General features: G+C 40.6%; 3 protein-coding genes across 3 annotated transcripts; 1 reads left to right on the top strand and 2 right to left on the bottom strand.

The window, feature by feature from the left end:
- Positions 1–8732: 8732 nt before the first annotated feature.
- On the bottom strand, positions 8733–21482 carry LOC137447405 (dipeptidase 2-like). The gene is made up of 10 exons (XM_068150893.1): positions 21344–21482; positions 20493–20619; positions 19884–20013; positions 19406–19547; positions 18312–18381; positions 17752–17928; positions 17253–17340; positions 16432–16507; positions 10978–11113; positions 8733–9201 (listed from the first exon to the last, which is right to left on the bottom strand). The coding sequence occupies exons 1-10, from the start codon at positions 21475–21477 to the stop codon at positions 9010–9012; spliced, it is 1272 nt and encodes a 423-aa protein (XP_068006994.1). The 5' UTR covers positions 21478–21482; the 3' UTR covers positions 8733–9009.
- A 13568-nt stretch (positions 21483–35050) lies between these two features.
- Positions 35051–37391, bottom strand: DDX28 (DEAD-box helicase 28). The gene has a single exon (XM_068150490.1). It carries the CDS (start codon positions 37375–37377, stop codon positions 35758–35760), a length of 1620 nt encoding a protein of 539 aa, XP_068006591.1. The 5' UTR covers positions 37378–37391; the 3' UTR covers positions 35051–35757.
- A 60-nt stretch (positions 37392–37451) lies between these two features.
- DUS2 (dihydrouridine synthase 2) lies at positions 37452–62346 on the top strand. Its single transcript, XM_068150491.1, has 16 exons — positions 37452–37503; positions 37865–38004; positions 38761–38806; positions 40244–40335; positions 41539–41582; positions 42335–42395; positions 43826–43873; positions 45506–45571; positions 48058–48128; positions 49778–49864; positions 51515–51683; positions 52605–52726; positions 53678–53821; positions 55554–55641; positions 56224–56297; positions 57518–62346. The coding sequence occupies exons 2-16, from the start codon at positions 37882–37884 to the stop codon at positions 57753–57755; spliced, it is 1473 nt and encodes a 490-aa protein (XP_068006592.1). The 5' UTR covers positions 37452–37503; positions 37865–37881; the 3' UTR covers positions 57756–62346.
- The last annotated feature ends 679 nt before the right edge of the window (positions 62347–63025 follow it).

Here is a 63025-nt window from a genome sequence, read left to right as displayed (position 1 = left end):
GGAAACGATAGCCAAATGTCTTAGGAGAGAATTTAGCCCTAGGAAACTATTCAAGTTTATTGAAGCAAAATATTTCTTTTGTCTGAAGACCACGGTTCTTTAGTGCCTTGGAGAAAGCCCATATTTAAAAGATAAGTCACCCACCAGTATCAACTTTGTTGTTCAGCATCTGATTTGTGAAAAACTGAAATGTCAGCCTTGGTCACATTTTTTCCCTGACTACAAATACTGATTTTTACTTGGGAATGGTATGAGGTGCCATCATGATCTTAAAGATCACCTAGTATGAATGTGGGGCTGAAATGAATCTGCAATACTACAGCATTTACCTAAGACAACATTGCTATCTCATTAAATGACAGGGTTGAAAATTACCTGTTTTCCACAAAGCTAAATGGACGTTGGGATGATAGTTTCATGTGGGTACAGTCTGGTCAGGGAAAACAGAGCAGAGAGAATAATATTTATTTCCTGTTGTTTTGGTTTGTGCTTTTTTCCCCCTCTATACACTACACCCCACACAAACCAAGAGAGAAAAACTTCACTTTTAAGAAAAAGGCTGTTGATTTCACTGCAAACAATACTGAGGCTGGCTTAGAAGAAGGAAGGTGAGAAAAGGCCTGCATTTTCAGTACTCTAGAATACCTTGACAGCATCAGTGAAATCAGCAGCCTAAAGATCAGCAAATCCATTATCTCTTCTCTGATGCATGATCAGGAAGGGCTTTTAAAACTGTTTGTTTATTACCTACAAATCATATAAGCAAAGGCAGTTCAGGTTTTAATTAGTAAGCCACTGGGTATTTGTGAACTGCCTTAAGTAGGTATAAGCTTCCAGCTGAGAAGACAGTAAACAACTGTGCCATTAAACTCAGGAAAAGAGAATCTCTGGGTGTTGTAGAAGATGGGTAAACTGCAGAACCTGACATAAATCCTCAGGGCAGGCAAGCATTGTCAAGTTCTTGCCTTTAACACTTTCTGTTAGAAATGACACCACTCAAGCATTAAAAAAAAGGCAGTTTGGTTTTGCAGCCCAGCATGAGACTGTGTGCATCAGATGTACGATAAACAGGCCTGACATACCCCTGCAAGGGGTTTTATCCCTCCCCTGACAGACAGCAATTCACAGCTTGTGCTGCTTCTACAGTCAGCCTAGGAGAAAGTGAACACAGGATTAACATCAGCTTTAGTGATGGCTTTTGAGGATATAGCAGAGGGAACAGCTTGCCTTAGCCCTCACAAACATTGGAAGGCCCTTGTAAATGATCTCTGTAGTACTGTTAGTTTATGGACTTGCAACAGATGCTGTTAATCTTAATCAAACAACAAAAAGTAACACATTTCAACTCCTCACAGAAAGAGATTTGTCATTTGTTTAAGGATAGAAAGATCCAGCATCTGAAGCTGAGGCCAGCTTTTCTTACCTTCCCTTCTTTCTGAATTTCTTGGGATGATGCCTAAATATTAGATAAGCTAGTTTATTTTTTCTGACTTGGGAAAACAAGGCTAACCAAGAAGTATCATCCTCAGAAAGAAATGTCCTAAAATTACTACTCAAATTATGTCTTGGTTGTGGTTTGGTTGGTTTTGTGGGGTTTTGGTGGTGGTGGTGGGTTTTTCTCTCTTTTTTTCCCCCCTTTTTTCTTTTCTTTTTGTTTGATTGGTGGTTGGTTGGTTGGTTTTTCAAAATTAATCTGTAAAATAAATTGTCTTTAACATTGTTTGGAGTGCTTTATGATAAAAAATACCTCCACAAAGTTTTTTTACAAAGGTTATGTTAACTTTCTGTAAATGAAGCTTCGGAATGCCTCCTTGGTAGAGTAACCTGCGTAGTTACTGCTGTTGTTGCTGACCATAATGTTCATGTCCCCAGGCAGCTTAAGTGGCCTGTTTAGAGGTGTATGCACAGGATGCATTTCCCTAGAAGCCTGAGAGATAACATCTGTAACTGTGTTTATCCAAAATACATAACACTTCTTGAGTAGAGTATCTGCATGCTGATGGTTTAGATAACCATCATTGTAGCTCGGTTAGTACAGACCAGTATACTGCTTCTCTTCTCTTTGACAATGGGGCAATCAGTGAACTGATGCTTTGGAACCATGGGAAATTTCTAAATCATATGATATGAAAAGTATTTCTGAGATATCCTGGACCATTAAGTTAGTGGCAGGGTAGTGGTACTGAAAAAAAACCAAAAAAGTATATTCCAGTTAGAACAGAAATAGGGTTATTGTTTAGAGAAGGGTTTGCAGATTTATAGACAGAATAGATCTGACAGAGTAAAACATCTCTGGGATACTGAAACCCTGCTCAGTTTCTCTCCCATATAGTTAGATGCAGAGCCCTGATACCTAGAATTAAATACTTGCATGTTTTGGAGCCAACATGATTTTAAAAGCATAAATGCAGATATTTAAAACTGCAGAAAGGAAAAAAAAGCTAGGATATGCTCAACAGGGGATCCAGAGCTGTCCTTTATTATTTTGAAAGAAATTTTCCCACTTGAATGGACCATGGGTTACAAGTAGCCCAGAGCTGACCATTGGAAAAAATAACAAAAATTGCCACTCCAATGGATGTGAGGCTTGGCAGAAATTCTGTGAGTTTATGGCCAGTATTTTGCCAAAGTGAACTTCTGTTTTCAGCACATTTCTGCTTTTCCACCTCTGAAGATCACACCAGTCCTGTGGACAAAGCTGGCCAAAATTGGCAACCTGACTGCAAACATCTCTAACAGAGACCAGAGTCTACATCATCCATTTCAAAGGTGCAGTCCACTCTAAGAGGTCCTTCATGGAGGACTACAACACCCACATGTAAAGAACTGGAGACTGAGTTTATGGGAGATGCAATGTGCAATCCTCTATGTGCCATTTCCAGGAGAACAATAAGGCCAGGAGAGGTCCCATATTTATACAGGAGCTGATATGCTAACTGAAATGGAATATTTTTCTGTTGGCCTAGAAAAGCATGTTGCAGATTAGACATTAAAAGACCACAAGAGGACACTATGGTGCCACTTGTCTTCAGAATTTACTTACTTCAAGGAAATTCTGCTTCACTTGTAAAATTACTCCTAACCGTATTTGATGCACAGAATAGCCATTCCTACAGAGATACCCTAATTGTACCTTTAGAGACTGCAAAGTTACCAAATCTTTGAGATTATTTTTTCCCTTGCTTAATCAGGCTCTATAAATTCGAATGGGAAGAACTGGATAAAAGTTTTTTTACACTAGTTAAACATTGCAGTCACTTTCAGGGTAGGATTAAGATACTGCACATATAAGACTGCAAAAATACTACTTAGTGGTTTGTTGTGTTTAGTTTGGTTTTGCCTTTTTTTTAAGGGATCTATTTTCAGTTACATTTTTAACATGGATTGATTTGTAATGGTCTCCTTAATTTTTAATAAAGGGCTCAGAGAAGAAACTGAGTGTAGGCCTAGACAAGATTCTTTACACATTAACTACAGTAGGACACTCAGGAAAGTTAATCCAAACAGATTTTTTAAAGCTGTATTAAACTTTTTTCCCCAAATGTTTTAATCTTAGTAATTTCAATCTTTCAATCTTCCCCCAGGGGAACTTGAATTCTCACTTTCTGGGCTCCCTGCTTTTCTCTCATTACAGAAGTAGCAAAAGAAATGCTTGATGAAAACAGTGAGCTCAGCTGCTCAGAAAAGGCTTTGAAGAAAAGTACCCATTATATAGGGGAAAGAACCATCCTAGTGAAGTTTATAAAACAATAAGAGAAGAAGCAACAGAAACAGAGCAAAATTAAGTGTTAACGCCTTGATTAGAAGCAGCAGCATTTGTGTGATGTCAGCTAAATGATGAACTTTGTTTGCATAGCTTTTTTTCCCCCTCTCCACTATTGCTTGACTCATGACAGAAGCAGTTGAGCCAAGTCTAATAGCACTGCTAATACCACTCACTGCTTTAGAGAAGAGGGTTTGTTTATTGCTTTTGCTTTGCAAGAAAAAAACAACACAGGTTGTAATAATTTCTCAAACAGTACAGACACTGGGGGAGCGATTGCCACCTCTGCAATTTGAGTGCCAGTAATTGAAACAGGCTGTGAACACCTCACTTGGTCATACTGGAGCAAGAGAGGTTGTAGCTTAATCCCTGAAGATCCACATCATCCTTAAAATATAGAAATGGGACAAAAATGCTTCCTATTGCCTTTTTTTCTAACAGAAATCACGTCATGATTGTAATTCGGGCTTAACTATCCCCACCCAAGGGTCGATTTGCAAGCCAAGATATTTCTCTGACTGACCCGGGTGGATCATGTTTAAAGGGGTACCGCTGATAAGCCATGGAGGACAGTCATTGATGATGTAAGAGTCCTTAGTTTCACGTCATGAAATAAGAAGATCAGTAAAAGCTTTTCTATTTCTCTGGTTTGAAAATTAAAGTTACAGGATCACCAAACAGCCACCACCACATCAGGTTGTTCCATGTAGATGTAAGGTTTATAGGTAAGATATCAAGATAAAACACTAAATCAAACCTTCCAAAACACTTCGAGTTATCCATCATCACAATCTGTCCCGAACACAGCTCAGCAGAGTCACTAACATACTGCTCTGGGTCTGCAAATTAAGTCAAACAAATATAAAGAGCAAAGGAAAGGCACTGTTATGTGGGATGAGTGGTTTTGGTTATTTCATGGTTTTTTTTTTATTTAAACATATTACATTTTCAGAATTTGAAGCAGTTTGGACATTTCTGTATGTATAAATCCAGAGAAGAGCAAACAGAGGAGCTGCTGCAAATGGAGGAAATCTAAGCTGCTGCAGTCTCACTTTGCCTTCATCTCCTCTCCTCCCCTCCTCTATGAACATGGTTAACCCAGTGACATGAGGGAGGAAAAAGTTTGCAGGTAGATCAGCTCTCTGAGCTAGCTTACCATATATCAGTACTTACACAAATAGCAGTGCTGTCCCAAGACACATGGGAGACAACATGCGGCAAGGAAACAGAGTAGGACTGCAGCAGCTGAAGTGGACACTGGCATGTGCTGCTCTAGCATTCCACCTCACTCCATAAGATGATGGAAATGCAGTGATAGCTAACTTTTCAAAGTTGGTTCTGTAATGCAGATGCCACCTGAACTTTTTAGGTGGTTAGACTTCATGCATGATGTTTCCTGGCCTTGAAACATAGAAATGTAATAACATGCAAGAATAAATGCAGAAGTTAAGCACCAACACAGTTCAGTAGTCCATATCCAATGTAAAACATGCAAAAGTCCTCCTGTGGTCCAAACAAGTCACCTACTAAGTAAAAGTTAGATATGTGAACTGAACTATCCAGGTTTTTTGTAACAGAGCAGCTGTCTGTGCTGGACCAGCAATAAAGTTCTCAGGCTTGGTTCCTAGCATCACCACTTAGGCAGATGAGACAACGAAGAACAGAAGTTGCCACAGTTCATTAGTCTGTAAAAGGATAGTACTGGGCAGGGCCCTGGCATCAGCCTTTTAGAACCAAATCAATAGTCTGCATCAATATTATGTCTGTAGTCTTTGGCTCTCCATATCATATATGTGAAAGCATGAGCCTTGGATTGTTCAAGATGCCTTCAAGTTTGTTCTTGTTTAGAAAATAATCTTGAAGTACTTCATAGTAAATAAATGTTGAGTTTTACAGAAATAGTAATAACTATTTTTGAGAATTCATGTTAGCACAACTCATTATTTAGAACAGGTAAATAATGACTTGCATTCTTCCATCTGGCAGCCAAACCAGCTTGTTACAAAGTTTGTATCTCAGTTCTATCTGATACTTCAACAGATACCACTAGCCATAATGGAATCTGTCAGTTGAGGTAGCAGGCATTTCAAATTACTGATGCAAATTGTCCTTATTAATTGGTGCAGGGCAGAGGCATTCAATTTCATGATGAATCATCCTCTCCATTGGGAAGCAGAAATCAGAGTGCAATCATTTTATGCTTGAGCTCTTGGAAATGCAGTGTTGTGACGACTGCTACTACAGGCTGCTGTTGACAGGACTGGAGACACTAGCACTTAGACTGTGGGGTCAATATAGTTTTTCCTGACAGCAATCGCAGTCGTATCTGACATGATTTTACTATTGAAATGGAATTCCGATGAGACACCTTGCTACCATGTTTCAAGCTGTGTGATTCTGGTCATTGAAGAAAAATAAACTAATTGCATCTATTAGATAAGTTAGATAACATGTACATAATTATTGCATGATGCACAAGATTTCACTTCTTGATGATTTTACACTCTGAGGCTAGGTTCACATAGGCAGCTTCTTTGAAGCTGTGGTGGGTTTAGGCTATGCTGGGGGGAAACTTGAACCCACCACAGAAGCATCCTGAATTAACATTGTAACTAGTAATGGGAAAAGAGCCTTTAAGTCATAGCACGTCTATAAGAAATGCTGTGAGGTAGAAGTTATCCTAACCTTAGAGCAGGCAAACTGCTTAGCTCCCCACAAGCCTTGTTCTCAAGGACTTGACTACCTTGACCAAGTGAGTTGCTGCAAGTAGCACTGTCATCATGGACTCACTGCACTAACCAAGTCAGCCACGTTCCCACTTGCTCAGACCTCTCTAGAGGTTAGGCAGTATCTGAGTGAAGATAAGGCTGTCTGCCTACATCCAGGATGCTCTAGGGGTAAACCTGACTTTCTTCTGATGTGGGGGAGGCTGCTTTCCCTGTGAGGAGCTGGTCCAGAGTCCTTACAATATCCTCACTTTCCTTCTGCAGCAGTGTTTCATGGTACTTTCAGGGTTTCCTGGAATTCTGATCATTTACACTGCTTTGTGAGATTACACCAGTTATCTATATACAGTTTTGGACAATATTTTATTTACATTTAATCTGTATGTTTGCCACAAGGTTACAAATTACTCATTCCACAAAGCAGTCAAATAAGTTTAACACACACTAGGTGAACCAAAGAAATAAGCTACAAACATCTATAGTGTGGAATGAGTCCTATAAAAGTATTATCCTGATCTTTCAGAAAAAAAACAATACATTTTTAATCCATGCTGTAGTATGAAGAAACAATAGCAGGCAAGAAAGTGACAACACATCAGAAAGAAAAGGGCTAAATGGTGTAAGAAAGCATCTTACATTTCAAATATGTAATGAATTCACTATTATTTTTATGGAGACCATGGATGGCAGGTTTCCTATGGCTTATGAAGCTGTTAGCAGAAGTACTGATGAGAAGCATCTATTTGCCCCATTGAATTCTTCATTTTACTAGTAAATCAAGTTCTGATGCTAGTCAAGCAGTATCAGGAAGGCAAGACTTCTGAGTCTGTGTAGCAATTCCCCACTGTAGAAGCACCACCAGGATCAGTATTTGTTGAGAAATTGTTCTTAAAAACTTGCCCTCATATGCATCTAGATTAGTCAACAAGATCTGTAAAGAGTTCAGTAAAGTGGCAGTAGTATATCCACAATACACTTATCAAGGAGACTGCCTTATCAGAAGAATTAATGAAGCTTCATTTTGAAGCATTATAAGCAGAGTCTTCTTCCAGAATCTCTGCTTGTACATGACATGCAGAAATGGATGGCAGGAACAGACTCATGCAACTAAGAAAACAACAGACTCATTGTTCCCATTCTGTTCATGCATAGCCTTGTCTTCCAATTGTTAAATACTTGTTTACAAATGCTGGCCTCAGATCAGTTAGAGAGCTTTCATTTTGTACTAAGGCTAAATTGTATAAATGTCCTCTCAGTAAATAAAAGCACATATTGTGGGATAGGAATCACAATTAACAGCAAGCATCATGAGAAGGCATTTACCCTCAAACACTGGGAAATGACCCTACAAAGAGGTAGTGCTATCATCTTACAATTTCATCATGAATCTCAGGATATTTGATTAAAATTCCAGATCAGGGCCATATCAGCCTAACAAGAATAGGCCTATCACAACGTTTGTGTAATAGTAGCTTCTAACCTCACTTACCTTGGGTATTTGAGAATGTGTTCCAAAGGCTGAAAACTGCTAAGGTTTATAATAAAAAGTTTTCTTTGTAATTTCATGCCTATCAATCCTTTGACAATGGTCTGATTTTAGCCATCTAGAATAAAAATAAAATAGTTAAACCTGTAATTGATAAGGATCATTGATTAAATGTGAAAATTTCCACAAGGCTTTGGAAATTTCTAACAACAGTTTTATTTAAATACTAATTTTATCCTTTTCAGACCGCAATACATTTACCAAAACAAGCTCTCACCCTCTGATCAGTTAAAATTCCCACTATTTCTGCCTTATTCTTGCTCCCAGCTTCATGAACATGCAGCAAACAGCAGTCCCCAAATTACAGAAAAGTATCTACAACATTTCTGAGTCACCTGTATGTGAATGCAAGACTTCTAACTTCATCCTTCATAATTCGCCAGTTGCCCATTGTCCTGGTCAGGGTTCAAAAATAAGAGCTTACAACTGCAAGAAGGATCCCTAAAGATAGTGGTAGACATGAAATCTGAAGTGAAACAGTCATGTATTCCATCTTATCACCCATCTCTTCTAGACATACCAGGGGTTTGGTCTTCTCTGACCTAGATCTCACAGACTGATGATAAAAGTTGTATGATTTAATAAGTATTATCTGCAAACATCTCAGCACAAGTGTCTTAATCATATTCTCTAGTTTCTGTGTGAAAGTACTGCCAAAATATGGCCACTGCACCAAAATATGTTTACTAAATACATGTCACGTGTTAGAGAATTTATTTATTAGATTTGAATACTTTCTAACAGCAATGTTGGTCCTGGTTTACCCAAGATGACACAAAATGTATCACTTCAAATTCTAAATACTTTTTCTACAACATTTAAAATCTAAATTAACTTCCAAGTATGGTAAATTAATAGAAATCATATTTTAAAAACATTAGCATAGCTTTACATTAACAAACCCCCCAAAAAGATAACTAGTTGCATTGCAGATTACTCCATATATCTCTCCCTAGACTCCAATTAAATTCCAATTATTCCAGTTCCAATATTAAATATAATACAATTAGAAGCATCAGACTAAAAGGTTGTGCCACAGAAGGGAATCCAAAGGACTTGGTTCTCTGAAGCTGATGATTATGTAGGTCTAGGCGACAGGAATTTTGTACTTCTTCTTGCAGAATTTCACTTTCACTTACATCCATTAGTCTGCTGTTGTTCCTCACCTGGAAAAATTCAAAGGGATACCCCTGAAAGGCAGGCTGGCACAACAGCAGAAAGGTTTATGCAGCTAGCAAATTCAATGCCAGTTCAAGTGAACCGACTCAAACTCTCTTGCAAAAATGTCTGAATGTGAGGATGTCTGCATTCCTATGAAACACTTCCCAGAATTCAACACAGATTCAGGCAAGAGTCACAGGTCTGGCTGTTGTTGATCTTGGCACCCTCCACATATGGCTGCATTAGCTGGAAAACCTTAAGAAAACAAACTGGTAAGTTTTCCTTTCTGAAGTCAGCTCACAGTCTCAGGACAGAGCTTCAAACATCTCTAATGTAAAAGGGAAAAAAAATTACTAAATCGCACAGATTGATTAGGTGTGATTGATTAGGTTTCAATCTCTTCATAATGTCAGTCTACCACATGCGACTCGGCAGTAGGCAGATATTTTGGCAGATTAACCAGAACAGCACAAACTTCCCTGATTTCTGTTCATCTAACATACCCCCAGAAAAGGCAACTGAAAATAAGATCATTATAAAATATATGTTGTCTATAAGGCTTTGTATATAATATTGTAAGGGTTTTAGGCTGTGCCTTTAAGAAAGGGACAGTTACTGGAACACGCTGGCTGAAAGTTTTGGTGTAAAATGAAAACAAGCTATTCTAAACTAATTTAATTGGTAGATTGGTAGAATGCAACTTTAATTTTTTTGCTTTAGTTCAGTTTGAATCTCAGTCAGGTCAGTCTGTCTGTCTGTTTCAATCTTTCTGAGCAACAGCTGTGTTCTCTCTGTCGGGTGCTGACCTTCAACTAACAGATAAGAAACTAATTCTTGCATACGTTTTGAGCTAACAGAATTCCCTCCTTAATAATTACCTTTTTCTCTCTCTTACCCCTTTTGGGAAAAAAGGGAGGTAGGGGGAGAAGGGAGGTACAGTTGGGAGGACCCTCCTTGCTGGAGGAGGGAAAGCTTTTTTTCTGCGTTACGTTCTTTGCTGTATATTTCTGTATATATTGTAAATACTGCATATTGTGTATATATTCACTGCATCTCATCCTGCTTGTAAATATAGCTTATTCATATCTTTGCTTCTCTGACTGAGTTAGCCATGGTTTCCTTGTGTGTGTGGGAGAACTGAACTTTCTCTCACCACCACAAATATCTGTTTACTTATCCCTGTAAATAAAAACAGTAGGAAGCGAGCAGTTTACAAGTTTCAACAGAGGCATTCAAGAAAGTTATCATTTAGGGGATCCCTACTCTGATGCAGTCACTCTCCTTCCCTCCTCCCTTATCCTTCTCCTACACTTTACACTTAAAGCTTGTTGTGATCTAGTTCTTATGTTTATGGTTTGTTAGTAATCTGGTCATGACAGGAGCCTTTTGGATAGCAGCCCAATCCCATGACAAGAATTAAATTGATTTGCAGGAGTCAGCAATCTTTACTGCACCAGCCAGACTGTGATGCTGGTACGTCTGCAGTTCCTCCAAAGCATGAAGTGATTCTATTTAGAAGTTAGTGTTGTGTACTTATCAGATTACCACAGAGAGAAAAACTTCCAAAGACCTTTGTCTGCTCTCTCTCTCTTCCCTTTATTCTGCTAACACTCTATTGACATCTTTGTTCCTTTGGCAGCATTGAATTTTTTGCATTAAGTGCTTGTATTCCCTCATAGCTCTCTCACTGAAAAAAGAAAACAAAAAAATGTAGCAAAGCATCAACAGTTCCTCTCTCCCTTTAGGTTAGACCCAAGATTCAGTTTAGTCTTTAATCTTACATTTTCCACTTCCCTGAAGACACGGAGAAAGTTCTCCCTTAAGACCCCTTTCAGTTCAGTTTCATTCCATCCTCTTCTAAGAAGTTCCTCAATCAAAGAAGGGTACTTAGAAACATCTTCCAATCCCTCAGGGAAGCTGTTAGCAAAAGTCAGACAAGAACATGCAATACATATCACTAAAAAATGTAGAAAATAATTTTTCATTAGTCTTTTGCACATAGTAATTTTTGGAATGAGCTCACTTTGGAACTCTGATGAGTTAAGAAAAGAATAATTAAGAATTCAGCTGGCATAAACAGAAGTAGGACCAGGACACAATGAAACCCTTTTTCTGCACAGAGGATCCCAGTATCAGAACAAAACTGTGTATTCTGGAATGAAGATGCACTTGTCTGTAGGCAGAACAGCATGGAGGATATTAAAACAAAAGGAAAAAATAAACAAAACCTCATGTATGCATTATTCTGCTGTTTATATTGGGCTTTTAGAGTAAGAGGAAACATCTGCATCACAGATGGAGTTGGTGCAAACCACTTGTGTAACTGTGAAGAAAAGGAGCCTGCAAATACACCATGAGTGAGGAGTGGCAGGCAGTCTTGTACACTCTGTTGTTTACAAAGTCATTTTTCCAAAGAAAATAGAATAATAATGCTGCTTTGAACTCAGCAATTCAGGCAGTGAAAAGAAAGCTATTCAGAATCTTCTGCAGAATAACACTACAATAAGCAAAGTTGACCTACATCTTGTGACAATTCTTATCAGAATAAAAAGGATTTTGAAGTAAGAGGCTGCAAAACCTGAATTAAACAGTTGCTTTAAATTGTGTTTCTGTGAGGTTTTCCTTTTGTTTTGAGACAACCACTATTTTTTGTTATTTGTCTTTTCTGTGGTGGTGTGGTGCTAGGCATATCCAGATATCTGTGCCCGTATTTTCTCACAGGATTTAGGACCTTAAACAACTTAAACTGATGGTCTTTGTGACAATGCATGCAATACAATGTGTCCTTTTGTAGCAAACTGGTTATAGAATAGAATAGAATAGAATAGAATAGAATAGAATAGAATAGAATAGAATAGAATAGAATAGAATAGAATAGAATAGAATAGACCAGACCAGGTTGGGAGAGACCTTCAAGATCATCGCAGCCAACCCATCATCCAACACCACCTAATCAACTAAACCATGCAACCAAGCACCCTATCAAGTCTCCTCCTGAACACCTCCAATGATGGTGACTCCACCACCTCCCCGGGCAGCCCATTCCAATGGGCAATCACTCTCTCTGTGTAGAATTTCTTTGTCTGAACCTCCCCTGGTGCAGCTTGAGACTGTGTCCTCTTGTTCTGGTGCTGGTTGCCTGGGAGAAGAGACCAACCCCCACCTGGCTACAACCTCCCTTCAGGTAGTTGTAGAGAGCAATAAGGTCACCCCTGAGCCTCCTCTTCTCCAGGCTAAGCAATCCCAGCTCACTCAGCTTCTCTTCATAGGGCTTGTGCTCCAAACCCCTCACCAACTTTGTTGCACTTCTGTGGACACATTCCAGCAAGTCAACATCTTTCTTAAACTAAGTGGCCCAGAACTGGTGTGGCCTAACCAGTGCAGTGTACAGGGGCAGAGTGACCTCCCTGCTCCTGCTGGCCACACTGTTCCTGATGCAGGCCAGGATGCCATTGGCCCTCTTGGCTGCCTGGGCACACTGCAAGCTCATGTTCAGCCTACCATCAACCAGTACCCCCAGGTCCTGGCCTCTGCCTGGCCGCTCTCTAGCCACTCTGACCCCAGCCTGTAGCACTGCATGGGGTTGCTGTGGCCAATGTGCAGAACCCGGCACTTGGGTGTGTTAAATCTCATGCCCTTGGACTCTGCCCATCTGTTCAGCCTGACAAGGTCCCTCTGCAAAACCCCTCAATCCTCTAGCAGATCAACTCCTGCCCCCAGCTTGGTGTCATCTACAAATTTACTGATGATGGACTCAATGCCCTCATCCAGATCATCAATAAAGATATTAAAGAGCATGGTAGACATTATACTTTCAGAGCTATGATTAGCTAACTCTCATGGAAGCTGACACAGTTTTTGTGCTCTTACTTTACAGAAAAAAAAAATCAACAGAAAGATAAATAATAAAGATAAATAATAAAGAAAGATAAATAATAAAGGCTCTACAGGCTCTTTAGGAGGGACAGGCGAGGGAGAAGAGGAGGAGGGGTGGCTCTGTATATTAGAGAGTCAATCTCTGCCACACAACTTGTGGTGGAAGATGAGGTAGTTGAGAGCCTGTGGGTCAAAATCAGAGGACAACCTAACAAGTCTGACATCCTGATTGGAATCTGTTACAGACCACCCAACCAGGATGAGGCGGCTGATGAGTTGTTCTACAAGCAACTGGAGGCTGTCTCAAGATCATCTGATCTTGTCCTTGTTGGTGACTTCAACCTCCCAGATATCTGCTGGGAACTTAATTCAGCAGGGGGAAGGCAGTCCAGAAGATTCCTGGAGCGAATGGAGGACTGCTTCCTGACACAGCTGTTAAGCGAGCCTACCAGGGGACAGGCTCTGCTTGACCTGCTGTTCTGCAATAGGGAAGGGCTGGTGGGAGATGTGATCGTGGGAGGCTGCCTAGGGTGCAGTGACCACGAGATAGTGAAGTTTTCAATATGCAGGGAGATTGGGAGGAGCACCAACAGAACCTCCACCTTGGACTTCCGAAGGGCGAACTTCAGCCTATTTAAAAAACTTGTCTGCAAAGTCCCCTGGGTACCAGCCCTCATGAACCAAGGGGTTCAGGAGGGTTGGACCTACTTCAAACAGGAGCTCTTGAAGGCACAGGAATTGGCGGTTCCCATGTGCCGGAAGGCAAGCCGGCGGGGAAGGCGACCAGCCTGGATGAGCAAGCAGCTCCTGGAGGATTTAAGGGGGAAGAGGAGGCTGTATCACCTTTGGAAGGAGGGGAAGGCTTCTCGAGGTATGTTCAAGGAAGCTGTTAGATTATGTAGGAATAAAATTAGGGAGGCTAAGGCCCAGCTGGAACTGAAGCTGGCCACCTCAGTCAAAGATAATAAAAAGCATTTTTATAAATATATTAACAATAAGAAGAAGGGCAGGAAGAACCTGCACTCCCTAGTGGACCTGGAGGGGAACACAGTTACTGAGGATGAGGATAAAGCTGAGGTCCTGAACACCTTCTTTACCTCAATGTTTAACAGCAAGGCAGGAGTTCAGGACGAGTGGTCTCCGGAGCTGGGCGTTGGGGTCGGGGAGCAGAGTAATACCCTGGAAATCCATGAGGAGTTAGTTCGGGACCTGCTGAGCCACTTGGATATCCACAAGTCCATGGGACCAGATGGGATCCATCCTAGGGTGCTGAGAGAGCTGGCGGATGTGCTAGCTAGGCCACTCTCCATCATTTTCCTCCAGTCCTGGCTCACTGGTGAGGTCCCAGATGACTGGAAACTGGCCAACGTGGTCCCCATCCACAAGAAGGGTCGGATGGAGGAACCTGGAAACTACAGGCCAGTCAGCCTGACCTCAGTGCCAGGGAAAGTGATGGAGCAGATTATCCTGGCAGCAATAACTGCGCACCTGAAGGATGGCCAAGGGCTCAGGTCCAGCCAACATGGATTCAGGAAGGGCAGATCCTGCCTCTCCAACCTGATCTCTTTCTATGATCAGGTGACCCGCCTGGTGGATGTGGGGAGGCCTGTGGATGTGGTCTACCTAGACTTCAGCAAGGCCTTTGACACCGTCCCCCACAGCAAACTGCTGACTAAGCTGTCAGCCTGTGGATTGGACCACTACACTCTGTGCTGGGTTAGGAACTGGCTGGAGGGCCGGGCCCAGAGAGTGGTCGTGAACGGTGCCGCATCCAGCTGGAGGCCAGTCACCAGTGGTGTCCCCCAGGGATCAGTGCTGGGCCCTGTCCTCTTCAACATATTCGTTGATGATCTGGATGAAGGGGTAGAGTCAGTCATCAGCAAGTTTGCAGATGACACAAAGTTAGGGGCAGATGTTAGTCAATTAGAGGGTAGAAAGGCTCTGCAGAGGGACCTCGACCGACTGGAAAGATGGGCAGAGTCCAATGGGATGGCTTTCAACAAGTCCAAGTGCCGAGTGCTGCACTTTGGCTATGGCAATCCCATGCAGAGGTATAGGCTGGGGTCGGAGTGGCTGGAGAGCTCCCAGACAGAGAGGGACCTGGGTGTGCTGATCGACAGCCACCTGAATATGAGCCAGCAGTGTGCTCAGGTGGCCAGGAGGGCCAATAGCATTCTGGCCTGCATTAGGAATAGTGTGGCCAGCAGGAGCAGGGAGGTCATAGTGCCCCTGTACTCTGCTCTGGTTAGGCCGCACCTTGAGTACTGTGTCCAGTTCTGGGCTCCTCAGTTTAAGAAGGACATTGAGACACTTGAGCGTGTCCAGAGAAGGGCAACAAGGCTGGTGAGAGGCCTTGAACACAAGCCCTATGAGGAGAGGCTGAGGGAGCTGGGGTTGTTTAGCCTGGAGAAGAGGAGGCTCAGGGGTGACCTTATTGCCCTCTACAACTACCTGAAGGGTGGTTGTAGCCAGGAGGGAGTTGGCCTCTTCTCCCAGGCAACCAGCACCAGAACAAGGGGACACAGTCTCAAGCTGCGCCAGGGGAGGTTCAGACTCGAGGTGAGGAGGAAGTTCTTCACCGAGCGAGTCATTCGGCATTGGAACGGGTTGCCCAGGGAGGTGGTTGAGTCATCGACCCTGGAGGCGTTCAAGGGGAGATTGGACGTGGCACTTGGTGCCATGGTCTAGTCATGGGGTCTGCGGTGTCAGGTTGGACTCGATGATCCTCGAGGTCCTTTCCAACCTGGGTGATACTGTGATACTGTGTGTGATACTGTGATAAAAAAAAACCTGGTTAGAGTTAAAGCCGCAAATGTCAGCCAATCTGCACTTTTTCCAGCAACACTAGCCAAGGAGATATCAGGAATGGTTATGTTGTATACTATTCACTATACTCTGCTTTCCTCAAACAATTCTCAAGCCCCAACAGCCGGAATGGTTTCACAGCCCCAAAATGCTTTGGGCTTTCTGCACTAGAAAGTGATAGGGGAGGAAAGAGTTGCAGCATCTCCCTGAGATGACCTGTTTACCATCTGATGGCTGAGGCAGATTTTCTGTCCTTCATCACTGGCTTCTGGAGGACAGAACCCTCTATCACTGTTCTTATATGTGCAAACCACTGCCTACAGCACACAATTGCAGAGATCACAGGGCATTAGGATCTGTTTCCTTATTTGTAGCACTGCTTCGTACAGTTTGAAAAAGGCATCATTGTGCTCTTCTGTCATAAAACTTGGTTTAGTACTCATCACAAGACAATTTGCTACAACTCTTTTAACTTATCTTCTTTTTTCCCCAAAGAGAATCAAAACCTTCATAATTTAAGGAGCAGATGCCAGCATATGTACAGTTTTACTAACCGTTCTACTCCATCGTAGTCACCACCAATTCCTATCAATTCTGAACCTGCAGTTTGCTTTATGTGGTCAAAATGATCTGAAAGAAAATATAAAAGAAAACAATCTCTAAACATCTGGCAAGAAGGAATAATACAATTCAGGCATATTTGCACTAGGTGACTGTTCTCCTTAACCATTCTTGGTTCTTAATCAAATCTTTTGTTAAAGAAAGTCAGAAGATGTACTGATAACACATGTTGAAGTTTTATAAATGCAGCTGGCCCATTCTAGAGATGTGCTGGTGTTTAACTAGATGTTATCTGTTACTAAGAATGTTGGCAGCAATCAAGATAACAGCTACACTGATGAGATGCAAATGAGGAAAAAGACATGATCATCATAGCAGCATTATTGTTCTATTTTCTTTGGAAAAATGACTTTGTAAACAAGCAGCCCACACATTACCCACTACAGACCTGTGTTTTCAACTCTTAATTATACAAGTTTAAGTTGTTTTCCAGAAAGTAACAGCTACTTTGGGATTAATGGTACCAGGCTCCATTTAGGAGCATCATGTCCTCCAGGTACATACCCTACACATCATTGTTTAATGAATATTAGCTCCAAAAATACCTAGAGGTATTTTTGAGATCACATGAATTACTTTGCTTCTTTATTCCCTTCCACATGATATTCCACTTTCACTCACCCTTTATTCCCTTTCACATGATATTCCACTTCCACCCACCCTTTATTCCCTTCCACATGATCTCAAAGATGATGCAGACACCAGGAAAGTCAGAGAAGCCACCCAGAAAAACTGCTGTATATAAATGTCGAACCTGCAAGGGTAGAAATATTAACAACTTTTCTGCCACAGGCCAGTACATCTGCATTGAAAGTCACCATGATAATTCCCTTGTTCTTTTTCTGAAAGATATGAAGAGACAGGTGATAAGTGGACACTTGTGTGTTCAGAAGACAGGCATCTCATATGGATCCTTCTACATCCATCTCACAGTGAGCATAACAACATTGTAAGTCAAAGCTCAGGTGGCAATGCAAAGCTTTGCATCTCTGTCCTTTACCCTGGATTCATTATATTGTCATGTAGCAGAAGTCCAGGAACTATGTCAAACTCAGAATTTCACAGTATTTGCAAACATTTCATTTCTGTACCGAAGACAAAACACAAAGAAAATGTTTCAGAAGCGAACATGTAACTGCTCAGGGATCTGCCTTTGAAACAAAAGAATACAACCAACCAAACAAACCCAACACGCAAAACCAAACAGCCCAAAAAAGCCCACAATAAAACACCCCGAAACCTGTAACACTCACCAGTTGCTGGAGGATATCATCCTGAACATTCCTTGAGTGATTACAAACAGAAAATGCTGAGGAATGGCTGAAAATTACTGGTGCTTTGGAGATATTCAGTGCAGCTTTTGCTGTGGAATATGAAGTATGAGATAAATCTATGAGCATACCCAGGCGATTCATCTCCTTTACCACTTCCTAAAACAGATTTGCAGACAACAATGTCAGTATTAAGTTTCCTTAAAGGAAACTCTTTAGCTGATACATGTAAAGAGATAAATACATTCTTCAGCTAATCATAAACATGCCATGCCTGTATGGGTTTCTATTTTTTTATTTCTGTTTGCTTATTAGAGTTTATTCACTCACAATTAACTAGCTCATGCTCAAAACTTCATCAACCTAAAATCATAGAATCATCCCACTACTTATGCATATTAATTCATACATCCAATCTGTATTAAAGCAATTGTTATAATTAAATCTAGTCCTTCTTTTACCCTAAGGAACCGCACAGGGAATTTGTTCTGAACCCTGATCAGCTCCTGATTATGAGGTTAGCATTCAAAAGAGATGCTTACTTGGCCAAATGCAGTCAGACCAGTAACACCAGGATAAAAGTTGTGTATTCCCTTAGATGATGATTCAGACCTTACAAAGGGGAGTGAGGAGGGAGAAACATCATATTGTTGTGGAGACATCAGTAACTGCAACTTCATGAGTCACACAATAAAAATCATTACTCTATCACATAGCCAAATGTAGGGATAATGATCTGTATAATAGGCATCTTGTCCACACAGTGCCTTAAGGTTCAGGAGTGTTGTATGTTTGTGAAGCAATTCAAAAAAAGCAGGGAGTTGCTTGTCAGAAGTTTTCTGATTAAACAAACCATCAGAGAATTAAGATACACTGAAATGTAAGTCACCTGTCAGATGCACAGCCTGCTTTTCAGCCCTCTCAGCACGCAATTCCCCATCCCCTGAGTCAGTACTAGAAGAGGTTTTGTGAATCCAGCAAAGAGTTGGTGCTAATATTAGGGGACACAGTCTCAAGCAGCACCAGGGAAAGTTTAGGCTTGAGGTGAGGAGAAAGTTCTTCACCAAGAGAGTCATTAGTCATTGGAATGGGCTGCCCAGGGATGTGGTGGAGTCACCATCCCTGGAGGTGTTCAAGAGGAGATTGGACGTGACACTTGGTGCCATGGTCTAGTCATGAGGTCTGTGGAGACAGGTTGGACTCGATGATCCTTGAGGTCTCTTCCAACCTTAGTGATACTGTGATACTGTGATATTCTGATACAACAATTATGTACTCATTTGTGTAGCTGCATATGGGACCTATGCTTTTCAAATGGCCAGGCAGAATTTATTCTCTTTTACATATATCCTATGTATTTTTAGTTCTTAGGGCAAAACAGACCAAAACCCCCTAACTTTTCTAATAAAGCAAAGAGGACAGCCGTTTTACCATCTTAGTGTGGGTAATAAGGTTTAAAAGTTCCCAAATTGTCAGCATAACAAGCGCTATGTAACAGATCCTTCAGTCTTCCACTTCACACATGGCAAGTGATGTAATCCCAAAACCTATCGTCCTTCACTTGACTCAGAGTCACAGACCACTGCTGCCACCACTTTGCATTAAATGGTCACACAAAAACATGCGCATTAATTACCAAGGGGTATTGCAGGAATGGGTTAAACTCATGTAACGAACACCCAGGTCATAATACATCCTCAGTGTTGCCAAACTGCTGTCAATGGAGTGACCACCTTCTATCCCAATCAAACATGCAATCCTTTTGCTGTCAGCAATACCTGAAAACAGCAAGGGAAAGTAATTCCTGAGTCATTGCAGGACTGATAAGAAGCCAGCACTACTGAGCCACAACTGTTACTGTAAATCATGAGGAATAATGCTGACATTTGCATAGAACAGAAGCTTATACCAGTGCCTGTTTACGTGGCAATTGTTCTCGAGGCTGCAGTGGGCCAGGACTGTGCACAAAGCCAGTTGTTGTGGTTCAGAGGAAAAACAGAAGTTCAAGTCACTCTTTAAACTAGGATAACTTGCCTGCTTGCAGTTCTCTATCTTTTGCACATGCTTCCTGCCATCCCATTTTAAAAAATGATTGTTACAAAAAAGAGCATCACCTTGGGAAGTTGTCACGAGTTCAAGCTCTTCATAGCTGTTACACATCCTCTTGATAACATCAATTTGCTCCAAGGTCAGACGCACAGAATCCTTGTTCTGAGCGCTGCAAAGAACATACACTGACCAAAACTGCAAGAAACATTGACAAGTAAACTAGATCACTTGTGTTTCAACTTGGAACTTTCATTTGCAAATAGTGAAGCTCATGAGCACAGACCAAAATAATTTCCTACAGTTCACAAGGGTGTTGCCACTATAGATTTTTTTCCCCAAAGTAAGAATTACAATGTAAGGCAAGAGCATCTGGTCCAGACATGATTAAATCCTCCCAACATGCTCTGCTACTCCACAGTATGTGCAGGAAAGCCGATTTAAGTTTAATATATTCATCACAAAACAAATGCTGCTGGTTTGGTTAAGGGTACCTGGTTAAAAAACACTATCTTTTGAAACATGAATGTTATGGAAAAGTGTCTGTGCCTTTTTAGTTTCATGGGTTTTCCTTTTTCAGCAGAAAGAGCCAAAACCAAGGCCAGAGTACTTTTGTGATTGGAAAAGAGGCAAATGTAAGAATATGTTCTCAGACTCACAACCACGGCAATACATACCTGAGCTCCCACATAACCAGCCTGAAGTTTTGCAAGGTTTGTGTGGGTCTTGTTGAGTGTTCTTAAGTTTACTCTACTGAGTCTATTTTGGTAAAATATTCTCAGCTGCAATACAAAGTCATTGTGCCTAGAATTGAAAACAAATAGGGCTTGTGATAGAAATAAGTTGTTCCCCTTCTATCCCAAACATCATTTCTTCCACTGTTTGTTGTCCCCTAGACCATTTATTGCCAATCATCCTTGCTGTAACATATGCCTAATTCTCCCTTCTTTTGGAAACAAGATTTTTTTCTTAATGAGGACAGCAAGAAACTTTTTTCTTCTCTCATTTTTATAGCTGTTTATATCTATTTTTGTCCCTATTGTTTGTGAAGGAATGGAAGAACCAAAATCAGCCACCACACTCCTGACAACCAAGTACTTGTGGTAGAATAATCAGTGCTGCCTGTGCTAGAATAATCAGTGTTTGTGTTCCCAGGTCAAAACACACTCACCACAGACATCATTCCTTCAGGATGTGAAGGACCCCTTTCAAGGTATGAACCCCTCCTGTCTCTGCACAGACGTCATTGCTAATGAAAGAAGCCATTAAGTTACTGGGAGGAGCCAGGGACATTGTGTAAAGGGAACAATAACTAAGTGGTGAAACCTGACCAGAAAATCACAAATGCATTTAGAATAACCTGATCCTGTTGAAAGTATCCTCTGAACCAAAACTTCTCCTGGATAAATCAATGCAGCAGCAACTAACTGCTATATGCTAGTAACAGCCTATGGGTCTGCTGATCCAAACATCCTTCAGCATTTCCTCCTTGTTTGTCAAAATTCAGAGTTTAACACATTTCACGTACCCATCGATTAAATGTGCATCCTGCATCAGCTCAATAGCTCGCTCTCTCATTGATTTCTCATAGCTGAATGGCACAATATCAGAGAGCCACATCAACAGCCACAGCAACTTTGTTGTAATTATCTTCATTTCCATTTTCCAGCTTCCTAAAGCAAAGAGATATTACAATTTTTCACTGATGACAACGCAACCGCAAGATTGCTGGTGAATGGAAGTTGTAGGCTTAATAGTATAGGCGGATCTGAAATGCCTCTCCTTTTGGTAAGACTGGGGTGAATTCTGCAGGAAAAAAAGGAAGAAAGAAAACAGTAAACAGAAGGGAAGATAGCAAAAACGGTAAACCAGCCACCATCTTCCTAAGATTGTAAGGTCTCCGGCTGTAGTTTTGCACAATCACTCCTTAAACGCTGCTGCTGCCACCACCTGACTGCTGAAGGGAACCAACTCAGTGAGATTTGGTAGGGTGAGCCAAACGCACCCTGACTCACATCTCCCAAAAAGCATATCCCAAAACAGTACAAGATAGTTTACTCGTTGCATTAACTGCCTTGATCTCAGTATCTGGCAGTCCTCACACTGAAGTGAACACTAAAGCTGTTTCTGAGAAATCCCACAAATCAGCTGCTCCTGAGTAAAAGGTCTTGTTAAAACATAGAGCACGTCAGAATATTTTCAGAGGAAACCTATTGAAATCCAACATTTTCCCACATCTTAGAGAGGCAAATATGTGCCAAACCTGAAAGTGTCACTTCACCTGCTGCTCTATTTCAAAATATAGTACAAACTATAGTACTCAAACACTTGAACAACAGTCTTTCATATGTCAACCTGCTGTGCTATGTCAATATAAGACCTAGTGGGAGGTAAAAACATCTTTGCCAGGAAAAGCTTATTTTGGGGTTTACACACACACACACACCCCCCCCCCCCGAGTTTTTGGCAGCATTATCTGTCAAGCTAAGGAACTGATACCTTCTTCATGCACTGGAATGACATCCTAATGAAATGCATATGCCCTGTGCATTCTTTCAAATCAAAGATGTTTGGCTAGAATTCTAATATTGCAGAGCCATGCTCAAACTTTTAGGAAAGACAAGACTAAAAACAAGAATAAAAGAATGTTGACTTTTCATTTATTTTCCACTATTAGCCTGAGACATTGACATTTATAAACTTTCTTATCACAGCATCAAAGTTTGTTTTTATTAATAAAGGAAGTTGGGTTTATGTATTCCTTGTCTGCAGAAGTAAAAACAAATGGCAGATATCCAAGATATGATACAATTACAAGGCAGTTCACCTTGCCTGCATGCTTTGCTTCTCTTCTATTTAAACACATTTTCTACAGCAAGAGGAGGTGGACATAAACCCAGAAACAGCTTCCTGATAGAAAGCCATATATTTATCAGTGAGGTCAGATATCTCAAGGGACATCTTATAGGTGATGGTAGCATTAGAAACAAAATCAAGTCATGCTAAGCAGATTGCCTCTTGATTGCATCCTGTCTAAACACATTTCTGGCTTCTTCTTACTAGAACATTTTGATTATAAAAATTCAAGCCTTAATAAAAGTAGACTTGTAACTAAGATATTGAAAAGCAGGACAGTGAAAATCATATTTTAAAGATTGGCTAATTTACCCTTCCTATGCCTAATAAAAGGTACTGTTTGTAAAGGACTTGTATTTAATAAGCCAGTATAAGTTTAATTGAGCTGTGCAATTAAAATGTTTTGAACTAGAAATGAATCCATTTTACACATATTTTACATCTAAATTAAAATAATGCAATAATTAAACCAAAATTTTAAAATATTAATAAATTACCCTCATGGCTTGGGTTTAGAATGGTGCAAACTGCTATTGGAAGGAACAAAAAGTCCTTTGACAAAACTTTCTAAGGTTCCCCTTTTGAGAATCTGGCTCACGTGTTTTCTGTTTCACAGGATTTGAGAATACATTAAACTGTGGGACCATCTGGCAGGAAGTACTTTGGAACACTGAGAATATACAAGATAATAAAAAGGGAGCATAGATGGAGAGGCAAGTTTAAAATCAGCCATGAAGTAGTCTCAGAAAGCAGCTCTAGGACAGCTGAATAAACACAGTAGCATGTAGGCACCAGTGAAGATCCAATATAAACATGATACCAAGGGACCTGTGGCACTAACTAAAGGAAATTAATAAACCTCACTCCTTAATGCTTCTTTCATGAAAAAAGTAATGTAAGGAATGACATTGAGATGGTTTGTGAAGTAGTACTACATGGAGAAAAGTACTCTAGAAGAGAGATTCACCCTCCAAGGATGCTTCACACTCTATTTTCTCATTCATGAACAGACATAACAGACATGGTTGACCCCAAGCTCATTTTCATGTGTATGAAACTTAAAGAGTTTTTGGCTAGGCCCTTAAGACAATATGGGAATCAATTTACATAAGACTATGCATCTGGGGTTTCTCATGGGACTGGTTTCCTGCAGGCACAACTACTTCCCCTGGGGTCAGAATAAGGAGCAGACCTTTCAAGACTGGTATGCTAGGTTGTCAGGGCCTGAAATAGGCTGCCTAGGAAAGTGGTGAAGTCACCTTCCCTGGAGAGATTTAAAAGACATGTAGATGTGGTGCTGAGAGACATGGTTTAGTAGTGGACTTGGCAGTGCTGCATTATTGGTTGGACTTGATCTTTAAGGTCTTTTCCAACCTAAACAAGTCTATGATTCTCAGACTGTCTTTTTCCCTGACAACACTTTAGGATTCACATCCAGGATTCATACCATAGCTGGTGCAAGAAGCCCTTACTCTTCTCATGTTTGCACAATAACCAAGGGAACCTTCTGTGTTCTTCCCATGTTGACTGACTGGAAGGGAAATTTTTCTGCTTTTGTTCATTGCCACAGCTTTTTGTATAGGGAAAAATTTATTATGATGGTCCTTTTCTATCAATTTTTGGGGAATAATGCCTTTAGCAGAAAAATATGTGATTTGTCATTGGAAACAACTGTTATTAGACATACCAGTGCTGAACAAGTTGACCTCTAATGATACTTTTACTCAAATAAATTGAATATTTATAGATTACATATTTGGGACAAGATGAAGTAGGTCACGGATACATGGACTTAAACTTAAATTCCATTTGGTTACAGCAAAACCCATGTTCAGAATAGGAGCCCTATTGTGCTACTATGACATGGTCTTTCATTTCCTTCTCTTACTTTTTTTTCCAATAAAATCCATTTAAGCAAGAGGTCACATTCTGAATTTAAAGATAATCAGAATTTTACTGGAATCTTCCCTGCATTTAAAACTGCAGCCATTTGCTTACAGTTGATTTATTTTAATTAACCTCATGCAGAAAATGGGAAGGTACTGTGCAGTGGAGGTAGCAAATCAGGCCCAACATCCTGCTGCTTCTCTTGCCCGGTTCCTCTCCCAGCTCTGGAGTTCATAAAGCAAAGCACACCATGGATTCCCAGAAGCAGCTTCATGATGCTGCTCCAGAAACTGAAATACATCTCTTCACTTCTGAGTTACACAGCCGAGTCTCCCACAGACCAAAAGTCTGTCCCAAAGGAATATGTGTAACACTACAAGGGACAATGAGCACAAAGAAAACTTCCTTCTTACTTTCAGCTTTACCCCAGCTACAGAAAATACCACAGGCTTGCAACATACAGACACAGAGACTGTGGCACAGTGAGCCTTTGTAGACACGCAAAGTATATTGCTTCACACAAGTTAGTTTCTAATGCCGGTTTACATTCCCCAAGCTCTTCACGAGTAGTGATCAGTAAAACATGGATTCTGAGAAAGCATGCATTGCACAAGAGTGTTCCCATGTTAGGGACAACAGAGCTAGAATGGGGCAAGATGGCCCTATCTGCCCTATAAGTTAATGGAAAGTTTCACAGTAAAAAAGGAATGTCCTGCTGCATGCTTCTGTCATTTACCATCTTTGGAAGTATAGGCATGCTGCCTACCCCCTCTTCTTCTTTTGCAGCAGGCAGGCCAGACCACAGTGCAGAAGGTTCAGTAAATAGCTGCTATGTAAGTGCAGCATATCTCAGTTGGGAATGGCATTCCTTTCATCCCATGTCTTTATTTATTAAAGAACTTCATGACAGCCATTACATTAATACTTGAATCTGTTGAATTATTGTGCCAAATCAAACATATAAAGTGCCATGAATTAACTACCTTAGATCATGGCAGCAGCTTAGTTGCAACAGCACGGACAACACCAGCTGACCAGGATGTCAAAATCTTCCTTGTGTGCATTATACCATGCAGTATGTTTTTAAGAAAAGATGCATATCCCTTTGAAACTTATCTTGTCACCCAGACAGTCTTTCAACCCTTCTCAATTTTTGTTTGCAATTCCTTCCACCATCACCAGCCTTGAATCATGTCAGGTTTATTTGTTCCTCTGCTTAGAAATCTCCTTAGTGCTATATTAGAATTTGTAATTTCCAACTTTCTGCTGCTTCCCTGCCTGTGCAAAGGTGCAATGAAGTGACACAAAGCAATGAGACAACAGGGTGCTGATAACTTAGTGCTTGAAAGAGGGATAGAAGGGAATAAATACAGTAATGGTCAGAAGGCATTCAAGGGTTCTAGAGATGAGAAAGGAACAAGCAGGATGGCTTGTGGCAAACTTCCTGGAAAAGAGAGAGAGCCAGAGAAAGGCCACAAGGACGAGCATTAACAACCAAGTTTTATCATGATGGACCGAACCTGTGGAAACACTGCTTTCACAGGAGGTAACAAACTTTGCTTCAACACAATAAAGCCCATTTGAGTACTTGAGTACTCAGGTGACAGCTGAGTGACAGGTGACAGTAGAAATGGCCATGAACAGTTTTAAAAAGAGCATTTTCAAACACAACTCTATGGTTTTGGTTGGTGGTTGGGTTTTTTTCGGTTGGTTGGTGGTTTTTTTGGTGCTCAAATTTTTCCAATCTAAAAGACAGCACTTTGTTTTCTTCCAGCCATGGCATGGAAATTAAAGATGTTGAGGGACAGCAGTTACTGGAAACACAATAATCTTCAAAATCCTTCCTCAGATGGGAGTGCACTCTCAGAGAAGTTTTTCTTCCCATAAACATGCATTAGAAACACACATGCATTGTGAAACCCAAGAACTTCAGCTAAAGGACAGAGAGCAATCAGAAGTTGTTTCCTTTCTGCTTTGTGGCAACTGTAAAGATTTCCCTCAAACATCAAAGCATAAATACAGACTTCACTCTTTACCACAAATGCAGACCTTGTTGCCACAGTGAAGGATAAAAAAAGTTTAAAAAATCCTTTTATCTCTACTGTAGAAAATGTTACATTTGCTTGGGACAGCTCAGGATGCAAAATACTAAAAAGAAAAGTTTAAAAAAATTACCCAAGCATCAAAATTCTGGCAAGCTGGCATTACAAAGGCAGACGAGTTTCTGCAGGCATTTTTTTGTTTCAAATTCCTGAAATCAAAATGTAGATCAGGTCTGCACCCTTTATCTCTAGAATTGTGCGAGGTCCCGACAAAAAGACTCTAAAGGGAACACTAAGATTTTATAGTTGATTGTGTGCTCTATGGCATAGTACAGCGTAAGTGCTCTTCCAGAAATCCACCTCATTTGTCCTTTCAAAGTGCTTAATGAGAAAGTAGCAAGCCTTGTTCACACAATAACACCATCCTGATGTTCTCAAAACTGCTACACCTTGCAAAATTCAGCCCCAATATTTTCTGGTTTTCCATCAATATGAATTCCATTGCCATTTTTCATGAAGATTTTTAAACAGGATCTGTACCTACATGTTCTTTAAGCAGTTTGATTGCTAATGATGTATATATTTCCAAATCTCCATTCTGTGCATTCATACACAAACACTGTTCTTGGTAGCTACAAAAATGTCCTACAGATTTGCTATGTAAAAGTATCTTCCAAGGTTTCATGCAAAATATCCTTTGACAGTAAGAGTTATTTGCCTTTGAAACTGTTTAGGTAAAGAAAGACACATAAGTACATCATCATTCAGAAATCACTTCTTGAGACCTGCAAGCACTATACAAAATTAAGAACACGGTATATTAGGCACTCCTAATTAAACAGCATTTAAAATACAACCCCCACCCAGCTGACTGAGCAGAATTGCAAACCAGAAGTTGACATGAGATGTACAGCTTTTTCCTTTGTTTATCTAAAGGCTCCTTGCAGCAGGTTACCTTCTCAAGAAAATGCAGCGGGGGAGAAATCCACGTGCTGCTGTGCCAGGTCCTCCTGGCATCAGAGCAGCAACCAAGAAGCGTCCTCTAGCCCTTTAGCTCACGTCACAGGCTTCACACCCAAAAAGCATTTGGAGATTGTTCCCGTCAGAGACACAAGGTCTGTCACAGCTTTCAGCCCGGCTACCGCCCAGACTGGTACCCGCAGGCCTCGGGCTGTGCTGTTCGGAGCCGGCGCCTCCTCCCTCTGGTGGCAGGCGAGCTGCTCGTACAGCCCAGCGTCCATCTGTCCGCTGCCATGCGGGGTGGGTAACGCTGCTCTTTTCGTCCTGTGGTGAAACAGGTGCCCGTCATCACAGAATAATTTGGCTTGGAAGAATTTCTGCTGGGATATCATCTAGTCCAGCCAGCTGATCCCAGCTAAGGTAACTTCAAAGATCGAGTTGCTCAGGCCCTCGTCCTGTGGAATTTTGATGTCTTCAAGGAAAGAGATTATACGAGCTTCCCTGGCCCCTGTTCCAGTGCCTGCTTATTCACATTGTGATTATTTTCTTTTTCCATTTACATTCAGCTGGGATCTCCATTGCTGCAATCTGTGATGGTTGCATCTTATCCTCTTTCTGACGAGCTCTGCGAAGAATCTCTTAGATTTGAACTTAAACACAGGTCCAGGTGTGCACCTTATTGCTAACCTGGTTTTGGCCTAATTTCTATAGCTGCTGGATCAAAAGGCTTATAAGGTACAGGTGACCTTTCAGAGGTGCTTATGTTTCTGAACCTGTTGGGACTTTTCACTCCCTTTGTGGGAGCTGGCAGTTTGGAAACAAATATATGCAAAAACACGATCCTGGAGTTTTGCAATAAGTTAGGTTTGCTTATAATTGTGTTTATTTTACTTCATACTTTGTACAGAAAACAAAAATGCCACACGCTTTTGTTTCTGATTCTGTTGCAGAGAAATCACTAAGCCTCGTGATCAAAATCCCCACAGAGCTGTTGCACAAGTCATGTCTTAACTGGAACATCTATCCTCTGGTTCCCACTAACTGAAAAATGTAAACAGAAACCCTCACATCACTTAGAATTCTGCTGTACATTACTAATTTGGTGAACTTGGCATAAATACTTTACCATCACATGGGCTGCACAGCTATCAGTGTTTTAATTAGAAAATATTACAACACAGTAGGAAAAGGAAATTCCATCTATCAAGATTTCTGTTTGCATAAAATTAGCAATTGTCTTAGCTATTAGAAATTAAATTCCATGTGTTCCTTCTACAGATCTCAGTATTCATATCAGGTCCTAAAATGGAGTGAGCTCACAATTTAAGAGGGTGGTGACAGGAGGTTGGTTGGCTTAATCTGTTCAAATCAGCATATTTGCAACATGTTTCTCAGATAAGACCTTGTGAGAAATATTAATCTAAGCTGGGGAAATAAAGAATGTTCCCAACCAAGTCAGTGAAAAACTTCTTTTTCTAATGTTAGTCTGTCTTGTAGGTGGCTGAAGCTGCCACATTTTCATAACCCTAGTTTGACCAGCATCCATGAAAACAGTTTAGATTGTGCCAGTACTTTAGATTGTATTCTCAGGATATGTCCATACAGAGCCACATCATTTGGCACCAATCACTAAATGCAAAAGAAACAGAAAGGAGTTTATTTTCTGTGTTCTGAACAGAGAAAAGTCTTCATGAAGCACGTCAAGATGTCACAAAAGCATTGTAGCCTCTAGGAAGGAAGCTATAGTGAAATGTTCCCTACAGCTGAAAGCAAATAGTGGCATAATGAAAGCAGATACCTTGAAGGATGAACACAAATTAGTATTATGCTGACACCCATCAATGACTCTTGTCAACAACTGTTTATACAAATATCAAAGTCATTGTGGATTCTCCTGGCTCTACCTCTGCAGAATTAATTTCTATAGTGTGTTGGAGGGAAAGGGGGGGGAGAAGAAAATAAACATAAAAGAAAGAGGGGGAGAGGGCGGGGGGAAGGTTGCAGTAAGCCTATCTATTTATCTAAATGATGCTTATTTCACAAGTGATAATGCCCAAACGGCGAAGCAAGCCAAACGAAGTGTCTGGTCTCCCTTCTTTCTGTTTGCTTAGCTACACATTTGTTCTACATGGGTATCAGGTATTCAGTTCAACTCTCTAGAATCAAGAAAGGTGAAAGTTCTTGCCACCAGGTGGCAGGAGCTTCCCACCTAAAAATCACACCTACGCTGATCTAGTGGAGTACCAACTGTCAGGACTTTAAACTAATTCTGTGAACCAGGATACAAACTAGCTTGCTTCAGAAGAGGAAGGGTTTTGTTTTGAGTTTCTTTGTGTTTGTTTCCCCCCATCCCTCCCCCATAATAGGAAAATAAAAAGAAAAATCTTTTTTAAAAGCAATAGAAGAGGTCACAAAAGCCATGTGGACATCAGAAGTTGTTGCCTGCTCAGTTCAAGAATTGTAACTGAAAAGGCTTCCAGAATTATTTTAAGTACTTAGGGAAAAAAAAAAAAAAAAAGTTTTCCCACCTCCCACACCAGTTTTCCAGCATGAGCAAAGCCACTCAGGTCTACTTAAAGTAGCAGCTGCCCTTATGATAATCAGGCACCCACAGCCACACAGGACAGCATTTTTTTTTCCTCAAGTTTTGGGAAAGAGACATTTCAACCAGAAAATCATTCTGCAAGCTCATCAGCATACCCTAGGACATTGGGAGAGTCTAGGTTCTGTCGATTTTCATTGTAGTGTTCTGGCATCTGTTTAACACTTAAGCACACACACTCCTTCTCTGTTTTGAAAATGCCAATGTCAAATGCAGCGCCATGGAGAAAGCCATGTCAGTCACTCAGAAGTATGCTGGTAAGCAGAAAATAGAAACTTTGGTTTTTAGTTGTTTTGGGTGTTATTTTGTTTGTTTGTGTGTGTTTTGTGAGCTTTTTTACCAGTTTAACAAAATACATTGAAGGAGACAAGGTCTTCTAAAACTTTTTCCGGTTTCAAGTGTTGATCCTGAAACTAATATTCCCAACAAAACAATAGCTTTTGCATTTATACACACATACACACAGAGTAATACTAGAGTATAAGCCAGACAGTAAAGACTAGAACTTGGAGGAAAATTCTCATTATGTGAATTCACCTCCCCTTTCCCACACTTGCATGCTCTGTCCCACTGCTCCTCTCCAGCCCTCCTAAACCACTCAAGTCAGCTCCAGCATGCCTTTTTGGTAGACAGTGAGAATTCATGAGCTCAGATATCAGTCCTTCTGCCCTGTCTCTCTCTCTCCTCTTCCTCCCAGATCTCACAGATCATCTTCCTGGCTGTGTCCATATATGTGCAACCAATTGTGCTGGGCATACATACAAGTATTTTCCTACCTTGGAAGTATTATGAACCTGAATCACAGAATGGCAAGGGTTATGAGTGATCTCTCAAGATCATCTAGTCCAAACCCCCTGCCAAGGCAAGTTCACCTAGAGAATGTCAAGCAGGAACACCTCCAGGTGGGTTTTGAATGTCTCTGGAGATGAAGACTCCACCACCTCTCTGGGCAGCCTGTTGCAGTTCTCCATCAGCCTCACAGTAAAGAAGTTCCTCATATTTAGATGGTACTTCTTATGTTCTTATTTATAATTGCAGCATGGGAAGAAATTGACTAGTTGTGTCTCTTGTTCAGACTGTGCTGAACAAACTGGAAACTAAGTAAAATTGTTCATGCAAGATCTGTCAAAGGCTTTCGGGGAAATTATTAAATCACATCTATAAACAAATAAATTATAAATAAAATACTTGCAGCAAACATTTATTTAAGTTAGCTGCCTCAGAATCTGACATCATGCTCAAGCATCTGGAAAGCATGGAAACTTTTTGCAAAGATATTAAAGTGCAGCGTGTACACTTCTGTCTTCTCTTTTACACTAAACAGCATTTTGTGATGCACTCAGGAATGACTAAGTAAAAGGGCTATTTACACAGCATGAGAGCAGGATTTACTCAGGAGAGCTATTGCAGAATTTTGTTATGCTCCAGAGCTGGCCAGCTGAGAGCCTGTCTTGTTAACAGAAAAAGCAGTATTAGGAGATGAACCAAACAAATGATCTTGTGCAACCAGCTAGGTCAAGTTGATACAGAGATAAAATAGCTTTGTGAACCACCTTTAAACTAGGTTATGACCATGAGAAGATAATGAAGTGTTTTCATGCTGTCATAGAATCTGTTTTTCAAATCAGGGCAGACCAAGCTCAAACTCCAGTGAAGTTGTAATATCTTATCACCTTTCTTTATCTAAACACCAGCAAGTCCAGTGTTCACCAGACAGAGCAGTGCCTCTCCAGGGTGGTGGTCTGCTTCTAGCTTTTAGACAGAATGGTATGTCTCCTCCTTTCACATAGAGTCATGTATGTATTTGCAAATACATCGCATACAAGGACCCAAATCAAGATATCTTATTTTTCTGTGCAAGGCTAAAACGTGAGACATCACTCACATCACTTTGACCACATGCAGTTGACAAAAGAGCTGTGTGCAAAACCACAGAAGCAGACAGGAAGAGTTGTCTTGTCTTGAATCTGGTGACACAATCCAGGACACGTTCCTTATATTTTGTAGAATAAGCAAAAAGTAGCAACAAGCATCCTGTTTTGAGATTTGGTATCTTCTTGACCTAGTTTTGTATATACCTGCCACCATTGTATGCCAAAAAGTCTTCTCTTTATGTAGCTCTATTCCAATTTCTATTAGAGCTAAGACCATAATTTGTTATTCAGTTGGTTGCAAATGAATACCAAATTTATTAAACAACTCTACCTACCTAATCAAAAATTAAACTGCAGAAGAAAGTCTGCAAAGTGTGGAAACAATGCTTTTGGCTGTTCCAGTTGAATTGTTTTACTTTTATTATAAGGCAAAAATCATTTGTAGGGTATTCATAATCAGCAATAGCTGCCACACATCTGCCTTCCTGTAAGGAAGGCATGAAAAAGTCACGTGAAGGATTTATCCCCACTCTAAGGAGCATCACATAAAGGATTTATCCTCACACTAAGGAGGATCTAAACTGCTGTGTATTTAACTAGACCTGCCTCACCATGCCTGTGATAGAGCCACTTTAGGAGAGACACAGAAGTCAAAGCTCTTAGTCCTAGTCTTCAGTGCTTCGAAAGAGGCAGCAAAAATGGCCAAAGCAAATTCAGTGACATCAGACACTTCAGTTTAGATAAAAAGAGCAATGATATTTCTACACTGCTGCTTTTATTCGTATGGGTAACCGTGATACCCCTTACACAGAGAAAAGTCACTGACTGACTTCTGCATTCACACTGTTTTCAAGTTGCCGTTAGCTCAAGAATGGAGTTAGTGGGACTTAGACTGTTGACTAAGTGTTTTGCTAAAGCTGAAAAACTTTCACTGAAACTCACTTGTATCACAGACTCACTTGATCACTGAAACCATTGTGATCTTGTCTTTTCCACAAAAGAAAACTTCCAGAAGGCTTGTCATCAAGTCTTCACCTGCAAATTCTTCCTGTGGCCAGCTCCCAGTGAGAAACCAGTCAGAAAACACATGGAGAAATTCTCCACCACACACTCAACCACTAACCTGCAAATTCAGGTAACAAATACATTTCAGGAGGGAGAAGAGGGGGAAAGGTGCTGATTGGCAGAATAGATATACATGTGCATTTAAAGGACTCATGTAGCCTGCAAAAATATAGAGGGACGGGTTTTTCCATCTGGCTGTTGAGACACTTGTCCTAGGGTACCTTGCTAGACACTGGGCTATATACACAACAGAAGTATCTGAAACGTCCTTTGTAGCATCAACAGGAGAGAACAATTATGGGTTATGTCCATAAAGTCTGAAATAAGAGTTACACAGAAGGTAGAATATATAGAGAGAAGAAAATAACAGTTAATTATGTGTGTAGACAGTTATGAGGAAGTGAACGAGTGATGTCACATCTAGAGAGCACTGAAAAGTAGTTTTGGGAAATGGGGGGGAAAAATCCAAACAAGTCATTCAGTATGTCTTTGTTTCTTAAAGAAGTTTGACCATAGGTAAGCTACATGTATTTTTAGCTCACTAGCTGTGATAGGGTCTCTAAATGTCTTTGAAAGCTTTGCTATAGTATATACCTACTGGGTAGTAAACTCTTCCATGGCATGTGTCACTGACATGGCTGACTGCATTTGGTGGTGGTGTATCAGTTTCTATATCCCAGGATTTGAATGTCTGCATGCTCCTGAATGCAACTACTATTGTTAATCACTGCCTCTAATAATTGCGTCTTTGTGAATAGGAAAGTGGTATTTCTTATTATATGCTTAATGTTTACAGAAGACTCTATTGGTAAACAATGTTCTCTGAAAATATCTACCCAAAGCTTTTTATGGGCCACTTGGGTATGTAAATGCCAAAAGGTTTCGGGTTTGAGGTTACTTTTTTCTGATCAACAGTGCCCTTGCAACAATCAGTTTAGAAAATTCTGTATTTTTACAAACAGTAACATTTTTTGAAGTAATATGAACTTAATAAGAAGCCCATGTCTGAAAGAACTTTATTGTTTCACTGTCTTGTCTAATTTGAAAACATTTTCAAATTACATGACAGCTGAGATGGAGGCAGCTGGAAATTGCTAAGGCAAACATTAAAACGTCTTAAATTGTATTCAAGAAACTCCAAGTATCTCATTTAAATTAATGTGTCTGCAGTTAAAGGAAGCTACTTCTCAGCAGCTCAGAAGACGCAATACAACAGGAGATGCATATTAACATTAACCCCAGATTTCTGTTAAAGGATTTACCCTATATTAACATGATGCATGAATTGAAAGCTTCCACTTGTGGACACATGCATGCCTGGTTTGTAGTCAAACAAACTGCAGATGAGAGGCAAGTAGTCCATGCAGTAAACAGGACCAAAATACAGTTTCCAGTCTCAGTAGACCACTCTTCCAGTGCATTTCTCTAAAACTGAAGGGTTTCTTACTGCATTAAATAATTTTACTGCAGCTCGTAACTTCCCCTATGAACCTTACCTATGCAGTGTGAAGCACACGTGCAGTTTCTAGGATAAGGTTATACAGCCTTATCCTTAAGAGATTCTGTGCAAATTCCCTATTGTAGTCTTCATTCTCAGCGTACTATGAGTAGCTCCAGCATCTTATTTCCTCTGAAACCAATTATTCAGATACTATGGTGTGATCTTTTCATTTAACAGCTTACCATTTCTACAGATGGGAGTTTTAGCACAGACTAACGTGGATAGCATGGGAAAAACAATCACTAACAGAAAAGGCTGAGATAAACCACTGCAAGAGAGCCAAAATGCTATTTTTGTGTTATTATTTACCATGGGTTCAAACTAGCAGCTAGGTAGGAAATAACCCTTAATCCTTTGAGTTTAAAGCAGAAGAGAACACCGCACTACATTCAAAACGAAATCCCATATTCACTCCATTACTCACACCTCTTTCCTTTAACAGGAGACCTTTTTCTTTTTACAACCAAACATGTCATTATAGCATGCAGAAAAAATTGAGTAGAGACACTTAAGATTTAAAAAAAAAAAATAAATTATTTAATAGAATACGAAGCAACAAAGATCCTCAGTGAAAGGTAACCAGTAAATGGCAAATTAAGATCTTAAAAAAGTCTTTAAAGGCTTTACTGTACTTTCTCATTCCCACCAAACTCTAGAGGCATCCGGTCTAGACTTCTCTGAATGAGCTACTACATCCTGAGAAAATCAAACACAATTTATCCTTTAGTCTTTCTACATGTATCTAGAATTGGTCAAAGCTGTATCAAAGTTAGTCACATCTTTTTTATTTTTTTCCCCTAAGAGAGTAGTATTTTTTAAGTTTTATTAATTAATGTTTAGTTGCTGGTGGTGGGAAAGATGAAATGCCATAGAGCTGCACATCACGCAGGCACACTTCCATTCTGATTTGAATTTAAGTTAAAAAGTCTGACAATTCCTCAGTCTTCCCCAAAGGCATTTTGTTACTCACACAAAGTTGTCATGCCTATGGAAATGACTACTGCACCATCCAGAACAGTGCAGTTACGCCCATCATCTGGTTCTGAAACTCAGTTCTCCATTCCTTCAAACTAACTTACAACAGCTCATTCACTCTGCTTAATGACTTCAAGTCCAGTCCCTACGAGGCCACTTATTACTGCTTAGCAATCTGAGTCAACCTCCTTTAGGTGGAGACTTATTAATAGAAGAGTCCATGCCTGGGAGACCTGTCCTTTTGCGGGCTGCAGTCTCTATTTTCCGTACCAGGTCCACATCCCACCGATGGGTGACGAAACTAACCACAACTCCAGGCACCTTGCTGCTAACCCGTCCAACTCGCCCTGCACGATGCAGGTAGTATGGTATGGTGTCTGGAAAGTCATAGTTGACCACTAGTTGTACACTGCTGGTGTCTAGCCCCCGTGCAGCAAGGTCTGTGCAGACAAGGACAGAAACATCACCCTTCTGGAAGGAGGCAAAGATGCCAGCTCTAGCATCTGCTGACATCTGTCCCTGCAACCTCAGGTGCTTGATTTTGTGGTCATCCAGAATATAGCCTAGCCAGTTGACAGTACTGGCACTCTTGCAGAAGATGAGAACAGCCCCGCTAGATGCTGAGCGCTCCTTAAGGAGCTGCAGCAGTTCAGGCAGCTTGTCCTTGCCTTTGACACGGATAAATTTCTGCTGGACATGAGGCGGCAAACGGTGCAGGCTCTGGGTGGTAAGGGTGACAAACCGACCCACATCGGAGAACTTCTCCAGCGTCTCGGTCAGCCCCGCGGGGAAGGTGGCTCCGACCACTACCATCTGGGTCCTCCGTTCCCCGGGTCCAGCCGGCCCGGGAGCTCCAGCGCTGAGAGGAGCGTGCGCCAGGATCTGCTCCAGCGGCCTCAAGAAGGTTTCGTCCATCAGGGTGTCCGCCTCGTCCAGCACCATCCAGAGCAGCCGCTCCAAGGTCAGGAAGCGCCGCCGCAGTGCCTCCTGCAGCGCTCCGGGCGTGCCCACCAACACAGCCGGACCGGGCGGTGGAGCTCGCAGCTGCCTCCGCAGCCCGCCCGCCGCGCCGCCGCCCACCAGCCCGCGCACTTGCAGCCTCGCCGGCCGGCACAGCTCCGCCGCCACCGCGCCCACCTGCACCGCTAGCTCCCGCGACGGCAGCACCACCAGCCCGCGGGGAGACGGCGGCCGCGCCGCCCCTGCCGGCTCCTCGGGGCAGGCCAGCAGCCTGTCCAGTAGCGGCAGCAGATAGGCCAGAGTCTTGCCGCTGCCGGTCTCGGCGGCGCAGAGGGCGCTGCGGCCCCGACGCAGCGCGGGGATGGCCAGGCGCTGCACCGCCGTGGGGCGGCTGATGGAGAGGTTCTCTAGGCCGGTCAGTAACGCTGGCTGCAACCCCATCTCGGTGAAGGACGGGCCCTGCACCGCGTCATCCTGCGGCTCCTTCAGGGCAGGAGCCACCTCCTGCGAGGGCTCCAGCTGGAAGTAGTCCCCGCGGGACTTCCTGTGCTTCCAGCCCGCCGACACCAGCTGCGGCTGCTCCCAGCGCCCTACGGTCTGCCATATGGGCTGGCTCAGCTCCGGCCGCCGGCTCCGCAGCAGCAGCTTCCCGGGCCGCGTTGCCACCGCCTCCCCTTGCCCACGCCGACGGCGCTGCACGCCCCGCTGCAGCCGCAGGCGCAGAGCCCAGGGGATGCGCACCACAGCCTCCGGGGGCTGCGCGCTCTCTGTCGCCCGGGTGGCCGCCAGGCGCCGCGGGAGAATGAGCCGGCAGAATGTCCCGCCTCGCCCCAGCGCCATGGCGGCCTCTCGCGTGTTGGCCGCGGCGCTACCCGATGACGCTATGAAGAGACACTTCCCGCGGTTCCCCCGCCCCCAGGAGCCGCGGCGGAAGCACGCGAGGCTGCTGGGTGCGTACCGGCGGTGGTACGTACCTCTGGCGGTGGTGGTCTGTACCTCTGGAGGATCCGGGGCGGGGGGGGGGGTTACTTCAGGAAGCGTCAGGGACGACGGCCTCTTCATGTTCGCCTTTTGAGCTGACGGGTTAGGGTCGACACCCGTGCCGCACCTCGCGGGAGGAAACATGGCCCAGAGGGGGTTCAGTGTACGGCCCGGCTCCCCTTACTCCGGGGAAGGAGTCGGTGTGGCGGGAAGCGCGCGCACACATACACACCCAGACACCCCGGTCGCACCAGTGGGGTTCAGCGCACGGCCCGACTCCCTCCACTTGGGAGAAGGAGCTGGTGTGGCGGGAAGCGTGCACATACCCCCGGATCTTTTCTTCCAGGTGGTACCGCACCAGGAATGACGGTGAACTCACCGCTGTGCTTTAGAGGAAAGAAGATCCTGGCTCCAATGGTGCGAGTGGGGACATTACCAATGCGACTTCTTGCTCTAGACTATGGTGCCGATATCGTGTACTGTGAGGTATGAGGGATGGGCAGATGAGGCAGCTTTACCTGATAACGTTATTATTGGTGCCGAATGGTGACTGTGTATTAGGTTCTCCAGTATAAGTCAACACAAAGCTTAATTTTTGTCTTTTAACAAATGCAGAGAATTGTTAAAACTCAGGAATAAAGTAAAAAAAAAGTTTTAAGAATAATACTGGTTTCTTCACCTGTGATAGTCTAGATATTAGGAAATATTTCTTGACTGAAAGGGTTCTGAAACATTGGAATGGTCTGCCCAGGATGGTGGTGGAGTCACCATCCCTGGAGGAGTTCAAGCAACGCGTGGACCTGGTGCTTAGGGTCATGGTTTGGTGTTGACCCTTCAGTGCTGGGTTGAAGGCTGGACTGGATGATCTTTGAGGTCTCTTCCAACTAGATATATTCTGTGATTCTGTGTGTTTGGCTAGTACAAACCTACCTTGACTCTTGATGTGCTTTACTCTTCAGCATTCATTTAAATGCCCTTTTCACTTTAGGTGGTTGGTTCTGCTTTGTTTCCAGCTTGATAGGTATTTGAACAAGATAGTTCTAGAATTGTGTACATATAGCATATTCCTGTGTTCTGGTCATATTTTGAAACTTCAGTTGAGTGTGGTGTATAGTTAAATACTTGGTTTGATTTATATTTTTTTGCTATATTTGGTATCTCTAGATAGTTATAACATGGGCAACTGCTAGGGCTGGATGGCTTAAACCTTTCCCCTCACAGTGATATTCTTTTTCTTCTCAGGAGCTGATTGACATAAAGATGCTGCAGTGTAAAAGGGTTGTAAATGGCAAGTAGAGCATTTATTTTGTTAATGTCTGTAAGCATTTTTTTTTCTAGTTAAAAGAATTATTTTTCTGAAGTAATTTTATAGGGCAGTATTAATAGTTATGATTTCTAAATTGTCCTTAGGAACCTAACAAGCTTTTGAAGCGCTGCCTTACACCTGTCTGCTTCTCTTCAGTTTCAGATTTTCAGTTTCCCTTAAGGATTTTCAGTAGGTCAGTTAGTGATCTCTCAAGGAAAACCATAAATGTTTTTGGACTTAGTTTGTTGTAAGGATTTGGTGAGTTTTCTGTTAAAATTTTTGACAGAAGTCAGGTCACTGGGTGTGCAGGGATAGGCCTTTTGAAGCAAAAGACTTCATAATTTTAGCTCCTGCCATTGTATCTTTCTCTTTTTAAAAGGAAAAATGGGGTCAGTGTTGGAAATCCATTGCTGATGTTTCAGCATTATGCTTCTTGGCAGCAGGTGAAAGAAACTAGTAGCTGGGAATGGATAGGGCTTTAAAGTTCCAGTATATTATTTAAAACATTGAAGCTTTTCATTTTATGTGAGTTTTTAAAATAAACAATAAAGTTGTAATTAACAGATAACCTCCCTCAACTCTGGATCTGCATACTGGCTTCAGCCTCTACTGCCTTTCTGCCCTATTTCAATAAAGAACAGAAAGTAAAAACTCTTGTTTGGGGCTTTTTTGGTTTTGTTTGAGGTTTTTTTTCCTAGAAACTTTACATGTACATGTAAAATCACATATATAAAATCAGATATATCATAGATATAAAATCAGATTTCCTGAGCAAATCTACTAACCTTAGTTACGAAGCCCTTTAGGTTTTTTGTTGGTGTTTTTTTGGGGAAAAAAAGGTTTAATAGTTTCCAAGAAAAAAATTCATTAGGGGTGCAGCAGAGACGATTTCCAACCATGAGACTTTGTACATTTTAGCTGTTTGTGACAGAACAGTGTACATGCTTTTTAGTCTGTTGCAGTAAGGAAACAAGACATGCAGGATGCCACTCTTTAGCATTATTTTATTATCTCGGGATCCATGGGCTAGATCCAGCCTAATGTGATTTTCACAAAGAAGTTCTTTAAGAGGACATCTTTGAGACTTCCCAGCTGAGTGGCATGAGAGCTTTTTGTAGTGTCCCTGCTGGGGAACACAAGTGCACTACAGATCTGCTTGCCTCTCCTGTCCCTTCCCAGAAATGGTACTGGTTTAGTCATTCTGAGTTACTCACCGTTAGACTTGTCTGGTGTTGACACTTGCCCCAGAAACAGGCTTGGGGTGATTAGGGAATACTAAGGGAGGTGAACAGCAATACTACAAGGACTGTTTATGGAGAACTTATTCAATAGCATTTCTTTTATATATAGGTTGCAGAGTGATTAGACTTCTGTGCTTACATGGGTATCTAATTTTTGTCTGTTTCTCCTTTCCTACAGAAGTGCTTGAAACGGTGGACTTTGTTGCACCTAATGAAAGAGTTGTTTTCAGAACTTGTGAGAGGGAGAGGCACCATGTTGTTTTTCAGATGGTAAGAAATGAACTGCAGGTGCTCTTCTAATAGCAACATAATTAAACAAAGTAGTGCTACCAGCATTAAGTCTAAGGCAGCTGTCTGTCTGTTCTTGATGCTTCAAGTGGAGGTTAACACACCCCAAGTCTGTTGTTGGTACACGTGTTCAGCATGGAGAAGAGGAGGCTCTGGGGAGATGTTATAGCAGCCTTCAGTACCTGAAGGGCACCTGCAAGAAAGGTGCAGAGGAACTTTTTACAAGGGCTTGTAGTGCCAGGCTGAAGGAGAATGGCTTTGAGCTGGAAGAGGGTAGATTTAGACTGGATATTAGAAAGAAATTATTTTCAGTGAGGGTGGGGAGACACTGAAACAGGGTGCCCAGGAAGGTTGTAGATGCCCTTTCCCAGGAGGTGTTCAAGGCCAGGGCCTTGAGCAGCTTGGTCTAGTGGAAGGTGTCCCTGCCCATGGCAGGGGGTTGGAAGTAGATCTTTATGGTCCCTTCAAACCTGAACCATTCTATGATTCTGTGTGATCAGGATAGTATATTATAAGCTCTCCATAGAGCTGTTTTCAGAAGAGGTGGTTAAGATGAATTCTGTGCTCTGTGACAGCAGCTTGGTTTTGTAATAGATATCTTGGATCTCTTTCCAATTGTATAGATACTAAACTATGCTGATGTTTGATCACATGTCTAAGTCATGCACCATCTAGTAAACAGTTGCCCAGGAAAGATTAAATGAAATGGCATTGTTTAGTGTAGATGAGAGGATTCATATGCATGTTACAATGCACATGTGGATTAAAGACTGCTGGAGAAAAAAGGTAGTAATTTGCTCTTTTGGACCACTCTGTGTACAACAAGAGATGATGGGGGTTTGAAGGAGGAAGGAATGTGGACTGCAATAGATACTGAAAAAGACCTTCTTTGTTGGTAATGATATCACTGGAATAAGTTCCATATAAAGGCTGTGGAATTGTTAGTACTATAGCTTCTGAAGAACATGGTAAATATCTGATGGTGATGGGCAGAGAACATTTGATACTGCTGTAGGTCACCATTCGTTGTACAGTGATTGACACTAGTACATGCTGTAGCTAAATGTTGTTGTGCCATGAATAGATCTCTGTCATTTTATACTGTTTAGAGAAAATATAGTTGTACATGTGGGCAAGTGATCTGGTCATATTTTATAATTATAAATCCTCTTGTTTTACCAACAGGGTTCAGCAGATGCTGAAAGAGCCTTGGCAGTAGCTAAGCTTGTGTAAGTCATCTTCTCTCATCCCTTCACACCATGGATTTGTTTGTTTTTTTACATATAGAGGAATTGCTGTAGAAGATGGATTTTTTTATGATTGGGAAGGTCCCGGTATGTCTTAATGGGATCAAGAAAAGTACTGTAAGAGTTGCACAGTAAAGTATAGCATCTCAAAAGACCAGTGGAGTAATGGTGTGACTGCAGCTTCTATTTAAATTCTTGCTCAAACCACCAGCTGCTTAAGTTCTATACAATGATTGATGGCTTTTTGCTAGTGCAATGAGTGTGCTCTTGATCTGTCCAATAGGGAATTTCCCTGGGTGTTGCACAGCTGCAAGGAAGATCAGTATGTCTGAAAATGTCTCCTAGTGTTCGTGGTGTGAAGCTCCCTTTAAAGTATTGTGCAGAAGTGAAAATCTCTTTCAAACCTTTTCAAAAGGTGTTTTTAAGCCTCTGTTTTAAATAGAAGGAAGTTTCAATAGGGCTTGCTTTAGTGGCATTGGTGAATATACTTAATCCTATATAAACATAATTAAGATCAGTATTTGCAGCTTCTATGCAGCACTGGTTGAAACGTGTGGACAGAATGATCTTCAGATCACTGTTAAATAAATATATCAATGAGAAGCTAAAAATTCAGAAGTTCAAATAAAAACTTACACTTTAAGCCTTCATGATGATGGAACAAGTTTCTTGAAAATATGTTTATTTCCTGATTGTTACACACTGAAAAATATTTTTATTGTTTCTTCTTTCAGGGAGAGTGATGTAGCTGGTATTGATATCAACATGGGATGCCCAAAAGAATATTCTACCAAGGTAAGTGGATTAGATATTAGGCCATGGAGCTCCAGTTTTATGTCAGATGTTTCTGCAGAATAGATAAGAAAAATTTTGCACTTATTCTCAAAGAAAAAGAACTTCAGCTTAGAAGACTTCAAACTATTCCAGGGAAGAAGCCTGGCTGGTTCATTTAAGCTGTCTTTGCAGTGTTGGCATTTCTAGCATTTGGAGCAAGTCCCTTGCTATGTGAAGCTGTAATGTTTCATCCTTTAAACAGGAAAAAAGTACTTCCACATTTTCACTTCCTAATTCTGGGTTACTGTCTTTACATCTGGATGCTTTTTACTAGCCTTTTACTAAAGCAAGACTGACTTGACATCTGTCTTAATTCCTAGTATCAGCCTAAGTACTTACAGAGCTTGTATATTTGCTTTTGGAAAACCAAATTGCCAGCGGACCAAGTAAAATTGTTTATTCCCCTCTCCCCTTTCACAGTAGGAAAAAAAGAAAAGGAAATTCTGTAGCCATTTAATTGTGTATGGGGCATAAATACATGGCTGATTGAAATGAGGTATCCAGTGCATGGAGGCAATACTGTTAAAAGGGGAATAGTAAAGGCCACAACTGATGCAACCAAACATGCCTGAACCATGCATTATGCTGTACAGACTCATCTCCACAGAAGTGGAGTCCTCCACCCTGTTTTTTACCCAAGATGAAATTAAGCTTTGTCTAAATGGATTTATTTGGTAAAACTAGTTGCAGAGGGCTTAATTTACATCACATCACTTTAGAGAAATAAAAGTATGGCATGGAGTTCTGACACAGAAGACCCAAAGGGCTCTTATGACTGCATGTAGACTATATAAGAGGGATGATGTTTTCCCATTAGAGGGTTGCTTTTCCTTTGGAGTTTGTGAGATGTATGAGAATGTTGGAGACCTTTCAGATATTTAGTATCTTCACTTTTAAGTTGATAGTGCCTCAACCTGGCAGTTTGTCACTGTTGAAAGTACCAGGTCATGCTGTGAGAAAGGCATAGGATGGATTGATTTATAGGGGTATTTTCTGTTTCTATGCTTCTTCTGTAGGTTGGGTTGTCCCCTGAAGAATAATTACTTGTAATGTGTAGCCAGAAACTACTCACATCAAGACCTCTCAGATGTGGTGTGTAACATTAATACAATAAATCTGTTCAGCTGTCACCAAGTAGAAACTGTATGATTACAGTTGCTAAAAATGGCTTTTTGAAATCTTGTCTACTCCAAATGGGAGTGGCTTGGTGCCCTGAATTACTGCTCTACAGTTCTATGAAATGCTTCAGCAAAGTGTTCATTAATGTTCCTGCATTTTAGATTCCTCCATAATATAACATTGTGCTTTTGCTGTGGTCTGCTAATAGGCAAAATAATTGAGATGAAAAATATGTTTGCTTAGCATGTAACAGTTTCTGTGTATTTTCCTAGGGAGGTATGGGAGCAGCATTGCTGTCTGATCCTGACAAAATAGAGTCTGTAAGTATCACCTTGTGGGTTGTGAACTGCCTTGGAAAGTGTTATGTGTTGTGCTCTACTGGAAGCAGGAATGAATGCACGGAAGACAAATTTGTAAAAGCTAGAGTGGAATAACCAGCTTTGAGTACTGAAATCAGGGTTACGGATAAAGAATCCTTGTTTACTTTTTGTCATTGGCTGAACTATAAAGTTGCCACCTTCTTCTTTTTCAGCTTAAAGACTTTCACTATGTGATGCTATTTTTGCAGAGGGTGGAGTTTTATGTGCATATGTAATGAATCTGTGTAAAACCCTACGTGAACTTATACGTATATATGTATGTGTGCACATATTTCATACATACAGAACTCTCTATGAACCTTTGTGAAAAAGATGCATGTACATATATGCACATCTACCTATATGTGATACAGATTGATATGTAATATGTGGGAGGTTTAGGTATATACTTTTTTTTCCCCCCAAAGACTTCTAAGCTAAAACAGATTAAAGAGAGTCCAGAGGTTGCTCTGCATTTCCAGAGATTTTGTTAGCATATAGTTTCCTTTCTTCTTAAAGACTTGATTCTTCTCAGTTCTGATGACTTGACTGTGAACTTTGTCTTACTTTCCCTTAGCTCATAGTTGCTCACTGTGTCCTCTGCTTCAGAGTTTCTGAGGGCAGTTCTTGTACTGTTCCTATACTCAGCACTGGTGGGGCCACACCTCATGTATTGTGTTCAGTTGTGGGCCCCTCATTATAGGAAGGGCATTGAGGTGCAGGAGCATGTTGAGAGAAGGGCCACAAGGCTCGTGAAAGGGCTGAATCCCTTTAGTGTGGTTCAGTGGCAGTCCTGGGTTGAAGGTTGGACTGGATGGTCTTTGAGTTCTCTTTTAACCACATATATTCTGTTATTCTGTTTACAGTTCACCTCACAGGGCTTTAAACGTGTAGGCCATTAGATGACCCTTTTAAGTGTGGTCTGTTGGACTTGCATTCAGCTTGTGAAAAGATTGTTCCTTTAGCTTAGTTCCTAAATAGTTAAAGAAACAGCTGCTTGTTTCTCTGCTTATTCTGAGTTTACTGAATAAAATGTGCTTTCTGTTAAGCATGGAATTCAGTTTACAATAATTGTTTTCTTTAGAGGATTCAGTGATGTTACTTGACATTTTCTTCGGGGGTTGGTTTTTTTTTTTTCACTTTAAATGCTTTCTTCTCTCCCAAAAAAAAACCCCTCTTTATCAGGAATGCTTACATTTTGTTTTCATAAACTCACAATTCAAATAAAAGAGGACTGTGAAAACAGCTGCATGAAAATTAAAAACTTTTGCAGTTTAGTTTGAAATTATCAGAGTTCACTGGTAATATGACCACCTCATATTAGAACCAGTGTTGAAAATCCAGCAGCAGTTAATTGCTCTGCAAAAGTCCAGTTAAAAGGAGTGGAAATAAAAATGGCTTAGATGAGAAATAAGTTTGTCTATTTATCAGATGAAATGATATACTCAATTACAGACGGCGTGTAGATTCTTTATTGAAAAGCAGTAGCTACTGTTACATTGTTCTAACTTCTTTGTATCTTCAAGAGCAAAAGAAGTAGAACTCTCTTAATGTCTGTCTCATCATGTTTTTGTCTTTATTTTCTTTTACCAGATACTGACTACCCTTGTTAAAGGAATTTGCAAGCCAGTAACCTGCAAGATCCGCATTTTGCCCTCTGTAAGAACATCAGTCGTTATTCTGAAGTGTTTAATTGTTGGTTATTTCTGTGATTTAAAATCAATTAGAATATATGTCATTCTAACACATTGGCATTTGAGACTTGTTATTATGAAATAACACTTGGAATTACAATTTCTGTTTGGGATGCTGTCACAACCTAAAGCATTGTGTGATTTGTGGGTGCACAGAGATCATGATTGTGGGTTTGTTGGTTTCCACGAGACACAAGTGCACAGAGGCTTTTATTCTCTACATTTCTGAACCTATGGGAAGCTGAGGGAGCTGGGGTTGCTTAGCCTGGAGAAGAGGAGACTCAGGGGTGACCTTATTGTTCTCTACAACTACTTTAAAGGAGGTTGTAGACAGGTGGATGTTGGTCGCTTCTCCCAGGCAGCCAGCACCAGAACAAGAGGACACAGTCTCAGGCTGTGCCAGGGGAGGTTTAGGCTGGATGTTAGGAAGAAGTTCTATACAGAGAGAGTGATTGCCCATTTGAATGGGCTGCCCAAGGAGGTGGTGGAGTCACTATCATTGGAGGTGTTCAGGAGGAGACTTGTTGGGGTGCTTGGTGCCATGGTTTAGTTGATTAGGTGGGTTGGATTGGTTGATAGGTTGGATGCGATGATCTTGAAGGTCTCTTCCAACCTGGTCTGGTCTGGTCTGGTCTATTCTATTCTATTCTATTCATTACAGATTACCACAAATACTACAAAAATCACCATAGCAAATATACCTGTGATGTATAAAGCTAGATATAGACATGTCTATCTCAAATTATTCCAAATTAGTAGTAGTAACAATCAGGAGTGTAACAGCAGTGCTTAATATAGCAGCAATCAGTTAGAACAACAGTCAATAATAGCAACAACCAAGTAAGTATATACTGTTATATCTTACTACAAACTTACCACTAGTGAAGCAAATCAATAATATAACAGCAGATATATGGATGTTTATATGCATGTTCATAGTAAAGATACCAATATCAAATGCATTAGATCTCAGAAGGGGGCCAAACCATACACAAATTAAAAACCAACTTTTGCAGCCTTTTTAGAAACTCTTCATTAGATTGAAGCACTGAAATTGCTTATACAAAGAGGTTCATAACCTTCCTTCTCAGAAGCAACATTTTCCTTGCAGTAAGCATGACTTGTATTCTGGGTAGCTTCTTGGGTACAATGAGTCATTCAGAAGAAACTCTGTAAGAATGTGACATCCCTAAAGCTGGTACATCTTTTTCAGTATTTGTCTAGAGTTTATTATTAAGAATATATTGAGAATGTGTAGGTTGTTTTTTCTTTTTTTACAGCTGATGTAGTTTCCTTACAGCTTTACATTTTTTTCCAGTTGAATTCCCTATATATTTTTAAACTACCAGGGGGTGATGTGGCATCTCTTCTAATGACTACTTACTTTGCAATTGTATATTTAATTACCTGCCTAGATACCAGGATTGTGTATGACTTGGATATCTATTTCTGCAGATGGATGCACTGTGACTGAGCAAGCTATTGTTCAAAAGTCATTTACACATGCACTTAAAATTAGTAAATGAACAAATGAAGCCTGTGTCAAAAGAATCAATGACTCTGAGATAATTTTGGTTCTGAAGTATTAAATCAAAGGCTTGCCAGCTCCTTTTTGTTTTCTACAAGTATCCTACAGCCTTTTCTTTTTGTTTCAAGCTGCTTTTGCATAACATGCCATCAATCAGAGCAGCAGGTGAGCTTCTGTCTCTTACGGCCGTGCCAGCTGGTGAATGTTAGTTTTCGAAGATGCTGGGTTTGTGATGAACCACAAATCATTCTCTAGTTTTTGAAAAGAAAATTTGCCTTTTCTTTTTTCATTCTCTCTTCCTCTGAAGCTGCATAAGACAGCCTAATCCAGTAGTGTGCCCAATTCCTTCCTGCCTTGTGACAGCATCTTACCTCTTTGAAGATGCACTGGGAGCTTCCCCCTTCTCCTCTGTACCTTTTATTCAGTGTTCATGTCTGAATATCATAGAATTCTTTACATGTAAGTTAACTTTTTAGAGACCTATCCAGGAGTTTGTTTGTAGATTTGTTGATTTCATGTTGCAATGATTTCAGAAGGCATCCTCATACTAAGATGGATCTTAATTACAGTTTGCAGAGTAGTCATTAGAGAGTACTTGTTAACAAGTGTTCTGTATAATTTTCAAGTGCCAATCTAAAAACCTGTTGGAAAATACTCTTCTACTGGAGTATTACAAAACCTGGTTTGAAAAAAAATTGGATCTATGGTTTCAGGCACTCAAAATGGCTTCTTATTTTTGTCATAATATGTAGTTCTTAAATTGAAGTAAGTGTGTGTGTGTGTGTGTATATAAATAAATTGAAATGTATATATATGCATTTTAGAACTTACCAGTGAAGTGATAAAAGAAAATACTTCTGACATTTGTTTGTTCAATGATCATGTTGGAGTTACTCCTTTTTCTGTAATTTCTTGTCCCTCAGATTGAGGATACTGTGAATCTGGTGAAGAGAATAGAGAAGACTGGCATTGCTGCCATTGCAGTCCATGGAAGGTAAATCCATTTTAGGATGTTTTAGTTTGCTGATGAACATAGCACAGTAAGGTATGACCAGAGTATACTCTACATGAAATATGTGGTTCTGAATCCAGCTGTTAACTAAAACAGTGTTGTAGATAAATCAGGCCAGTAATGGTGTAACCAGATGGGTAGATGAGGGGAGAGCAGTGGATGTTGTCTACCTTGACTTTGGCAAGGCCTTTGATTCAGAGTCCCACAACACTGTCATAGGGAAGCTTTGGAAGTGTGGGTTAGATGAGTGGACAATGAGGTGGATTGAGAACCATCTGAAGAACAGAGCACAGAGGGTTGTGATCAACAGTGCAGGATCTAGTTGGAGGCCTGTGGCTAGTGGCGTTTCCCAGGGGTCAGTAGTGGGTCCAGTCTTGTTCAACATACTCAATGATCGGTATGAAGGAACAGAGTTTACTCGCATCAAGTTTGCTGATGATGTAAAATTGGGAGGTGTGTCTGACTCCTCCAGTCAGGCTGTGCTGCTGTTCAGTGAGACCTGAACAGGCTGCAGGGCTGGGCAGTAGTGAACCTCATGAAGTTCAACAAGGGCAAGTGTGGGGTCCTGCACCTGGAGAGGAATAACCTTCTGCACCAGTACACGTTAAGGGTTGACCTTCTGGAAAAGTGCTGTGCAGAGAATGACCTGGGAGTGCTGGTGGACAACAAATTCACAATGAGCCACCAATGTGCCCTGCCCTTGTGGCCAAGAAGGTCAGTAATTTTCTGGAATGCATTAAGAAATGTGGCCAGCAGGTCAAGGGTGGTTCTCCTCCCTTTCTACTCTGCCCTAGTGAGGCCACACGTGGAGTATTGTGTCCAGTTCTGGGCTTCCCAGTTCAAGAGGACAGGGAACTATTGGAGAGAGTCCAACAGATGGCCACAAAGATTATTTAGGGGACTGGAGCATCTGTTTTATGAGGAGAAGCTGAGAGACCTGGGGCTCTTCAGCCTGGAAGAGCAGATAATAAGGGGTCTTATAAAAGCATATAAATATCTAAAGAGTGGAGATCATGAGTTTGGGCCTGGGCTCTTCTTCATGGTGGCCAGTGACAGGACAGGTACAAACTACAAGACAGAAGGTTTCACTTGAACTTAAGGAGAAACTTCTTTACTTTGAAGAGTGTTGGAGCGCTGGACCAGGCTGCCTGGAAACGTTGTGGAGTCTTCTTCCCTGGAGACTTTCAAAACCTTCCTGGATGGGTTTCTGTGTAACCTGAGCTAGGCAAATCTGAGTTAGCAGGGAGGTTGGACTAGATGATCTCCAGAGGCCCCTTCTACCTCCCACCATTCTATAATTCAGTAGCTGGGGATCTGAACCTCTTGCTGCTATTTTTCTAAAATTTTTGTCTCAGAGATGGAATGAAACTGAAAATAATCTTGAGTACTGTCTATCTAAGGAATGCTGCTTATCTGGGTATGAAATGACAGCAACAGTGTTTACAAATGTATTCAGTATGGGATTCTCCTGTGATTACAATATGGAAAAGGAAAATTACATCAAATACTTATTTCTACTTGTTTATTTTATATATGTCCCAATAATTCTTGAGTCGTGTCTGCTGTGATTCAGATAGCTAAAAATTCCATAGGAAATCGTTGGTCTTGTCTTTTTTTTGTTTGTTGGAAAGAAAGAAGGAGGAGAGGCCTCAGCACCCTGTCCACTGTGATGTGATCAAAGCCATATCGGAAGCAGTCTCCATTCCAGTAATAGCAAAGTAAGTTGGACTAATTAGCTGGTTATTGGCAGATGCCTGTACTTCACTTAAACTTTGCGAGTGCATGAGAAAGGCTCTTCCTGTAGGGCAAATGCAGCATCACCGGTTAACAAAGATCAAATCTGAATGGAGGCAGCAGTGACAGAAAACAGCCTTGTGAAATATCTCCACAGCTCAGTGTTTAGTTTAAAAATTCTGTGTGTTTTTCAAAACCACTGCTTTTGTGTGTCACAGTCTATCCCATGCAAGCTGCTTCTGGTTGCATTCAGCAGTTGAATTCTCTAGGCATTTAAGCCCTGTGCAGTGACAGGTTATAACCCTACCACTGTTTATCTTGGGCACATGAGAAATGATCTGTCCTGCTGCTCAAAGGCATTGTTGTCTTCTATGGCCTCAAGTTTTCCCTAGTCTTCTCTAGTAAGGACATGATCCTAGTGAATCTGCTTGTATTGACAGATCTGTCAGTAACTCTGGGATGGTAAAATAAGGAATTCACTCTTAGAATTAATTTTAGCTACAAACAGGTAAGCTTTAAGAGCAATTTTGGAAGCAAAGATATTAAACTATCCTGAATTGTATCTGATCTGCCTGACCAACATCTTCAGATGTTTCACCTCTTTGTAAGTGGCAGCAGAATGCCCTTGGCCAGAGAAGCAGGGTCATTAAATGAAGTTCTTTCTTTGCTGATCTTGAGTTTCATGGAAAAGTTGTATCTCAGCAAGCTATATACTTGGATCAGGAATTTGAGAACTGTTTTTCTGCTCACATGTCTGTGTAGAAATACAGTGAAAATCACAGTTTTTCCCATTAGAAGACTTGTTCCTGTACTGAACAAGGGAAAAATCCTGTGCTCATAATCAATGTTGATCCACTCTTCAGTGGTTCATCTCCTTTATAGTTTTCAGAATAATTTTTTTTAATAATACAGAATGAAAAAAACAAATTTTACATTTCAAATATACTGTGAAGGGAAATTTTAAAGAAAAAAGATGGTTTCAGTGTTGTTTTTGTTTCTTTACATGTCTGACTTGCTAAATTGAAAGCAGACAGTACAATAGAAGCAGTGCAAATGTCTTTTAACTTTAAAGTGCTTTGTGACTGATCCAGAAGTACTGCCTGTAGTTTCTGTAAGTTAGTGCCAAAGTGAGGTGATGCTGCCCGTACTTAACTTGCTTTCAGTATCATTTATGCCAACACAGTTAGTGTGCAGTTGAAGGGATCTCACACCTCTAGAGGTCCCGTCCAACCTCTCTCCTACTGTGATACTCTAGTACTGTGAAGGTTACAGACTGGCAATTACTAAGTATCCTTTTTCAAACAGCATAGAAGTTGTTTGAGAAGACTCTTTGTGTGACTTAACAGCTGTGTGAAAACACAGAGTTTGTGTAAAACTCAAACTACATTCTTTCTTCATAGAAACAATTTTCTGTTTTAAAAATAAATGTGCAGTTAATGAAAAATATTGTATATAATCAGTGTTCTAATGAGCCATTGCTAATAAAACTCTTAGATATATTTAATTTCTTAATTGTGAGATAGGATCCTAGACTGCCATTATGAGTCATGCAGTATCACATTTAAAATGCAAGGCTGTGTTAAACTAATAGCAAATATGGATGTTGTGATTATGATGCTGATGTTCATTTTTAGTGGAGGATCTCATGACTTCATCAAAGAATATGCAGACATTGAGACCTTCCAGAAAGCAACAGCTGCCTCATCAGTAATGATAGCTCGTGCTGCCATGTGGAACCCATCTATCTTCAGAAAAGAAGGCTTCTTCCCCTTGAAGGAAGTCATGCAAAATTACATCAAATACGTATGTTTTCAGGCAGATCCTACTTGTAGTTAACATTGTTTGGAATGGTTAGCCAAGCATTACTAGTGTCTTAACTCCTCTTCATTTCAAAGGTTTAAAGGCTCCAGGGATATTTTAACTTACTGTACATGCCGCTAGTCTTGCAAATCAACCACTGCTGCTTCTGTTTTGTTTTGTTCAGAAATCTGTATTGTGATCATTCTTTTTCTCATGTTACATGCTCTTTAGCCCTAGTTTCTTGGGAATGTTTGAGTCTCACAAGGCTATCTAAAACATCTAGGAATTTTAAATTGATGGTATGTTGGCCAACTTCTGATGCTACAAATAATGTTGAAACAGAAAAATGAAGGATATTAAGTACTTGGTTGCTGCTAGATTCAATTTTAGAAATTAATTGCTTTTCACAAATACTGTCAAGGATTTTTAACAGCAGGGAAGCAAAGGCAATGATTTGCCAATAAATTGTAGCACTATAGCTTAATTAGATGAGTCATCTATTATGTAAAGAGTTCTCTATTCAAAATACACCATTTCAATGACACAATAGGAAATTAATCAGAAATCTGTGGGTTTTATTATATATATATTATATTATCAATTCAAGATTCTTTGGGGTTTGAAAATTTGAACTGTCATTAATGAGTTGCTAACTAAAATATCACTGCAGTGCTAGTTAGTTCTGTTAATTGGTTAACTCTTTCTTCATAAGTATATGAGTAAATGGAATTTTGTTCATAAAAGCATGCCAAAATAATCAGGTTATACTCACATTCATGAGTAGTCTTGAATGTGTTATTGAGGAAATGGTGCATTGTGGTTTGCCTTTCAGGAATGATTTTGAAATCCATTAGGAAACTTGAGTATTGTATAAGGTAACATTTGGTTTTTTGTGTTTTTATATATTTTGCTTCTCTCCTTCAGGCAGTGAGGTATGATAATCACTATACCAACACAAAATATTGTTTGTGTCAGATGTTAAGAGAGCAGTTGGAAACTACTCAGGGTAAGAAGCTGCATGCTGCACAGTCCACACAGGAGATCTGGTAAGCATCTGCTTTAGAACTACAAGTTGTACTTGAAAACCACTTTTCTGTTTGTAGCACTGCCTGGTATTTCATTTCAGAAGTTAAAAAAAATAAACCAAATAAACAAACCAAAATAAAACCCAATCCAGTTAGTGGGATGTGAAATAATGACTAAACCTTTCCAGGCATCCTCCATGCTCAGGTGTTAAAGCTTTAACCCTAAAGCTGACTACATATTCAACATACTAATCTGAGTGGTGCTTCACTGAGTGACAGGCATTTGTCCATTATTTGGGTAATGAAAAGAGTTTTAGCATTCTCTGATGTTAGCCTGGAAGTTCATACTGGGGAACATGTCTTCTTCCCAGAGACATTAATTTAAACTATCCCTTTTGCATCTGGGATTTTCAGTGTTATTGGAATATTTATGACAAGCTGTTTGTTTTAAATGAACACTTACAGATAAATAAACACCTACAGATAAACTCAGAACAATGTATGAAGGTAACCTATATGAGGTATTGGGATATTGCAGTGTTTATTGCTTAGAAGTATTTTTAAAACTAAAATTAGAAGAATTGTATTTCCTACTGGGTTTTTTTTTTTCCACTCGTATTCTTGTGGAACTGATGCACCCGGAGTCATTTTCTTTGCTGATTCATCCACCTGTAGGTTATTAATTAAGCTGATAGCTTAAGTGTTGCAGGGCCTGATTCTGCCTGGACTTCCTGGTTGCAAATTGAATAGATGACACTGGAAATAAAAACTCTTTTTTTCCGACTTGCAGCTCAACAGTGTCTGATGTGACTTGAAGGAGAAATAATGTGTTGCTGTGCAGAATATAGCCACACTTTCACATGATTCCTTTGTAGTTACATACTCTATTTAAACACAATTGATTTCCATATTTAGTCTTCTCTAAGAATTCATAATCTGATCTTTTAACACAAAGTAATTCTTTTGGAACAGTGAAGCCTTTGAAATGGCTGACTTCTATGAAGAAACAACAGCTATTTTTGAAGCAAAGAAAACATCTTTAGAAACTGAGTCACAGGATGAAGATGACCAAATGGAAGATCCAGGTGTAATAAAAATGGCTGTTAGGTTTGACAAGTAAGCATATAAATTATGTTTTTCACTGCCCTGAATCTGTAAGTGAAAATGTGAATTTGACAGTGCCTTACACCTTTCTGAAAACAACAGTTTGCATAACAGCACTTACTGGGGTTTTTTATGAAGCAGATCTGTGTACATCATTACCTAAACACAAACATCACCATTCTTTGCATGCCATTTGGATGTTGTAAGATGTTCTTTTGGCCCAGGCGTCCTGGGACTGCTTAATTTTTTCAGTTACCTTATTAGAAGTGCTGAGTGATCATAAAATTCAAACATACATACATAGAAGAACATGAGTCTACAGCAATACGGAGTTTAGTTATCTTTAAATATATTTAACTAAACCAATACTTGAAGAAGTTCAGCACAAATTTCATATTGTTCTTTTGCACTCATAAGTTATTCCTTGAAAAACTAATTCATGGTTATGTGTAGTATTATTTTCTAATTATAACCTATGAAACCTGTGGAATTATGTTACTTTCCACATTATGCCTGTGTTCACCATTTTTGCTCTATTTGCTATCAAGTCAGCTCCAGAAGTGTAATATAAAATGCTCTTCAAATCACTGGTAATGCTTTAACACGTTCAAGTGTCTCAATGTCCTTCTTAAACTGAGGGGCCCAGAACTGGACACAGTACTCAAGGTGTGGCCTAACCAGTGCTGAGTACAGGGCACAATGACCTCCCTCCTCCTGCTGGCCACACTATTCCTGATGTAAGCCAGGATGCCATTTGCCTTCTTGGCCACCTGGGCACACTGCTGGCTCGTGTTTAGCCAGCTGTCAACAAGTACCCCTAGGTCCCTTTCTGTCTGGCTGCTCTCTAACCACTCTGACCCCAGCTGTAGCACTGCATGGGGTTGTTGTGGCCAAAGTGCAGCACCCAGCATGGGAGCTGGGATTGTTTAGCCTGGAGAAGAGGAGGCTCAGGGGAGACCTTCTTGCTGTCTACAACTACCTGAAGGGAGGTTGTAGCCAGGAGGGGGTTGGTCTCTTCTCCCAGGCAATCAGCACCAGAACAAAAGGACACAGTCTCAAACTGCACCAGGGGAAGCTTAGGCTTGAGGTGAGGAGAAAGTTGGAATGTGCTGCTCAGGGAGGTGGCTGAGTCACCGTCCCTGGAGGTGTTCAAGAGGGGATTGGATGTGGCACTTGGAGCCATGGTTTAGTAGTCTTGAGGTCTTGGGTGACAGGTTGGACTTGATGATCCTTGAGGTCTTTTCCAACCTCTTATCAGCTTGTCCTCCAAGGATTGAATACAGTGGTTTTAAAATACTTTTTTTTGTAAAATACAAGATGCTGTGATTCTGCCAGTAAATGAATCAATGCCTACCTTTCCCACCCTTTTTTATTTGTTAATTCCACTGTTTCATGACAGAAGCACCTTCTTTTTTCATGCTTCTAGTGTTTAATCTTGTATTGTTGCTTATAATAAGCAGTGCCCAACTATATATTCTGTATCACACATTTAGTTAGACTCTTCTTTCTGGTAAGTATCTTTTCTCTAGTTGTATTACTAGAGGATGTGAATGTTTGGGAAGAATTAATAGAAAGTTTAGATTTAATTTTAGATGTTGTCAGACACATGACTCCAATTATAAGGAAGCAGCATTTTTCTTAGAGCTGTAAAATTAAACCACAAAGAACCACTGGTAGTAATATAATAAGCAATTTTAAAATAGAGCTCTGCACACAGTTGTTGACCAGAATTTTTTCTGTCTAGGCGAGAATATCCACCACAGATTACTCCAAAAATGTGTCTTCTGGAATGGTGCAGGAAAGAAAAGCATCCTCAGCCTGCTTATGAAACTGTGAGTTAAAGAAGAAGCCCTTTCAAACCACTTCCTCTGCCTTTTCTATGAAATTAAGTGATTTAAGACTCAGGGTAGTGGGAAATTCTGCTTCCCAGGCTCTTGACTAAGCAGTTTCAGAAATGGCAATACACATATGTACGAAAATAGTAGTTTATTTTATTAGAAATGAAAATTTAAAGTCAGACCTTCAGTCTGGTTTTGATTCACATGTGAAAGAAGTTTTTGTCACAACACGTCATTATGTAGGAGTCCATGACTTTGAAGTAAAGAATTTGGGTTCAGAATGTTTTCTCTCTTGTTCCGGACTGTACATTTAGGAACTGTACTGGAGAGGAACATTATTTGATTGGATTTTTGCTAATGAAGAAATACTTGGCATTTGGACGATTTCTTCTTATTATTTAAGCTTAAATATGGAAGGTTATATTTGAGGTGTGAATTACAGTAATTTTAAAGGTTATTACTTGATTGTGGCATAATGACAAGACTACCAAGGAAGCTTGCCAGTGTTGTTGTTCTGTAAATGACATCACTGGGTTTTGACACCCTTTCCATTTTAATTATTTTTTTTTCTTCCAGGTTCAAAGACCACTGGATAGATTATTCTGTTCAGTAGTGACAGTAGCTGAGCAAAAATACAGATCAACACTGTGGTAAGCTGCAGCTGTGTTGTAACTGTTTCTGAAATGTTGCTTAAAACTTGCAGTTGAAGGGTGCTTTAGTTTATTCCAGGTGACCTCGATAAAAGTCAGCTAAAAGGTCCCTTTAAAGCTCCCTCTGAGAGAGAGAAGGATGAAAATTTTCTGAGAATTGGATGTGACAAGAGGAAGTAAGCTGTAGCATAATCAAGCAACCCATTGCAGGTTTTAATTCACTTACTACACTAGTCCACAAATTGTATTGGAAGGAGAGCATACAGGTGATCAGATTCAATTTCATCTATGAAGAGTTCAGAAACTAACCAGGAGAGGCAGAGGGGAACCTCTGCACAGTTAATGTCTTCTGCCACTGCAGCTGATTCATTCTCAGTAACAAGTCAGGATTAAGTGTCTATATACAATGAAGCAGAGGACTGTTTGGTGGTTCTCAGAAATCATACTTAATCAACAGTTGCATCCAGAGTGGCTCTGAAGTTCTGTGGCATCTTGTGTATGATTATCTATTAATACTTGAGTTGATTTCAGGCATTTGCACCTAAGCTGTTAACAGCAAAGCTAGAGCTCAGCAATGAGTGCTTTAAAGAGGATGAACAAACACAACAGTTTCTGGTGTTTGCAGCATTCCTGTTCAGAGACTTCAGAAAGTTAAGCTCAGCTAGTATGAAACTGAGAAGAAGTCTTTTCAGATATGGAATTTCACAAACAAGTAGTCTGCAATCCCTCTCCGAAGTGACAGAATTTCATACTATTTTTTTAACTTATTATGGGATAGTTCTGCTTTTATCAGTGGCAATGACCTTGTAAGCCTTCTAGAAATTATATATAGGCCTGCTATCTTTCAAGAAAAGTGATCCTTCAAAACTCCATTAGTTTAGTTCGGTGATCATATTTGTAAAAGCTAACCTCCAGAGAATTGCAGCCACTTGGGCCAAACGTGTTGACTTCATACCTTAGAAATGAAGAGTGTCTGAGATACAAGACCTGACAGAAACAGACTTTCTAGGACTATTACATCAGGAGTGATGCGTCAACATCAACACTTAGCAACTGAAATAGTTTCTGGAACTGACGGACTTTGTTGTTCTGCTGTGAGAAGACTACAAATGCTCCTTATTTCATGTTGTTGCATCAGAGGCAGGAAATTGTTGTCTCTTGGCAGTGTAGAGATTTGACTTTCCACTTTTACCTCTCTGCTCTCTCTGCTTACTCTTCAGGGACAAGTCAAAGAAACTAGCAGAACAGTCTGCAGCTATTGTCTGTCTGAGAACATTGGGTGTCCCTGAGGGAAAGCTGTGCGAGGGAGAAAATCAACTGATTAACAAACGCAAGAGGGAAGACCAGGAGCGCTTGAATAACAGAGACCATGGAGAAGATCCTGCTGAACCTTCCCAGAAAAAAGCTAATTTTATTGAAGAAACTTCTGACATGAAATTGCCTAAGATGCCACGATAGCATGGAAATTGGTGGTTTCACACCTATGCAGCTACAAATTAGCTTCTGTTTGTATATCTTGCTGTTCCCATTTCATTTGGATTCTCTTGGAGACAGATAAATTCCCCAGTTGTGAAAAATGCCAACGAGATGTTTACTGTTCACCGGTGTCCCTATGGTGCCTTTCAGACAGGATCACTTAGCAACTTGATTTTAAAGAACACTGAGAAGGTTATCCCAAATAATAATTATTTTTCTTTTAACATCAGCTATTTTCAAAGCAATTTTGTCATTGGTTTTATTACTTGTTTTTTATTTGTAAGACATCTACAGTGTGGTGGTAAGAGATGTTTGAGGACATCATCCATAAGCAGATGAATTCATTATAAAACTGTGTAGTTAATCAGAAAAATTAATGTAGAAGAATGCTGGTAGCCAGGTAGACATAGTTTTGTCAAAAGAGTTTTATTCATGTCTTGCAGACTTTACTTACATCCACCTTATGCCTAAAGAAAGTTTTTACAAAAAGGACTTAGAAATTATAACACTAAGCATGAAAATAACATTGTTTCATAATTTCTACTACATTTTAACCTCCAGAAATATGACAGTAGAATTAACCATTGTTTCCAGCTCTTAGGTGTTACATTAGTGCCTTTCCAGTAAGAAATAGTGGAGTTAAGTCTGGTAGCCATGAATTTGTTGTATGAAGGCTCTTTGAGATTTTGTACTGTTGGAACTGGAACTTCTAGTAAAGGTCTGCATGTACATTACTTGCAGTGATGGGCATCCATATATGGCTTTATGTGTTCATTCTTGAAATGCTGACCAAGTTTGCCTCAGTATTTAGCTGTTGGTGATACTGGTGGCCTTAATCAAAGGCACATAATGTTCTCTTCTTAATTTGCCATCATCATAACTTCCTATTAAAAGTAAAGTACAAGTAGATGTTATATGCCAAGAGAATATACAGACCCAGTCTGATTTGATGAAAATCTAGCTGAACTCGTCTGCTTTGAGTTAGTAAAATGCCCAAAAGAATATCATAATAGATTAAGAGAAGTCAGGGATTACAGTTATTAATAATGTATTAAAATGCTGGTTTAGTTTCCCTCAACAGTGTGAGGGATCTTCAGATTTGCAGTTCTGGTCTGAAAACAAAATGACAGGGATATCATGCCATGATCTTTAAGTATAAAACCCATACAGAATATTAATCATTTTAATGTAATTAATAATTCATGTAATTAATAATTAATCTTCCTGTTCAGAAGTTTGCATCTTTTTCCTCAGGTAATAGTGCCAGTCTTGAACTATTCTATTACACCAGAAGAACAGTATCTCACCAGATAACATTCAGACCTGTGAATTTAAATACAGGTGTATTCGTATTTAAAATACCTCCTCTTTAAATGAGAGTAATTTGTATTAAATCTCTGATGTCTTAGAAGGAAGTTTTTCTTGTTCATTTTATATATTGTAGTTAATACAGTTAAATAGATCTGATATAATTTCAGTGGTAGGGTTTTACTCTGGAGCAGTGAAAGAATTTGCTGTATTAGTCAGAAATTTCAGAAGTCACCATTTTCCTGTTGTGAGTGCTACCTGGATATCTTGTCTTTCTCAGGACTATTTGGAGCCACCCTAGAAAACTAGAGAAAAAAACATTTTGAGGTCCTGCTAGCAGTGTGGCTTGCAAGATATGATACCATAGAAGCAGAGAATGTTAGAGATTCATAGAATATTTGGAGGTCATCTGGTCCAGCCCCCCTGCTCAAAGCAAAGTCAACTAGACAAGTTTCCCACCTAGACAAGTTTCCCATGGCTGTATCTATCTGGGTTTTGCTTACTGACAGGGATTGAGACTCCACCCACAGCTCTTTTTGGCAACCTGTTCCAGTGTTTGATCAGCCTTATGGTACAAAAAAGGGAAAAAAAAGTGACCTTCTGTTCTTCATGTGTACATGAAATATCCTGTATTTCAGTTTGTGCCTATTGTCTCATCCCACAACTTAGAAGAAGCTGGCTTCATTTCTTGTCAGCATCGATGACAAAACCTAAAACTGAATCTTTGGATAAGCCCCAGTTGTTATAGGTAATGATGCCTAAATAAGATTAGTCATTGTAGGAGCCAAGATCTTTATAACAGCATTTTGTTGAGTGATGTGAACCCATGCATCTTTCTGCCTCCTTAGTGAGGTGTAGACTGTGCAGACTTTTCACATTTTTCCCCTCCAGCAATTGACTTAAGTGCAGTTCAGAGCATGTGGTTGTGGTGAGAGATTAGTGACTCCAATGGCAGTGGAGAACATGTAAAATTTGGTTTTCTATTGACCAGATGTGAACAGATGTGATTTCTGCAGCATGCTGTCAAAAATTCACACGGAACTGTAGTTGAAGATAGGCACCTTAAGAGAGGCTGTGGGAATACCCTGGCACTAGTCACAGTGTGTGTGCCTTTGGTTGATGGAGAGATGTGGTTAATACTTCCTTGATCAGCTGAAACAAATACTATGTCACCACCAGTCTTCAAAGGATACATTTTGTATTTATTTTAAATCAGATGGGTGCTAAAAGTTTTGGGGGATGTATTTCTCCTCTTTCCCAAGTGCTTGTTTTCAAAGCTTTACTGAAATTATTCTCTGGTCAGCAATACTTAGCTTAGTTCTCTTAATTCCTGGTAATAGTTGTATACATTAATGTGATTGTCTGTGCTGTAATTACAGCTGGCCACAGCCAGGCATATGTGAAAAGGAGAGTGAGGAGTCATTCTGTTGGAATGGGCATCAATGCTAAGTATAGAAGGGCTATAAATTCTGGCAGATGGCTAGAAAGCATAACGTGTTTGGTGTCCTTCATCAGTTCCAAAATGAACTAGAAAGATTTGCAACTGTTTATACATAGGTGTGTGCATGTCAAGAGTGTTTTAATGTAAGGACTTTGTTACATGCTTTCCTTCCTCTTAACACTGTCACAACTCGTGTGACTTCCTATCCTACTTTGATCATACGATTCATCCTTAAGCAGTTCTGCAGATAGGATGATTGTATTTACCGTGTATCTTCCCTTCTCAGCGCTGACTTTAAAGTATTTCAGTGACCAGCGTTTTTCTCCCAAAACATGTTCTGTTCACATAGGCTTTAAAGAGTGAACTGCACTGGTGATGCCTGTCGGAGTTCCTCCTATGCTTCTCTTTTCTGCTGTACCTTCCTTAAACAGAAGGTGGCAGATTTTTGTTGTGGTGTGGTTTTTTTTCCCCTTCTTCCAGAAAAATTGCTGACTTCTGCAGTATTTAATGATTCAGCCATTGCTCTTGCATTCTTGCATGGGGTGGCAATTGAGACCACAGTTGTGTTGGAGCGTGTTCAGCGTCACTTTTCAGAAATCTTGTGGGGTTTTTTAATTTTACTGTGGAGAGCATCTGATCCTTGGTCCAGACTAACCAAAGCTGTGCTCTATTTTAAGTATTTGCCTAGTGAAAATGTTTCACTGTTAATCCCATGGAACTCTGTCACAAGGCTACAGCAAGCAAACAAAAAAACAGTTGTGTTTTGTTTCTTGATGCCAATGCTGCAGAAACTGTTTGTACTAATAGCTGCCAAAGTGTGATCCATGGGATTGGGGAGAACTGTAACTTGTATTCCCCTGTTGCCTGCATGTGCTGTCCTTGTTAGAAACGCGAATGGGAATGCAAAGATATTTTTACTAGCCTTTTAGCATGGATGTGCTCACTGTGGGGCTACCTCCAGGGCCTTGCTGGCTGGAATGCTTTTTGGAATGTCCCGGGCTATGAGCCCAGCCCCACCCTGGAATGCGAGGTGAAATGTTGGCGGTGCAAATACAGAGTCTGAGTATCAAAATCCTAGAGTTCCCCACTCCTGCAATTTCAGAAAGCTGGCCACTGAACCACATGTCAGTTCAGCTGCTCTCCCATTCAATGTAGTAAGCACGCCTTGGGTTGCTGGGCAAGAGGGGGAAGTAGCATGGGTTTTGTTTTGGTTTGTTTTTCACTTACCCCTTCTGACCTGCAGAAGGGCATGCTTTTCAAAGACACAAGCAGGCAAGACTGCAAGAGGTACCAAACAGGTGTTAGCTAGAAGGAAGTTTTCATTCACAGAAGCATTTTATCATTGCTTCTTTAATCAAATCTGGAAGCTCTACATACTTCAGAGATGTTGCCTTATTAAACAGAAGTCTGCTTCTGTTTGGACTTCAAGAAGTTCTGTTGACGAGCCTGTAAGGCTTAAGTTTCCTTCCATACCACAGGGCCAGAGGCTTGATGTTTGAGGCTTCTCTTGAGAGTTTCTGATGGCAAAGCTGATAAAAAACATTAAAAGCAAGATGCAAACCTTTTGGTGGAGAGGGAATGCCTCATGTAGTGTTAAACAACAGTTGCTAGGTTAGTTAAGGAGGAGAATTGATGAGCTCCAGAGGGAGTCTAGTCCAGTTCTCCTTACTGAAAGGATTAGTCTCCGTGTTTTTATGAGAGCAGGCTTAAAAAAATACAGTTTTATGGTATAACTCCCAAATTAAACTGTGTTATAGAAGTTAATGTGAATCTGTCTGTTAACAATCAGATGAATAAATATTATTCCCTTGCCCTAGTATGGCAGGAGAGTCTGTTTTCCATTTTTAGAAAGTTACTGTCTGCAAGATACCCTCTCATGAGAGTTTACAATGCGCTGCAGTACAGATCTGACACTACTCATTTTAACTTTCCTTGATGGTCTTCATATATTTGGTAATACTTCAGAGTGTCATGGTGTTTGGTATGAAAAATGAACTTCCCGCTAAACTGCCTTTAAAAATCATTGCTTGGTGATTGTAACCGAAATGGTTATAATCTACCTATAATTGTAGACATGGAAGTAGTATTCTCTTCCACAAAACTAGATTTGAATACAGATCTTCAATCTGTACTTTTTTAGCTGGTTTAAAACTATAAACATTTTACCTGTCCTAAGATATTTTTTTTTGTTGTTGTTGATCTGTAAAATGATCTATGCAGTGTTAGGATGCTGCATGTGCCATGCATGCCTGTGTCCTTGCCACTCTCTGTTCTGTGCACAGGTGTTAGCAAGGACTGTTAGCATTTGATCATAGGTCGTTATGTGAAACTTGTTGAACAGAAACTAGTAAAATGGTTTCCTTCATTGTGGTCTGAGAAAAGCAAGATTCTAAAAGATACTAGTTTAAAGGCTAGTACTTTTTAATTCATTTCAAGCAACATTCTTCTTTTGAGTTAGAAAAAAAAATAGGCTCTAATCAAACTTAATTGGGAAGCTTCTCAG

This window comes from Melanerpes formicivorus, unplaced genomic scaffold (genome assembly GCF_026170545.1).
Source record: "Melanerpes formicivorus ecotype bairdi unplaced genomic scaffold, bMelFor1.0.p_v2 SCAF_20, whole genome shotgun sequence".
Lineage (NCBI taxonomy): Eukaryota > Metazoa > Chordata > Aves > Piciformes > Picidae > Melanerpes > Melanerpes formicivorus.
Note: the sequence above shows the minus strand (reverse complement) of the source record. Positions and strands in the feature narration are given on the sequence as shown.

Excerpts from the sequence above, each read along its gene's own strand:
- LOC137447405 (XM_068150893.1), bottom strand. The coding sequence starts at position 21,477 with ATGGAAATGAAGATAATTACAACAAAGTTGCTGTGGCTGTTGATGTGG. Across the intron at positions 20,014-20,492 it reads CTGGTTATGTGGGAGCTCAG|TTTTGGTCAGTGTATGTTCT; the intron begins GTATGTATTGCC and ends TGTTTCTTGCAG. Across the intron at positions 17,341-17,751 it reads ATGATATCCTCCAGCAACTG|AAAAAGAACAAGGGAATTAT; the intron begins GTGAGTGTTACA and ends CATATCTTTCAG.
- DDX28 (XM_068150490.1), bottom strand. The coding sequence starts at position 37,377 with ATGGCGCTGGGGCGAGGCGGGACATTCTGCCGGCTCATTCTCCCGCGG.
- DUS2 (XM_068150491.1), top strand. The coding sequence starts at position 37,882 with ATGACGGTGAACTCACCGCTGTGCTTTAGAGGAAAGAAGATCCTGGCT. Across the intron at positions 41,583-42,334 it reads TTGGCAGTAGCTAAGCTTGT|GGAGAGTGATGTAGCTGGTA; the intron begins GTAAGTCATCTT and ends TTCTTCTTTCAG. Across the intron at positions 42,396-43,825 it reads CAAAAGAATATTCTACCAAG|GGAGGTATGGGAGCAGCATT; the intron begins GTAAGTGGATTA and ends GTATTTTCCTAG.